The 70,295-nt window shown below is 48.9% G+C and overlaps 2 protein-coding genes across 4 annotated transcripts in view; one reads left to right on the top strand and one right to left on the bottom strand.

Moving 5' to 3' along the window:
- The window catches only part of ELAVL1 (ELAV like RNA binding protein 1), a 27,526-nt gene extending 3,941 nt beyond the window's left edge, over positions 1-23,585 (bottom strand). Inside the window, exons 1-5 of the mRNA XM_063147105.1 lie at positions 23,421-23,585; positions 11,441-11,630; positions 9,210-9,313; positions 6,513-6,666; positions 3,694-3,919 (exon numbers count right to left, since the gene is read on the bottom strand). Coding sequence (XP_063003175.1) covers positions 3,694-3,919; positions 6,513-6,666; positions 9,210-9,313; positions 11,441-11,612 — 656 coding nt within the window. The 5' untranslated portion in view covers positions 11,613-11,630; positions 23,421-23,585. The remainder of the gene's footprint in view (positions 1-3,693; positions 3,920-6,512; positions 6,667-9,209; positions 9,314-11,440; positions 11,631-23,420) is intronic.
- A 6,059-nt stretch (positions 23,586-29,644) lies between these two features.
- ZFR2 (zinc finger RNA binding protein 2) lies at positions 29,645-69,148 on the top strand. Of its 3 annotated transcripts, none has more exons than XM_063146924.1 (19): positions 29,645-29,725; positions 38,321-38,558; positions 39,868-39,982; positions 42,614-42,847; positions 44,415-44,740; positions 45,530-45,715; positions 47,532-47,757; positions 49,115-49,275; positions 50,268-50,387; positions 52,065-52,210; positions 53,213-53,354; positions 54,961-55,148; positions 55,883-56,054; positions 58,633-58,774; positions 60,996-61,093; positions 61,677-61,772; positions 63,751-63,862; positions 66,034-66,131; positions 68,720-69,148. In XM_063146924.1, the coding sequence occupies exons 1-19, from the start codon at positions 29,679-29,681 to the stop codon at positions 68,933-68,935; spliced, it is 3,063 nt and encodes a 1,020-aa protein (XP_063002994.1). In that variant the 5' UTR covers positions 29,645-29,678; the 3' UTR covers positions 68,936-69,148. The 3 variants fall into 3 exon arrangements, with proteins under 3 accessions (XP_063002994.1, XP_063002995.1, XP_063002993.1); XM_063146925.1 differs by having other exon boundaries at positions 39,865-39,982; positions 58,636-58,774; XM_063146923.1 differs by having other exon boundaries at positions 39,865-39,982.
- The last annotated feature ends 1,147 nt before the right edge of the window (positions 69,149-70,295 follow it).

Raw genomic sequence — 70,295 nt, 5'->3', positions numbered from 1 at the left:
AGGCTGTGAGATCTGGCTAGCCAATTTGACTCCTCTTAGTAGAATGAACGGTTACGGATGATATTGAACGAGTTATCTGGAATAATTCTCACCCGTTTGTTATTCTGGTGAGGAATTTAAGCAGAACTTGTTGGACTGAATTATTGGTATTGCTATTTAATGAGCAGTGTTTGTTGATCAGTGGTAAGAGGAATTATTGGCTGTTTTTAACATGCAGATGTGTCGGCCTACAACTGTAATTCTCAGCCAGCAACGGCCGTTAGATGATTTTCTGAGTTCCTCAAAGGAAAGGTCAGTAATGAGGGACAAGCTTCCCAGGAAGGCCAGGATCTATAAACACTTTCAATTAAATAAGTTTTGCAATCAAGACTCCATGCCGGGCAAAATCAGTAGTATCACCAAAGGAGAAACTGAGGGAGTTCTCAATGCACACATCCAGAATGGTGCTGACAAAGCCTTCGTCACAAGCTGGACCAGGGCAACACAGGATTTTGCCAGATGAGAACTGACACCTATAGGACTAATACCCATCATCCTGGCATGTCTGGAGATGATGGGAATTGAGTCTGAAGCTTGGGGACAGCTACTGTAACAGGCATGAAGTGTGAAAGAGATCACTGTCTTTTTCACTGGCACTACTAGAGAGTATGACACTCTCTTCCCAGTAACTCTGGGGAAAATCCATTTCAACAGACTTTTATTTTATTTTAATCTAGTCTTCATGATCAGGGATAAGATTCAAAATAAGCATACATGGATTAAATTGAACTTTTACAGTAAAAAGTGGCTACTAATTTTCCCCCCAAAAGTGTTACGGTTGAAAACTTTGCCGCGTCCATTTTCCAATAAACGTCTCCACATTGATTATGGGAAGCATGTGTCTTGGAGCAGCCAAGCAATGCTTTAAATCAGCCTTCCTCAGCCTGGGGCGCTCCAGATGTGTTGGACTGCATCTCCCAGAATGCCCCAGCCAGCTGGCTGGGGCATTCTGAGAGTTGTAGTCCAACACATCTGGAGCGCCCCAGGTTGAGGAAGGCTGCTTTAAATAATTTAAAGAGAAGAATGAAAATCTTGCTTTCGTGGGCGCTGTTATTCAAACTGTCACTAATAAGGAGTTGAACTGAAAGATGTAGGGGCAGGAATATTGGGGTACGAGAATAGATTTTAAAAAGAGTAACAAAGTTTTGCAAAAAAAAAAAAAAAACCCATTTACATGAGAATTGGGGAGGAAAGAGGAGTCAATTTGCACTAAGAAAAACTGTAACTGTGTAATAAAAACAGCACAAGTGATAGGTTTTGTAAGCTTTTTATAAGACTGTATATACTCCTCAAACCTGGCATGCAAATTTAAGGTTCAAGAATATTTGATTAGCCTTGCAAAATCTAACACAACACAACGTATCTTTCCATGAAAGACGCCGGGGGGGGGGGGGGCAGGGGCAGAGCAGTGAAGCCAGAAATTAAGAACTGGTAGGTCATGAGTCCCCTCGGCCTGAGGGTCTAAAAGCCATTAAAGCCACTGCCCAGGAACGCCTGCCTGATGCCAGGTTAACATGGCAATGTTATCTACACTGACATGGCAGCAAATGCTACAGTAATCAGTGGGTCTTAGACTGTTACTAGACACTAACACATGCAGCCAAATCCTATGCCTTTTACTCAGCCGTTCTAGCGAGCTCAATGGGACTTGCTCCCTAGTGGGCGTGCACAGGGCAGCAGGCATAGGTTGCATGCATCTCTCTGCCAAGTAACTGCACACGGATGGGGGCCAGGCTGTAAGGGAGGGGCGTGGGAGGGTCCCAGTTATTCCTGCAATACGGTGGGGGTAGAGACACATTTTGCAGCCTCAAGTGTGATTTTTTCATATGGACAGGGATTCTCTCTCTTTTTTTTTTTACTTCTGCGTGTAAACATGCACCCTTGCACGCCATCCTCTGTTTAAAGGATGTGGCCATCCAGACAGTTTAGCCTACACCTAGCATGATCCCATGATCCCTCACCATTGGCTGTACTGGCTATGGCTGATAGGAGTTAAAGGCCAACAGATGTGATGGGTTACAAGTTGCCCAGCCCTGATCTAGCTAAACTGCAGCGTCCCTTCCCAGTTTAGAAGCCTGTGCGTCGCCTTGTCTGCTTACATTTTAATAAACACACGCACGCAAGTCCCAGGGATACGAAGAGAAGCTGTCCCCTGCATCCTTCCCTGTTGCACATGCAACGGAGCTCAGCTGCCTAATAAATTGCAACCCTTTTTCTTCTTTTTTGAGCCAATTTGCAACGGCTGCCTATGAAACTTATCGTCTTAATTTGGGACACGAAGCCCCAAATGAAAACATGCCTTTTTCCTTTCAGGAATCGAAGACCACAGATATCCGCAGCGCTTCATTAGCGGCAAACACAACTACCAGGCACATGCATTGGTTCTTGGGCCATGGTCTTTTGCTGGCATTACTGCAAACTGGGTCTTATTTAAGAGATCGTTGCTTTTATTTTACGAAGAGTCGGAAAAGACTGAATTGCCTCCCCGCCCAGCTTAAACATTGTGGGTTTTGTTTGTTTTAATAGTTCTCTAAACCGTTCAAAACGCTATTTTAAGTCAGAAAAGCAGAACAAGTCGTTTTTAAAGTGACAACAGGAAGCCTTTAACAAAAAAATAAAGATCATTTTGGCAGTTTTGGACTATGGGAAGAGAGAGGCTTTTACAGGCTTAAGATTATTGTTTAACAGGACTGGAATCACGCCATTTGAGGCACGGTGCGCTGCAATGAGTACCAGGACCCCCATTCTCCCAGTAACTTTTTTTTAAAAAGAGTTATCTGTTGACACACTGTTACATCAGATCAGACAGACAAATTTTCAATCTTTATTAACAGGGGAAAGCGGACCTGGAGGGCTTTTAATCCTCTATTTAAATGAAATTCTATTAGGGAAAAATAAAATAAAAGGAGAGAGAGAAATCCGAGAGAACAGAAAATAAGAACAGAAATGGACATCAACAATGGTTACTGACACAGCTGGGGAATACATTTTCAATTGGGGGACAAAAGCACTCCACTGTCATTAATTTTGAAAGTATTTCAGAACTCTCTAAAGTTATACAGAATGCACTTTTTTTTTTTTAAAAAAAAATAATCTAATGGAAGAAGTTGGAGGTGCAATTGGGACCAAGCTGATGGGTTCCACGTGAACTGTCAAGAAATATTGGGAAAGAGTTGGTTAAAGTAATAGCAGAAATCACTGGATACAAATTTACATTGAATCCTATTGTGACCCCTTTAAGGATATTCAATAATGCCACCTATGACTGAGGGATGGCTGAGCTAATACGGGATGCCCTACTCATGGGTAAATTAACACATACAATGATTCGGCTGCATGAAGGGAAGCGACAAGAAGTATTCCAAGGAGGGGTCTTTATTGACGAATTACTGGAACACAAGGTCTTCGACATAGTGTTAAGCCTAGTATTTTGGAATGGATAACATTTTTTGTCTGTGTGGTGTGGGTTTTTTTCCCCTCTCGCTTTTCCTATCTACTGGAAGACTGTGTGTTGTGTCTGATGATGAACAGTAATGACAGGAAAAAAAAAAAAGCAAGAGAAGCAGAGAGAGAGAGAGAGGAGAGAGAGAGAGAGAGAGAGAAAATAGACAGTTACAGACCTCTAACCATTTCATTTCATTCTTCCTAACCTACCTGAATCTCTGTGCCTGGTGATGGACAGGCCCGCCAAACCGTCTAGCTGGCGAGTGGTACAGCTGTGAGAGCAATGCCACGTTTTTGTTCTGGTTGGGGTTGGCGGCAAATTTCACCGTGATCGGTTCGGAGGAGCCGGGGGGCTTGTGGCCGTTGAAGCTCGAAATGGCCTCTTCAGCTTCTGACCGTTTGTCAAACCGGATAAACGCAACCCCTCGGGACAAACCTTGAAGCCAAACCGACAGAAATGCAGAGTGAGTGAATCCCTTCCCTACCGTGCTATGCTATGACCAGACTGCATGGCATCAGCTAGGCCAGCCTTCCTCAACCTGGGGGCGCTCCAGATGTGTTGGACTGCATCTCCCAGAATGCCCCAGCCAGCTGGCTGGGGCATTCTGGGAGTTGTAGTCCAACACATCTGGAGCGCCCCAAGTTGAGGAATGCTGAGCTAGGCACTTTACAAACAGTAAAAAGAGAAGCAATCCAGTCGGCGTGAACCATTTCCGGCCTCACGGGATCCAACAGCATTTTAAACAGCGTTGAGATTGAAGATAAAAGTCCTTAAATTTTATCATCGATCTCAACGGGGAGGAGTGCTTTACTTTTATTAGATTGTAAGCCTATGCGGCAGGGTCTTGCTATTTACTGTGTAATCTGTACAGCACCATGTACATTGATGGTGCTATATAAATAAATAATAATAATAATAATACTTTGGCAAGCCGAGTTCTCTGAGCTTAAGTTATGCAAGCTGTAACCGCGCTTCCAGAATGGGAGATCAAAATGTTTGCAGAGTAACCGTGAAGCGGCATTTGGTCGTCAACCTCATTTGGACAGTGCTCAAGAGCGATGCAAGACGCTTCAAGGACGATCATGGTTCAACATGTGAAAACAGAGGGGGATGTCTAAAGCTGAAAGTCTGAATTTCAATCACTGGGTCAATATTTACTGGAAGGATTGTTAAGGGGCAATGAATTCGAATCCCACAAGCTGAGCTGCTGACCCAAACGTCCTGTCGCGACCCCAGAATTTTAAAAGGGGATTTTGGTCCATCCGCCACTCGCTTCTGCCGTGCCACCTGGTTTAAGAGGTGTCAGTTGGCCATGAAGTAAAATAGGCATAAAGATAATTTTAAGAATATTACAAATTTTAATACAGTAATGTATCATACATTGGACATACGGTTCGGAAGCTGCAGCTCGTGCAAAATGAAGCGGCCAGATTGATTTCGGGAACCAGAAGGTTCGACCATATAACACCTGCTCTGGTCCGCTTGCACTGGCTGCTTGTATGTTTCCGAGCCCAATTCAAGGTGCTGGTTTTGACCTATAAAGCCTTCCACGGCTTGGGTCCACAATACCTGACGGAACGCCTCTCCCGACGTGAATATACCCGGTCGCTACGTTCAACATCTAAGGTCCTCCTCCGGGTGCCTACTCCGAGAGAGGCTCGGAGTGTGGCAACGAGGGATAGGGCCTTTTCGGTGGTGGCCCCCAGACTATGGAACGATCTCCCTGACGAGGCTCGCCTGGCGCCAACGCTGCTATCTTTCCGGTGCCAGGTTAAGACTTTCCTCTTTGCCCAGGCATATGGCGGCACATCCTAATTACCCACATGTTTAGTTTTTTAACGGTTTTTAATGCTTTATGTGTGTTCTGTGTTTTAGAATTTTAAATTTTGTATACTCGTTTTAATCTTAATTTTAGAATTTCTGTAAACCGCTCAGAGAGCCCTGGCTATGGAAGTGGTATATAAGTGCAATAAATAAATAATAAATAAATAAAATACAAAATTTTGAAAGATTTTTTTAAAAAACAATGAACTATTTTCATGCGTACATAGTAACAATACTGGTTTCAAAAAAGGCTGTACTAACACATAATATCCAAACCTCAAACGCGTTTCAACTTGTCTTCATCAGAGGGGGTGGAAACATATAAACCGTAATTACAGCCCTTACATGAAATTAAGATTTTCAAAGTGGAACCTGCAACGCAAAAATCCACCGATATTAATTTCCAACAAGTACCTTTACCACAATTAACCCAGAAGCATAAAAAAGGAGAGAATTCTCAACGAAGGCGATAGGTTGTTTCTCTCAAGAGAAGCCGTATGCCATACCACAAACTTCTAATGTACCGATAGAACGGTTATTTCAGGCTGGGTTTTGTAATCCTGACACAGCAGCCAACTCCTACGTGAGCCTTGGATGCTGTGCATAACCACGTTGTTTAATCGTGGTAAAGGTACTTGATGGAAATTAACGTCGGATGCTCTTTATCTCTCTTCATGCTTTAGGATGCAGGAGAGAAATGTTTATGCTTCCTTTCGCCTTTTGTGCATTCAAGTAGTAATTGCAGGGTGACAAATATAGAACTTGCATAAAGATTTTTATTTCTTAAAAATAAATAAATAGTTAAGCGCTTTTTGGCTTTGCAGGTTCAAATGTGTCTAGGTTTTGGATATTATATATCAGTATAGCCTTTTTTGGAAACCAGTATTGTTACGATCTACGTACGAAAATGGATGTACTGCTAATTCATGGTTTGTTTTTAAAAAAATCTTTTAAAACTTTGTATGATATATTAGTTATTGCTTTAAAATTTGCAATACTGTTATTATATATAATTTTTATTCTTAAAATTTTCCTTATACATATGTTCATTGTCAATATTTTTTCCTTAAAAACTTCCTTATATCTATTTCTGCTTCACTGAACCATCGCTGGAAATGGTTGATGCTTTTCACGGGCCACCCTAGCACAGATCAGATCCCTAAACGGCAAAGCATCTTACAGAGAGAGCCATCGCCTTGCACACCTGTAGTTTGGTCAACCAGCACACGCGAGTTGATAATGCGTCCAAACCGTGAAAACATGTCTTCGACATCTTTCTGCGTCATTGTCCGTGGCAGCCCGCTAATGTACAAATTCGCGTCTTTGATAACCTCAGAGCTTGGGCGGGCATATGACACCTTGAAAGAAAAAGAAAGAAAAGGAAAATAAAACGAAGACCGATTTAGACACATGAGCTCGTAACGTATAGGGACATCTCCCTCCAGAACTTCAACCGGCTTTCTTGTTCACAGTAGCAAACATAATTTCCAAATGTTTCAGTGATCAGAGAAGCCTGATAATGGAACCAATTATTTGGAGGACGGGATGGACTCTCCCTTATTGCAGGTCTTAAAGCAGACGCTGGACAGGCATCTGTTAGGCTAAAAGCGCCCCCCCCCCCCCCGGCTGTCCTCTGGGTACCTCCCCCGAGGAGGAGGGCTCAGAGGGTAGCAACAAGGGGGAGAGGCCCCCACAACTGTGAAATGATCTACCTGACAAGACCCACCTGAAATGGAATAAATAACAATAATGCAAGAAATAATAAAATAATAACAATGATTGTAGTTTGGTCGGAAAGATGAGTAGCAAATGCATTTCTTTTTTCTTTGTGAAGACCTCCAGTACTCATATATACCGGGCTTCTTATTTTACTGTAGTGACATAATAGCACAATGGTGTAAAACTAAAGCTCTATCACCGTGCATGCCCCCTACCTTGTACGTCGCCTCATGGCAACTGATTCAGGTGCTGGATAGAGCACAGGAACATTCCAGCTGTCTAGACGTTTGCACCAGGAAGGTAAAAAGGTGAAGTCTGTACGTACTAGAGGAGATTTCCCCAACCTGGTGCCCTCCTAGCACCCCCAACCCATCCCATGCTGGCTGGGGGGACGCTAGAAGTTGTAGCCCAACACATCTGGAGGGCAGCAGGTTGGGGAAGGCTGTTCTAGAAATATCCATGAAATTACTCCCCCTCGGACTGAATGCCTACGGGGTGTTTTTTTCCCTCCCTTAAGGAGAGCATCAACGTGAGCCAGGAAACTTAACCGCGTGCGGAGGCCCACTCACAAAACCGGCGACCCACCCCTGAAATCTTCCCGGGCGCGGCCACTCAGCCCAGTGACACAATTTCCTTACCGCTGAACTCTTGGAACGCTGGGCCATTCAAGGCAAAACAGAACACAAACGCAACGAAAGCAAGCAAGGGTTAAGCTCTTGCGTCGGACCCACCTCCCCTTCCGTGAGGCAGAGAATGTGTTGCTTCGAAGGGCACAGGCAGCTCTTTCATGGGGGCACGGCAGCCAGCGCGCAGTCACGCGATTCCACTCACAAAGCAACAGCAGCTGGGCTACTCGCACTGCGAGCCCAGCCCCCTTATTTATTCCCTGACCCACGGCTTGTTCCTTTGTCTTGTGAGCCAGGCAGCTGGTGGGACACCAGAAGTGGCTCCCGTTGCTTCCTTAACAGCTCTCCCTCCACACACACATGGTAAAACCAGGCACACCTATCGTATTTAGGGCTGGGGCATTTCGACTATCAACTGGTCAGGTCAATTAGTTTTTATTATTAATTATTATGATTATTATTGATTGCATTTATATACCTCCCCGTAGCCGAAGCTCTCTGGGCGGTTTACAAAAGCTAAAAACAGTGGACATTAAAAAGAGACAACATTTAAAACCATAAAAAGCAAAAAAATACTTACCCAAAAAACCCAGACAATTTCCATTTAACAACACGGATAAGGGCCCTGCCGACCTTAACATTCCGGTGTAATTTTTAAATATAAGAACTTCTAAGAGCAGTGGATAGAAAATCGTGTCTTGGAAAAGGCATTTCCTCCTGGGTGAAGGAAAACATCCCTTGTGGGATGACGCCTTTCCACATCACCTACAAAGACACACTTTTCCCCCCCCACACTGTTCAGAAACGCGCAACTGTTTTATATGGAATTCACTGATGAATCAACTTTCAACTCATACAATCAATATTTATTTATTTAAGCATTTTTATGCCGCCATTCAGCCAAAAAAGGCTCTCAATCAGCTCAACATTTGATAACCGTCTAGTATTATAAATCGAAGTAATAGAAGGCATGGAAACACACACTCTTCATTGTCCGTGTCATGTATGTGGCGAAACAGGCACATGCGCCTTAATAAATTTGACCATTTTAAGTTACTACAAAGACCCTTGATTGTTTCACGTAAACCAACCTTCCTCAACCTGGGGCGCTCCAGATGTGTTGGACTGCATCTCCCAGAATGCTGGGAGTTGTAGTCCAACACATCTGGAGCGCCCCAGGTTGAGGAAGACTGACTCTGCTGGCTAGGGCATTCTGGGAGTTGTAGTCCAACACATCTGGAGCATCTCAGGTTGAGGAAGGCTGACCTAAACAGACTAATACATCTGCTCTTCTGGAATTCAGGCTCACATTTCACAACACGTATATCTAAAGGCACAGCAGGTAACCCAGGAGCTAAAAGATGCAGTCACGCGGTGGTGCAAGGGCAACGGGAAGGAAAAGAGGGGGAAAAAGAGGCTTGGGCTGTCCTGGTGTAGCTTGACATCCAGCCATGAATCAACTAGAAGGTTTAAAGAAAGCATTTGGAGGGAAAGGACAATGAGAAACCCTAGGAGGCCAACTCTTGCTAGACCTTAGCTGGTACAGTCAGTTTTACCTTGATGGTTTTGGACTGAAGTCTCAAGCCGTTCAGCGTGTTTATTGCTCTTTCGGCATCTTTAGCGGTCACGTAGTTCACGAAGCCATATCCCAAGCTGTGTCCTGTAGGGAACAAAGGGAATTTTACACATACATATGTGAAGAAATAGTTTTCTTGAAAACGAGCGGGAGAGAGAACACTTTTGCTTCACTACGAATGCTCCATATCTACTCTTCAGGACATGATTTATTTCTTATTTCATTTCATTGTATTTCTGTACCACCCCATAGCTGAAGCTCTCTGTGCGGTTCACAGAAATTAAAAGCCATTAAAATGCATCACGAAGTAAAAAAAAAATCACTTAAGGACATAAAACAAAGAGCAACCTATATCTAAAACAATTTAAAAACCACCGGTCGGAGACAATCCAGGACCAGATCAAAAAGACTTGTTATATGTTGCCAAATCATAGAATCATAGAATAGCAGAGTTGGAAGGGGCCTACAAGGCCATCTAGTCCAACCCCCTGCTCAATGCTGGAGTCCACCTTAAAGCATCCCTGACAGATGCTTGTCCAGCTGCCTCTTGAAGGCCTCTAGTGTGGGAGAGCCCACAACCTCCCTAGGTAACTGATTCCACCGTCACACTGCTCTAACAGTCAGGAAGTTTTTCCTGATGTCTAGCCGGAATCTGGCTTCCTTTAACTTGAGCCCATTATTCCGTGTCCTGCACTCTGGGAGGATCGAGAAGAGATCCTGGCCCTCCTCTGTGTGACAACCTTTTAAGTATTTGAAGAGTGCTCTCATGTCTCCCCTCCATCTTCTCTTCTCCAGGCTAAACATGCCCAGTTCTTTCAGTCTCTCTTCATAGGGCTTTGTTTCCAGACCCCTGATCATCCTGGTTGCCCTCCTCTGAACACGCTCCAGCTTGTCTGCATCCTTCTTGAATTGTGGAGCCCAGAACTGGACGCAATACTCTAGATGAGGCCTAACCAGGGCCGAATAGAGAGGAACCAGTACCTCGCGTGATTTGGAAGCTATACTACTATTATTGCAGCCCAAAACAGCATTTGCCTTTCTTGCAGCCATATCGCACTGTTGGTTCATATTCAGCTTGCGATCTACAACAATTCCAAGCTCTTTCTCGTTTGTAGTATTGCTGAGCCAAGTATCCCCCATTATTATTATTATTATTTATTTATATAGCATTTGGTTTCTATTCCCTAAATGTAGAACTTGGCATTTATCCCTATTAAATGTCATTCTGTTGTTTTCATGCTGAGAGAAGATGCCTGAGAGAAGAGGACAGTTTTAGCCCGGCACCCAAAAAATGACAATGTTGGCTCCACGTGGGCTTCGGGGTGGTGGTGGTGGTCATTCCATTAATGAGGGGGGGGGCACAACTCTCTCAGAGTAGGCACCCAGAGGAGGGCCTTGGATGTAGAGTGTAGGGTACAGACTGGTTCATGCCAGGAGAGGCTTTCCATCAGGAACTGTGGTCTTGAGCCATGTAAGGCTTTATAGATCAAAACTAGCACATTGAATTGGGCTCAGAAAGATACAGATAAAACTTATGTGAACAGCTAAAACACAACATACTGAGCAGCGCTCTTAGGGCAGCGCTGGAAAGCTCTTCTCATTCCGAAAACCTGGATCTATCCAAGTCCCCCCTTAAAGTCTCCGACAACCTAAGTTATCATCCGCAACACAACGACGACACTTATCCACAGTTAGGTTTCCCAGCCCATGCCTAGATCTGCACATCCAATGACCTGCACAATAAAAAAAAGGCTAATCCAAAGATTCCACTGATGCCCTAGGAATGGCAGGAAATGGGGGGCCAGGATCCAAAAATCCGCTTCGAAGGTGCCCCAAAGGTTTGGCAGGTCCAGAGAACCGGCGGGAAATGTCCCCCGGCCCGCTGCCACTCCCCAAAAGAGCAGGCCTCTAGACCCTCGCGTAAACTGTTTCTGAAAGCCCCCTCGGTGGCTGGGCTACAAGGCGTGGGGAAATGCTGTTTGGACACATGGAACGAGTTACGGCGTTCTCTGGATTCTGTTATCAGTGAGGTTTGGTTTGTTCTTTCCAACCGGTTTTAGAAGCACCAAGATTTCATCGCATCCCCCCTTCTGTACTACTGCGTTAAAATTCATCAAGATAAACCACCCACCCACCGGGAAAACTTTCATTGATTCATTACAGTTTGCAGTTAACAATGCAGTATTTTATTACAGCCGTTTTTTGGTTTACCTGCAACTTTGTCTCGAATAAGCTTGGCAGATTCTACTTCCCCAATGCTGCTGAACAGGCTCCGCAACTCATCCTGGGTCATGTTCTGAGGAAGGTAGTTAACGATTAAGTTGGTCCTACCAATATCGTCCCGGCAGTCTTCAGCCATGTGATCTTCATAACCATTAGACATTTTAATTAGAAAAGAAACCTGTCAGGAGACAAAATGCACTGCTCAGTTCTGCATATTTATCTCGTTTTAAAATAATAATAATAATAATAATAATAAGAAGAAGAAGAAGACAAACTGAAAAGAAAATGTAAAAAATATTAAAGACAAACAGGTCGTTATAATGCTCTTATTAAAGAGACATGCTGATTATCACCACAATTTTCAGGATTTAATGACAAAATAAGGTTCAGTTTTTTACAATAGAATGATCATAGAATCATAGAATAGTAGAGTTGGAAAGGACCTATAAGGCCATTGGGTCCAACCCCCTGCTCAATGCAGGAATCTACCTTAAAGCATCCCTGACAGATGGTTGTCCAGCTGCCTCTTGAAGGCCTCCAGTGTGGGAGAGCCCACCACCTCTCTAGGTCACTGGTTCCATTGTCATACTACTCTAACAGTCAGGCAGTTTTTCCTGATGTCTAGCCGGAATCTGGCTTCCTTTAACTTGAGCCCGTTATTCTGTGTCCTGCACCCTGGGAGGATTGAAAAGAGATCCTGGCCCTCCTCTGTGTGATGACCTTTCAAGTATTCAAAGAGTGCTATCATGTCTCCCCTCAATCTTATCTTCTCCGGGCTAAACATGCCCAGTTCTTTCAGTCTCTCCTCATAGGGCTGTTTCCAGACTTTTGTCTGCCTCCTTCTTGAAGTGTGGTGCCCAGAAACTGGACACAATACTCAAGATGAGGCCTAACTTGTGCCGAATAGAGGGGAACCAGTACCTCGCGCAATTTGGAAGCTATACGCCTATTAATGCAGCCCTAAAGAACATTTTCTTTTTTTGCAGCCACATCACACTGTTGGCTCATATTCATATTCTGAAGTCAGAACAAAAAACAGAACATAGAACACATGAGTACATTCTTTCAATTAACAAATGTATTTCTGAAAAACGTAGCTGTCTGCAGCTACTGCAAATTTCTGGTCCATACACACCGTATTTCTCCCCACTAGACAAAGGGATAAAGAATTGCCAATAAACCATCTGAACTGGTCATACCTGCTAACTGTTTCGCTATACATCTTTCTTTGGCTGCAATATATAACCACGGTGAAGCTTGTGGGTAAAGGGCCTCAGCTCAGTAGCTGAGTGGGTGCTTTGCACCCTGGTTCAATCCTTAGCATCTTCAAGTACATGGCAGGCATACGTTTTAACTGCTTGTGATGGCTAGGTATATTACCCTGTGCTCATCTAGCTAGGTTTAGACCAAGGCTGTCTTCCCAAATGTTCTATGAGGGGCTGATGCTATTGACAACAGGAGCCACAACTCTGTGGTTTTACATTAAAAAAAACAAACTCTCAAGATACAATCCCATACATTTCTGGTTAAACTCTTCGCCAAGCGTGGAAAAATGACTGTGGAAGTGCTACCCATCAGTGCGCACAAGACGTGATTAGCCTGGTTGCCTCAGCCTTCTACTCAGTATAGTCCCTAGGATAAAATTACAGTTTTATGAAAAAGCCCTTGAATTATAACATCACTTCTGTCTTCTCTACGGCACTCTGCCAGTGGGGAAAAGAAACACACTCTAAACAGCTATGTTAACAATAGCATGCTTGTTTCTGCATGCAGATGTGCAGCAATGTAGGAGTGCTCTTAAACAGGGGCTGGCAAAGCAGCCGTTAACACCAAATAGGTGTGCGTGCCAGTAATTTGCATGAGAGAGACGGGCCAAAGGTACGGGCCACAACTCCACAGTTCTGTCACAAACCAAGGTTATCCCTGACACCTGCACCCACTCTATATGGGTTCCACACGCTGCTCTCCCTCCTTGCCTTAAGAGTTATCCTCTCTGGGAGCTGCATACACCACGTACACCTACTAAGGAGGAGTATAACAGAGTTGCCTGAACCTATAAGCATGGCATCAGGAAGGCAAAGCCCTAGAATGAACAGAGGCTGGTGAGGGATGGTAAAAACAACAAACAGGGCCTTTTTTTTTGACTATGAAGATGGTGAATGCTTAACAGATGAGAAAGAGGAGGCGGAACGATTCAACTCCTATTTTGCCCCAGGCTCCTCCCACAAGGGGAGTTGTGTTCAGTCTGGGAGAAGTAGAACAAATAATATACGGAGGGATTTGCAGCCCGGAATAAGTAAGGACATGGTGAGAGAGCATTTAGCTACTTTAAATGAGTTCAAGTCTCAAGAGCCAGAGGAATTACATGCCAGGGTGCTGAAGAAGCTTGCAAATGTTATTTCAGGGGCAGTGTCTGTAATCTTAGAGAACTCCTGGAGGACAGGTGAGGTGCCGGAAGACTGGCGATCGCCAAATCTTTAAGAAGGGGAAAGAGGTCGATCCAAGGAACTAGAGACCAGATCAATACCAGGCAAAATTCTTGAACAGATGATTAAGCTGTCAGTCTATGACCATCAAGAAAATAATCTATTGGTTACTACGAGCCAACACGGGTTTGCCAGGAAGAAGCCATGCCGGACTGATGTTATCGTTTCTGATAGAATTATCAGTTTGATGAACCATGAAAGCTGCACCCTGCACTGCAGAGACCGTACTGAGCCAAGGGGTTGGCCAAGCATCTCCAGAGTCCCTTGCAACTCTGTGATCTCTGGCTCAATCTCACTTCCAAAGGTAGCAGGAAGAAAAATAGGCCCACATGCAGCCTTCTTAGCACAGACTTTGTTGAACAGCAACGAAGTGACAGAACAACTGGAGACAGGAGGAAAGATGGAATGCCGAGGGCAGGTAGAGCGAGCGTCCAAAGAAACTTGCTCAGCTGAGCCATAAGAATTTTGATCAGGCCTGGGTACCTCATAAGAACACGTAACGTTACATTTAAATGAGAACTTTCTGGCAAGAACATATTCCAGATTATCCCATCAATCACAACACACATCACTTCTGGAGTTGTAGCACTGCCGATCCTTCTCCATTCAACACACGTACACTACAGAACCAACGCTGATTGACATAAATCTTCCCGCACACAAAAGCTTGTTTCATACTCAATGGTGAGAGAGGAAGTAAAATTCACTGGGGCCGGCAATGAACAAAATGCACGACTAATTTAAACAGAAAAGGCCTTTCAGTCAGGAAACTGTTGCATGGTAGAAATTTTAATTTCTGCTGTTGAGTAATTCTGAATTTGTTGCTTCGGTATTCGTTGCTCCTTTCTCCCCACAAATTGAAATACCAATGGATTTCAGGAGATTTTTCAAGGAAAAAATATACGTCTGTATCATCTCCCCTGCACCACTGCCCGAAGACTTCCATTGGAAACAAGTTTGCTTTCTACAGCTAAGAAACAATCATTTAATTACAACAGAATACATGCTTTTATGTTTCCTGTCTGCCCTCCCAAATGTTTAACTACTTCTAAGTAAATAGGCAGGTTGTGATATGAAAAGATCCTTAGGACAAACTTCAGATCAGACATAACTGAGGCAATACGGTAAATGCCACTGCCCATACAGAAAGTGTAATTCTGCTAATGTGGAAATTTACCCTGAACCCACCTTTTGCTTAATTTTAGCCACTTTGTCAGGAAAACAGGCACATCCATATATTGCAAGCTCTTGCACAAGCTAATGAATGTGTGTGTGTGTGTGTTAAGAATTGGGATGTGCAAAGGACAAAAAAATCCTGACGTTTGAGTGCAGGCGTTCTAGCTTACTAGAACACATGGTTGGAAAAGGTCGTAAGTATCCCAGACAAACATGGAAGCGACCAAACTAAAACCCTAGAAAATGCTGCCGGTCACTACTGAGTAGATGGACCAATGATATGACCTCATCCCTGTGTTCCTGCTTAAATAAGCGCTTTATTCAGAACCATGAGGACTGGAACCTTGGCTTCTTTTTCGCAAGGAAGGCGCTAGCTCAATAGCAGAGCCCATGCTTTGCATAAAGACGACGCTAGGTTCAATTCCTGGTCTCTCCAGGGAGGTCTGGGAAAGAACCTTCTCCACCTAAACCCTGGAGAACAAATGCCAAGTCAGTGCATGAAATATTGAGTACGACTGACCAATGGCCTGATTTAGTAGACAGCAGCTTTCTATGACCTAAGGATCCACAGCTGGATGTAACCAATACTGAAAGTAATGGATAACATCCAGATGCAAATCCCAATGGAACGAATTGACAGCGGTGTCTATTTGAACATGTTTGATTTATACCCCATCGTTCCGAAAAGTGAAGTTATCTGAGGCATTCTGCAGAATTTCCATGGATATCCAAGGCAGAAACGTGGAAAACTTGCTGAAGGAGAAAGCTTTCACTCATACCTGTTCATTTTTATTACATCCTTCAGTTTCTATGTAGAAAGCTTTTCTCGTAAGTAATCCCTGCCCCTCCCAAAACGGTGATCAACACTCCAGTAAGAGAGAAGAAATGTATGTCCCCCCCCCTTACCCTGAATAGCAAGCTTTCCTGCCTGTTAGGCCAAGAAGTAACTTTTGATCAATGGAGGTGACCGGGAATAAGCCAGATTTGGGGAAGACAAAACCAGAGTGGCGGTTAATCAGGAAGGCCTGGAAATGCAAAGGGGGTCATGCAAACACAGAACAAGTGTTTGTGCCAGCTGTTTGTGAGAATGAAGGCTAAAATAGAGAGAAAAGGGCAAAACATCTTGTCTCTGTTTACTGAACTGCATAAAGCTTGTGTATATTTATTTAAGAAAACAAACAAAAACAGGATTGAAGACAAAATAAATATTGAGGAACCAAAAATGTAACATTGGATACTGGCTCCTAAAAATTGGAAATTATCTTCCAGGCCTGTGAGAAAGGTAGGTAAAGATGATCAACCGTTTTTCCTGTTTTGCTTTCTTGGGTTGCATTTGCTCTCCCCACCTCTCAAACGCCCTCCCCACCCCCAAATATAAACTGGGGAGAGAAATTTTGGCAAGTCAGAACAGAACGTGAAGAAAAACAAAGAAAGAGCTGAACAGTGAACTGCCTTAACTTTGATATCCTGGTCTTCAAGAAACAAGAGTGAAATGAGCAATTTGAGAGGACAAGAACACCCTCAAAACGTCAAGCGCACAATATACGGTAAAGAACAAAATGCCAGATCTGACATTTTACGACTGGTTGACTAAGCAGAAGCAGAGCTTCCAGCGTCCTGAAAACTCGCTGTGCCCTGAATCGAAAACCCATCCCCTTTCACATCAGCCAATCTGCGCATTTAAGTGTCTGCTTTCCTCAAAACTATACATATACCCAGTACCCATAAGACGGTACAACATTCTTGGCTCATCAGCACAGCCGGCGCATGCACGCACATACAACACCCCCCCCCCTGAGCTCACTGCTACATATTTTTTTTTGCTGTGAAAGAGTCAGCTGCTTCTAAGAGGCTTCCTCAATTCCCAACCCACAATCCTTCACTGTGCAGCAGCACTGCCAATTTATGCTTACTGCTTACTCATAACTCTTACATACTTAAGGCCTAGAAAGAGACAGAAACATCAGCACTGTTGTGGGGGAATTCTGCTGCTGTTTTAAAATCCACCAGGGATTTGGGGGGCGAGGTGGAGGTGTCTCAAGGGCCATCCTGAAAGTATGTAGGAGCCTAAGAGACCAGGCCACTGCGATTTCCCCCAGCCTGGGTCTCCATACAGTCACTAATAAATGTATACACTTGAAAGATCTCAGCTCACATAAATCTGTTCTGTAACCTGAACAACAGTTCCCATATACGGTCCTTTCTCGGGTCCAGGGAAATTGAAACAAAATGTGTAAGCCTGCAATCCTATGAACACTTATTAGGGTTCTGCGGGACTTCCTTTTGAGTAGACCTGCTTAGAACTGCATGGAAAGCTGCTTTATATGCCCTTGGAGCAGAGCAAAAGCCTTTCTAGTCCAGAGGCCTGTCTCTACTCCTGGAAAGCCCACAAGCAGCACGTGAATGCAAGCACACCTTCTTGCACGTGCTCCCGAGCAACTGGTATTAGGAAGAGAGGAAGCTGCTATATACCGAGTCAGACCGCTGGTCCATCTAGACTAGTAATGTCTACACTGACTGGCAGCAGCTCTCCAGGGTTTCAGAGAGGGGCCTTTCTCAGCCTTATCTGGAGATGCTCAGGGTAGAACTTGGGACCTTCTGCATTTAAAACACCCGCTCTGGCACTGAGCTTCAGCCCATCGCCAGGGTGGTACCCTCCAGTGTCTGATTGAACACCTATGCTGGAAAGATCTAGTTCAGCAATGCGCTACATGCAGTTACGCTTAATCATCCCTCACGATTGGCTAAGCTGGCTAAAACTGATGGTAGTACCTGGAGGATCACACGTTTCCCACCCCTGAGTTAGCCTCACGGTAGGCCATCCTTAGAGGAGGACTTCAGCTCATCCTCTTCTTTAATACCATGGCATGCTCAGAAATATCAAGCACAGGATTTATCCACTGTGCCTGTTTGCATCAGCTCACTGCAGCAGAAGTTCGCTGCACATTTCTATTATTCTGCAAGGGAGCTTACAATAAAACAGCGACTGTCTCCAACTAGTGTAGCCACCCCTAAACAGCTGCCCTCCAGACATCATGGCCAAGCTGGCTGGGGATGATGGGAGCTGTAGTCCAACATATATGGAGAGCACCAGGCTGGGGGAAGCTGTACTAGTGGGTCAACCCAAGGAGAGCCTGTGTGAGAAGGCAGTGAACTGGGCAGATCCGAGCTCAAATCCCCACTGGGTGATCCTGAACCAGTCACCATTTTCTCAGCCAGCCAACCTCGCAGGGTTGCTCTGAGGATAACAGGAAGGGGAGGAAGAGCCATATAGTCAGCCTGAGCTCCCTAGGGGAAAAGCAGGAGAGAATTTTAATAAATAAGTTATGTTTAATTCCACCAGCAGTATTGCTGTTTAGGGTTTCAAAAGATGGGAGTAAAATGGGAAATATACAGCAAAATAAAGAACAGAACTGGGCACCCACAAAGGCTGGGAAATTTTCTGTGGATTTTCTCCCCCTGCTGATAAAATTAGTTTTATAAAATTAGTGAAGGTCAGCAGATAGGTTAGGATTGAGAGATGTTGCCTACCTCACAGGGTTGTTGCAAGGATAAAGGACAGGGGACACATGGATGTTCTCTTGAGGAAATTCCACAAGTAAGTGTGCTTTATTGGTTCCCCACCCCCAAATATTTCAGTCCAATTACTTTAGATCATTGGAAAAACTTCTGAGATACTACACAGCACATACAATTCACATGGCATACTTTGCATCTGTTGTATTTTGGCTTTGTAAATGCAGTCAGTACAGTTAAAATACAGGTTTAACTGCACTGACATTTTAGCAACTCTACTCTGCACAGGACTACTCAGAAATAAGTCCCACTGAGTTAAACGGGACGAACTGCCAAGTAAGTGGGCATAGGGTTGCAGCCTAACTGTTGCTTTTCTAAAAGGCCAAAACACGGAATAAAACTAGGCTAAATCAGAGGTCAACTGATTTAGAGCAGTGGAATAACTTTCAGGAAATGATCCACTCCCCTGCTCCCGCCCACCCCAGAAAACCCACACCGTTAGAAGTGGTTCCCATGTTGCAAGGTGGGGTTAAAGGTGAGTCCCAGGTTTGAAAAAAGTTTAAATGGACTTCCCTAAACTGGTGCTTTCCAAATGTGTCTGATCGCATCTCATGTGCTGGCTGGGAAGACAAGAATTGGATTTAACATATCTGGAGAGAATCAGGTTGGGGAAGGCTGGTTGAAGGCAACTCCAATAAATCACAATGTCAGCAGCCTCACCAATATTCTAGGGGATATAGAGCAGGCCTGAGGGAACATTCAGCAATGGTGGTCTTCTGTTATGAATCATCACAGCAGCATAAAAGGATCTGTATCAAGGGACCATTTCTTTTAAGAGGTTGTATCAAGGCATATTAAATCAGGGCTGCAGGGGCCCCCACCCCCTTTGCCTGTGACCCCACTCACCCTTGGAATGTGGCCTCTGAAAGCTTTTCTGAAATAGAATTCAGGCTTTGGGGTGAAAGAGGTTCTGCACCCCTGCATTAAATTGTACGGGTTCCAGGAAGCTAGATACCACAGCAATTGCTGAAAATTCAGTTTCTTCTGACAAAGGCAGGGCTCCTCCCTCCACCCCTAGCTTAAAGGACGACCGACCGTCAGTTACTTGACCAGCACGCCCCACTACACACTGTGGCCATGTGAAACTACTGGACATCCTCTGTCTCATAGGCCCAAACAATATGGCCATGGGCACCTGCTGTGTGACTGCTGCACATTTTCCTCTACAGCAGAGGTGGGGAATGCATGGCCCGCCAGATGTTGGGATCAGACCGAGGGTCCATCTAGTCCAGCACTCTGTTCACATAGTGGCCAACCAGCTGTCAATTTCAACTCTGATCAGTCCTACCCAGCAGAGCCAAAGGTCAGGGATGATGGGAATTGTAGTCCAGCCACATTTGGATGGCCACACGCTCCTCATCCCTGCTCAACAGCGCGGGCAATGAATACCTTTTGTCTCAAGCTAACGTATTTTTCCTGCATTTATTTATTAAATTTGTATCCTGCCTTTCTGCCGAAAAAGGCACTCAATGTGGCGTTGTATTTTAACGTATTCATTTTAATTTATTGAAACCAACCTAGGCTTTGGTCCAAAACATTGGGGAATTATAAAAATGAAGTAAGGAATGCAGAGTAGTCCAAGCACTTGAGAGAGAGAGAGAGAGAGAGAGACAGAGATGAATGCTAATAATAATAATCAATAGTAGCAGTTAATAACTTTAAGAAGAGAAGCCACATGCAGAAATACCTGGATTATCCTATGAGTCTGAATCTAAAAAGGGCTGAGAGGTGAGCTGGCTGGAAATGCTGGGAGTTATAGGACTTTTTCCTGCCTAAACGTGCATAAGATTGCACCCCAAGAGCATCAGGAACGGAGCTCAGAGACCCAGGTCCAAATGCCTGCTCAGACATGAAACTGCATGGGTAATTATGGGCCAGCTGTGATTTCCCTGCCGACCGTACCTCACAGAGCTGTTGTGTGGTTAAAATGGGGGTGTGTGTGCAAGGAACCACACAGTCCACCTTGGAGGAAGGGTGAGATAAGTGTTCAACTAGGATCGTGGAGTCCTGGATTCAAATTCCTGCCCAGACATGAAGCTTACTGGGTGACCAGGGATTGGAGACCAACACATGTGGAAGGTGCCAAATTGGGGGAGGTAACCTGACCTATGTCTCAGGGTTGTTCTGAGGATAAAAGAGGGGGAGCAGTCATGCTGCTTTAGGCCCCTCAAAGAAAACATATTTATAGATTTAATTTTAAAGGGAATTATTGTGAGGGTTATTGAGAAGCAAAGTATTTCAACTCCCCCCCACCCCATATAAATGTGCCATATAAGCAGCATTAGTAGGGTCAGGTGGCTTCTGATGCTGTCAGCTGAGCCTTTGCTAGCAAACCCCCCAACATAGGGGGGTTGCAAATGACCTACCTCACAGGGCTATTGTGGGAAATATTGGGGAGCGCTTTGAACTAGGCTTGCCACCTGTTCCTTATCTCAAAGGACAGGTCTTTGCTTAGTATTAAAACACAGTGCTCCTTTGCAAAAAGCAAACTGGGTTTAAGGTATTACAGGGACAATGTGTTCTAACAAAATGCTGTTATGGCTCCAACAACGTGTTCCTTATTTTGGAGCTCTTTAGTTAGCAACTCTGAATGCCCTAAACTCCGAATTTCACCCTAAGTCAGAAAAGTGGGATATGAATAATTTTATAAACACTTTTTAAAATTTCGCATATTTGTTTTTAATGTTCACTGTTTTTAACCTTGGTAAACCGCCCAGAGAGCTTAGGCTATGGGGTGGTATATAAATTAAATAAATAAATAATAAGGTTGCGAGTCTAACAAGGATTATTAAATAGTGCCTATGCAACGCTCCTGCAAATACCTTATTTATTTATTACATTTATATCCTGCCTTTTTTCCTCCAAGGAACCCAAGGTGGCATATGTAATCCTTCTCCTCTCCATTTTAGCCTCATAACAACAACCCTGTGAAGTTGGCACTCTTAGCTAGGCTAAGAGTTAAGTGAGCCGCCCAGAGAGCTTCGGCTATTGGGCGGTATAAAAATGTAATAAATAAATTAAATAACTAAGTCCCCAGCCCAAAGCATTCCAAAATGCTTTATGGCTGAGTGGGGACTAGAACCCAGAACTCACGGCTCCCAGTCCAACACTTTAGGCACTACACCACACTGGCTCCTACACCACCTGTGAGTGATTTGCATGGGTTATGAATGTGTGTGATTTGCATTGCATCCCACCCCCAGGAATAACCCCCCTTCCCTGGCCTACCTTCAAATGCTGCTATCTGAAATAAATCTATAACCCCCCTTCCCATATATGGGGGGAAAGCGTTTTTATTTTCACAAGAGTTTGGGGAGGGGGTGGTTTAAATTGGGGTTAAGGGCTTCTAATGGTCTGAGGGTGAGGGTTTTAATGGAACTGTCTTAATGTGGGTTGAGGGTTTTAATGGAATTGTTTTATATGTTATTGTAAAGCGCCTCGATGCCAGACATGGTGAGGCGGTGCTATAAAAATGCTTTATTTTATTTAGTTAAAAATATTTCTATCCCCGCCCTATAATCACTAAGATCTCAGGGCGGCGTACAGATAAAAACATACAGTATAAAACAATAAATATACACAGTTAAAAACAAATAAAGCGATACTGGCCTACCTTCAAACGCTGTGATCTGAAATAAGACTATAAATTCTTATGTACATAGAAAACCCCTTATTCTTTTTTTCTTTAAATAAATAGGGTTTTGCTTTGTTTTATACATAAAACGCCATGTGATTTCTTTTATTATAACCAGTTTGCGTATCGCTGCGTTCCGCCCCTCTTAACCCCCACCCCACCCCACACGAATCCCCTGAAATGCTACAGCTGTGAGGCCTATGAGGCCCAGCATTGGACAAAAGGCAGGATACAAAAAAATATAATAATAATAATAATAATAATAATAATAAGGCTCCGACCGCCCTGCGTTGACACTACATTGCCTTTTCCCTGGATTTGAATGGTGATGAGTAGGAGGATTTTTTTATTCTCCCAGCCTTTTTAACAGTCTACATTTTAACTTGGGTGTTTTAAAATCCGTAATTTTGCATTTAAATCTGGTTGAGCTTTTACATTGCATTTCATAGTATGGCTTTTATACTGCCGTTTTATACTTTGAAGGCTTTTAGCTTTTGTCTTTTTGTGAGAGCTGCGGCTATTTGGGGCGGTATAAAAATGGAATAAATAAATTTATTGATTTATTTAAGGGTTTTTATGCCGCCATTCGGCCCAAAAAAGGCTCTCACGGCGGCTTACAAAAGTATTTCTTGGCAGTGATTTGTTTAAATAAATGTACACCATGTACATTGATGGTGCTATATATATAAATAAATAATAATAAATGAATAGATGATGATGATGATGATGAAGGCGCGCCCCTCCCCCCCATGAGCCCCTCCTCCCCTCTTTGAGCCCCTCCTCCTTCTTCTTCCTCCTCCTCCTCCTCCCCCTCATGGGAACGTGCGGCCTACCTTGCGAAACAACGGTGCTAAGGAGCCGACTCCCACCCCGCCTGGGGCCTACCTCGCATTGTAGGGCCCGCGACCACTGACGCAACAGGCCCCGCCCTCGCCCCGCCCCCACAAAGACCCCGGCCCCGCCCTCCTCCTCCTCCTCCCCCCCTCCCCGCTCACGTCGCGCAGGCCCCGCCCCTCCCTGCGTCAGAGGCCCGGCAAGGCCGCAAAGCCGCCTGGCGCGGCCTCCGCCTCTTCCCGCCGCCCTCGGCGGCCCTCACCTGACGACGGGCTGCGGCTCCGGCGGGACGATGAGGAGGGCGGCGGATGAGGAGGGCGAAAACGGCGTCGGGGAGAAGGGAGGGGAGGGACGAGGAGGAGGAAGCAGCAGCAGCAGCAGCAGCTCAGGTCCCTCCGGCCGCACAACGAGCCGCTTCGTTCCCTCAGTCGGCAAGAGGAGGAGGAGGAGGAGGAGGGAGCGCCGCGTAGCCACGCCCCTCGCAACGCCCGCCCGCCGCCGCTTATTGGCCGCGGCGCGCGCGTCCGGCGGCGCCTATTGGACGCCCGCCGCGCCGGTCAGGGTGCGCGAGGCGGCGGCGGCGGGCAAACCGCCGCTCGCGAGGAAGGGAGGGCCCCGCCCGGCTGCCGCGCACGCGCACAGGCTGCCCTCGTCGCCCGCTTGCCCGGCCTGTCGTGCCCTTTTCTTCTTCCCCCCCCGCCCTCTCGCCTCTTTCTCGCGCCTTTCTTCCCCCTCCCCCCCCTCCTCGCGCCTCAAAGGGCGTGGCTCGCATTACCTCAGCTCTCTCGCCCTCTCCCCGTTCCCGTGTGTTCACACGTTACGCACCTCTCAAACACACGTCGCCTCAGTTTTGAGGGGTGGGAGTGGGGGGGATTGGTTGCCCTCAGGGAAATGACCACACTCCCTTCTTCGTGTGTCCACACGTTACGTTTCAAAGCCTAATCGCGTGTCCGAACTGCCCATTTGCCCGGATTGATGGCAAATCCGGGAGGGGAGATCCGGATTTTCCCCTCCCACAAAGAGCAGCATTAACAAAAATGCTTATAACTCTGTCGTTTTTTAAGATCAAGACATGAAACTTGGCACAATGGTAGCTCTTAGGAAGGGCTTTAGTCATACCAAATTTGAAACAGATCTGTTCATCCATTGATTTTTTAGGATTTTTTTTTTGAAAATTGAGGTTTTAAAATTATTGTTTTTTAAACTCTCATTTTTAAAGATAAAAGAGATGGGACTTTGCACCATGAAAGGATTTAGGTAGAGCCTTAGCCACGCCGAATTTGAAACAGAGCTGTTCATCCATTGATTTTTTAGGATTTTTTTTTAAAAATGAGGTTTTAAAATTATTTTTTAAACTGTCATTTTTAAAGATAAAGAGATGGGACTTTGCACCATGAAAGGATTTAGGTAGAGCCTTAGCCACGCCGAATTTGAAACAGATCTGTTCATCCATTGATTTTTTAGGATTTTTTTTAAAAATGGAGGTTTTAAAATTATTGTTTTTTAAACTGTCATTTTTAAAGATAAAGAGATGGGACTTTGCACCATGAAAGGATTTAGGTAGAGCCTTAGCCACGCCGAATTTGAAACAGATCTGTTCATCCATTGATTTTTTTAGGAATTTTTTAAATATTGAGGTTTTAAAATAATTGTTTTTAAAACTGTCATTTTTAAAGATAAAAGAGATGGAACTTTGCACCATGAAAGGATTTAGGTAGAGCCTTAGCCACGCCAAATTTGAAACAGATCTGTTCATCCATTGGTTTTTTAGGATTTTTTTAAGAAATGAGGTTTTAAAATTATTATTTTTAAAACTGTTATTTTTAAAGTTAAAGAGATGAAACTTTGTACCATGATAGGATTTAGGTAGAGCTTTAGTCACACCAAGTTTGAAACAGATCTGTTCATCCATTGATTTTTTAGGATTTTTTTTTGAAAATGAGGTTTTAAAATTATTATTTTTAAAACTGTCATTTTTAAAGATAAAGAGCTGAAAGTTGGCACCATGATAGCTTTTAGGTAGAGCTTTAGCCATACCAAATTTGAAACAGATCTGGGGCCAGTAGCAAACTGTTAACAACAACAGCAGCTTGCAATGAGTGAAGATACAGTCAGAAAAAATATTTAAGGGCAGAGGGGAATGTAACACACAGAGTATAGCAAAAGCTTCAAAGTACAGCAAAACCTACAAAAGTAGGAGTGAGTGAAGTTAATTTCAGATACATTGAATCTCTCACTTGTTCTTTATTTCAGTGATTTTAACATTAAAATGCTATGTAGAACAGATTTGTCTTAAATGTGTGCTGTAAAATCAGACATGTGACCAAGGCTATGTTCGGGTGGGCACGCCCCTTTGGTACTGGACACGCCCCCTTGGGGGGCGACCATGTTGTCCTCCATTTTGGTTTCCAAAATATGGTCACCCTAAATCTACCTCAGCGAATTTTCTCCCTCTTTTCATATTTTCACACATTGTTCAAAGACGTTTGCTAATGACACACTTAATTCGCGAATTTGCCTCAGTGAAACCTTTCCTTGGTTTCACATGTTAAATTCGTTTTAAATCGGGTGGTAGCAGGGGAGCCTTTGGCCCTCCAGATGTCGGACTACAACTCCCACCATCCCTGGCAACACACCCTGCTGACTGGGGCTGATGGGAGTTGGGAGTCCAACCACATCTGGAATGCTACAGATTCCCCACTCTTCTCTAAACCAGTTTCTGATCCTACCAAGTCAAGTTTATCGTATTTAGCAACCAGCCTTCGATAACAGTGGTACAGGCCTCCAATTAAAATCTTATTTTTTGTTGGTGTTATTTGGCTTTTTAAACCACTAAGAGCCAAGCAACAGATTGAAACAATTAGCTGGCAAATTACCATGAAGAAAAGACAATATTGTCACCCAGAGAGCTTCGGCTATGGAGCAGTATACAAATGCAATAATAATAATAATAATAATAATAATAATAATAATAATTACATAAGGCATATCTCTTTTATTATTTAGTGGCCATCGATTCAGCCAAGTTGAAGCCATTGATAATGGAATTATTATTATTATTATTATTATTATTTCCCATCTTCTTTCCTCTTGCAAGGGACCCAGGCCAGCTCACATGGCCCCACGACTCTCCATTTTATCCCCACAACAACCCTGTGAGGTAGGTTAATAATAATAATAATAATAATAATAATAATAATAATAATATTTATTTATTTCTTACCCACCTCTCCATTCTGATCGAGGCAGGGAACAACAGTAAATATAAAATACATAAAACTGAATTAAAACATAACATACATTGTTAAAACAATGAGTGGGGGGGTTGGACTAGATGGCCTTATAGGACCCTTCCTACTCTACTATTCTATGATTCTATGAAAACATCCTAAAATAATTTTAAAACATCCTAAAATTACACTGGATAGGCCGGCCGGAAGAGATAGGATTGGGAGCCTTGGTATTATTGCTGGCTTTTATCGTTTTTATTTTGTTTTTGTTGTATTGCATTGCTGGTGTCTTTCACCGCAAAAGCCACCTTGAGAGGGTTGGACCCTTAAAGGCAGTTTAAATCTTGTTCTCCTTCGGTTTTCTCTTTCGCCTTGGAGAAGAGAAGATTGAGGGGAGACATGATAGCCCTCTTCAAATACTTAAAAGGTTGTCCTACAGAGGAGGGCCAGGATCTCTTCTCGATCCTCCCAGAGTGCAGGACATGGAATAACGGGCTCAAATTAAAGGAAGCCAGATTCAACCTGGACATCAGAAAAAACTTCCTGACGGTTAGAGCAGTGTGACGGTGGAATCAGTGACCTAGGGAGGTTGTGGGCTCTCCCACACTAGAGGCCTTCAAGAGGCAGCTGGACAACCATCTGTCAGGGATGCTTTAGGGTGGATTCCTGCACTGAGCAGGGGGTTGGACTGGATGGCCTTGTAGGCCCCATCCAACTCTGCTATCTATGATTCTATGATTCTTTCTCCCCCATCCTCTAGCCTGCCTTTTCTATTCCCCATGACCACCGAGGATCTCAAAGTCTTACAAACACAGGCATGACTGCAATTTTTTTTGCATATACTCTGTTACTCTGTTACTCTGTACAGCACCGTTTTACTCTGTACAGCACCATGTACATTGATGGTGCTATATAAATAAATTAAATAATAATAATAATAATAATAATAATAATAATAATAATAATAATAATACTCTGCTGGATCCCTCTTATACGCCTTACTTTATTCTGCATATTCCCTGTGAGCCAGTGGAGAATTGATTCTTGCACCCAGTTTGAATAGAATCGATTTGAAATGCAACATTGGGAGGAAAATGAAAGCATGAACCAAAGGAACTGGGAAGGTGGAAGCAGACGTGGATGATAGACAGTAGGAATTAACAATCAAACACACACAGGGCATCTTAAGGAAAACCGTGAATTTAGGATTGGGCCTTAGACTCAAGTGCTGGAGCACATTCTTGAATATAGTAGGTCCCAGTTTCAATCCCTAACATCTCCAGGTAGGGATGGAGGGAAGAGTGCAGACTGAAATTCAAGAGAACGGCTACCAATCAGTGCCTGTGTTCAGAAGACACCTTAAACCACGGCTTTAACCACGGTGAATAAGGCAACAGTTAACGCTGCAGGAGCTATGCTAGAGTGGCCAGATTTAAAAGAGGGCAGGGCTCCTGCAGCTTTAACGGTTGTGATGAAGAGGGAATTTCACCAGGTTCTCCATATATACCAATGACACCTGCTGAAATTCCCTTTTCTACGCAACTGTTAAAGATACAGGAGCCCCCGGTCCTCCTTTTCATAGGGTCACCCTAGGGCAGGGCTCCTGCAGCTTGAACTGTTGTGATGAAGAGGAAATTTCACCAGGTTCTCCCTATATACCAATGACACCTGCAGAAATTCCCTTTTCAATACAACTGTTAAAGATACAGGAGCCCCCGGTCCTCCTTTTCATAGGGTCACCCTAACTCTGACGTCACCTAACATTTCTCCCTCTCCCACACAGAGGCCTACACAATGCCCAGGCCAATTTTTTTTGGTGCTGTTGCCATGGTGACACCTTTTAAGCCACGCCCCTCGTTTAAATAACGGTTGAGCATGGAACGCGGGGCGGTTTAGCCAGAGGAGAAGCGGCCACGTGACTTGGTCGAATATGGAGGGGGCGGGGAAGCTTTCTCTCCTCCCCGACCTCAGGCTGGACTCACGTGATCAAGAAGAAGGCTCAGGGGCGGGGCTTGTTGGCGAGAGAGCTGGGCGGAGAAAAGCGTCCTGGGAATCATAGAGATAAAAATAGGGTAGAGTGATACAAAGCTTGAACTTCCGGAAGATGTCTATACGGGCTGGCAAAGTGTAGGAAGGGAGCGGATCATTGGTCCAGCGCAGAGCTACGAAAGCTGAAGAGGAACCCATCTCATGGCCTGGATAGCCAACTTCCGGGTTCACAATGCAGAAGCCATTTTAAACCGTTTCCAGCAGCTCATAAAAACCAGTACAGAAATCCAGTCTTTTTTACTGAAGGCTGTAATTCAGCCTTCCTCAACCTGGGGCGCTCCAGATGTGTTGGACTACAGCTCCCAGAATGCCCCAGCCACCTGGCTGGGGCATTCTGGGAGATGCAGTCCAACACATCTGGAGCGCCCCAGGTTGAGGAAGGCTGCTGTAATTGGACAGTAAATGTTCCCCCACCAACCCTTGCTCACCAGCTGGCTGGGGCATTCTGGGAGCTGTAGTCCAACACATCTGGAGCGCCCCAGGTTGAGGAAGGCTGCTGTAATTGGACAGTAAATGTTCCCCCACCAACCCTTGCTCACCAGCTGGCTGGGGCATTCTGGGAGCTGTAGTCCAACACATCTGGAGCGCCCCAGGTTGAGGAAGGCTGCTGTAATTGGACAGTAAATGTTCCCCCACCAACCCTTGCTCACCAGCTGGCTGGGGCATTCTGGGAGCTGTAGTCCAACACATCTGGAGCACCCCAGGTTGAGGAAGGCTGCTGTAATTGGACAGCAAATGTTCCCCCCCCAGCCCCTGCTCACCAAAATAATATCAGAAATTAATATCATTTTTATTTTTTGTAACTCAGGTCTTATGTCATATTTTTTTTTCCTTTTGAGTTTGCATTCGAAGTAGCCCTGTTAATGTAAATTCCATTACCAAATAATCTATTTATAAGTTTAGGAATCAGTTGGTCATGAAAATGAAATATCTGGAGGAGGAGAAGGTTCCTCTCTCTCTCTCTCTCTCTCTCTCTCTCTCTCTTATGAACCCGGAAGTTTCCTCCCAGTGGTTCTCTCTAGAGGGTTATAAGTTTATGGCGACGGGGAGGGGGGGAGAGAGAGAGAGAGCGAGAGAGAGCGAGAGGTGGGCGTGGCTTGTGGCTGGCGGAGCGTGCGAGAGCCGGCCGGCCGGCGGCGTGTGCGTGCCGTGCGTCGCGTGTTTCCCGGCGTGCCCCGCGCGCCCTCCGCTCTCCCCCTCCCCCTCCCTCACCTCCCCGGCCGCCCTGTGAAGACGCCAAGATGGCGGCCAGCAACTACTACGGGTTCGCCGCCGGGCCCCCATACAGGTACTTGGGGGGCGGAGGGCGGGGCGGGGCGGAGGGGCCCTCGCCGCCCCGGCACCTGCCCGCGCGCGGGGGGCGGAGGGAGGCTCCCGCAGCCCGCGCCGGCCGTTATCCCCCTCAGCCGCCCTTCACAACAGCCCTGCCAGGTAGGCCGGTTGGGCCAGACCCGCCTGGCGGCGGAGGAGGGCAAGGGCCGGCCTCTCTCGCCCTGGCGGCCTCCAGCTGGGTGGGGCTGCAGCTCCCAGCTTCCTCACCCCCCCTCCTCCATGGGGGGATAATGGGAGTTGTAGTCCGACCCAGCTGGAGGGCACCAGGGTGGATAATTGGCTGGGTTGCAGTTGAAAAGCAGTGGATTACAGCTCCCATCATCTCCCTGGCCACTCTGCAGGTGCTTTAGGGTATAGTTATCAATCTGGGTAGGGGGTGCTGGGAGTTGTAGTCCCACCCAGCTGGAGGGCACCAGGGTGGATAATTGGCTGGGTTGCAGTTGAAAAGCGGTGGACTACAGCTCCCATCATCTCCCTGGTTACTCTGCAGGTGCTTTAGGGTATAGCTATCAGGATGCTGGGAGTTGTAGTCCGACCCAGCTGGAGGGCACCAGGGTAGATAATTGGCTGGGTTGCAGTTGGAAGGCGGTGGACTACAGCTCCCAACATCTCCCTGGTTACTCTGCAGGTGCTTTAGGGTATAGCTATCAGGGTGCTGGGAGTTGTAGTCCGACCCAGCTGGAGGACACCAAGGTAGATAATTGGCTGGGTTGCAGTTGGAAGGCGGTGGACTACAGCTCCCATCATCTCCCTGGCTACTCTGCAGGTGCATTAGGGAATAGCTGTCATTCTGGGTAGGGGGTGCTGGGAGGTGTAGTCCGACCCAGCTGGAGGGCACCAGGGTGAATAATTGGCTGGGTGCAGTTGAAAAGCGGTGGACTACAGCTCCCATCATCTCCCTGGTTACTCTGCAGGTGCTTTAGGGTATAGCTATCAGGGTGCTGAGAGTTGTAGTCCGACCCAGCTGGAGGGCACCAGGGTAGATAATTGGCTGGGTGCAGTTGGAAGGCGGTGGACTACAGCTCCCATCATCTCCCTGGCTACTCTGCAGGTGCATTAGGGAATAGCTATCATTCTGGGTAGGGGGTGCTGGGAGGTGTAGTCCGACCCAGCTGGAGGGCACCAGGGTGGATAATTGGCTGGGTGCAGTTGAAAAGCGGTGGATTACAGCTCCCATCATCTCCCTGGTTACTCTGCAGGTGCTTTAGGGTATAGCTATCAGGGTGCTGAGAGTTGTAGTCCGACCCAGCTGGAGGGCACCAAGGTAGATAATTGGCTGGGTTGCAGTTGGAAGGCGGTGGACTACAGCTCCCATCATCTCCCTGGCCACTCTGCAGGTGCATTAGGGTATAGTTATCATTCTGGGTGTTGTAGTCCAACCCTGCTGGAGGGCACCAAGGTAGATAATTGGCTCCTGCCAATGGAGTGCCATCGGAAGGTAACTTGCTATAGGTCCCATCATCCCATGGACATCTGTGCAGGTGCGTTAGGCTACTGCTGTTGTGCTGGGTGGTAATGGGAGTTGTAGTCCATCACAGCTGGCAGGTGGCACAGGATGGATCATTGGCTCTAGCTAATAGAGTGCCCTCCGAATGTAAAAGGCTACAGGTCCCATCACCCCCAGCCAGCTCTGCAAGTGCATTGGGCTACAGCTCTTCATATCAGGCAGGGGATGCTGGGTGATGTTGTCCGACATAGCTAGACGACCCCAGGATAGATCGTTGGTTCTTGCCAATTGGGAATCCATCGGAATGTAATGGATTACATCTCCAGTCAGCGTGATGGGAGCTGTAGTCCAGCACACCTGAAGAGCTTGCTGGGGGTGATGGGACCTGTAGCCTTTTACATTCGGAGCCAGTGATCACTTCTGGGGAGAGCTGGGCTGGCGTTGGAAAAAGCCAGCATGCCTCGACCATCCGCACAACAGCCCTGCCGGGTAGGTTGGGGTTGCGAGGGTCATGTTTTCCCATCCCTCTCCTGACGTGGGGAAGGGAGAAAAGCCACGAGTAGTCGTTATAGGCCTCTGCATGAGTTATCTCAGTTCTCTTCACAACAGCCCTATTAGGTAGGCTGGCGTTATAACTGTCAAATGGAGAGTCAGTGTGGTGTAACGGTTGGAGCACTGGACTGGGACTGCGATGGTCTGGGTTCAAGTCTCCACTTGGCCATGGAAGCTCTCTGGTTGACTTTGGGCCAGTCCCTGACCCTCAGCCTAACCTACCTCACAGAGTCGTTGTGATAATAATACGGAGAAGAGGAGGATTGCATTCGCCGTCTTAGGGAAAAACGCAGGATATAAATGTCATAATAAATGAAGTATTTTCCCACCCCTCCCCGTCCTCAATATAGCAAGTGCTGTTTTTTCACAATCTCTGGACCATTTCAGAGCACTCGATCCTGTATTATCTCAGCCCTCCTTTACCACAGTCCTGCCAGGAAGGCCGATTTTATAATAATTTCCAATATGACAGATGGAGAAGCCGGGTGGGTGGGAGAAAATAAATACACAATTTATGCAGAGCCCCATTTCAGCTGTCCTTGCAACAACCCTGTGAGGTAGGCTAGTATTCCAATGATAATGTAAAACCGCCCAGAGAGCTCTGGCTAAGGGGGCGGGGGGGCGGTATATAAGTGCAATAAATAAATAAATAAATAAATAAGTCCCTCTCCCGTAACGGAAGTGTGGGGCTGAGAGAATGAATGCTCATTCCTCGCCCATTTCAAGTGCTGACGATGCTTTGTGGCTGCCGTTTCAATCCTCCTCGCGACAGCCCTGCTAGGTAGGACAGCATTATATTGACCCTTTCCCCCTGTATGGCAGGGAGCTCAGAATGGATGGCCATCCATAGCCCAGTTCAGAGAGATTTGCACCCAGCCGTCCTTACAGGTATCATGATCACACACACACCCCGCCTTAACTGGAATTGGGAGGAGAGCAAGAAGGACCGCAAAATACATCCGCTTTCCACGTAAACTTTTTAAAGTGCGTGGCATGCGTTATAAATCGTCCACCGTATTGTATTTCATTTTAATTTTATTTGGCCATTTCGGTTCCGTCTTTATTTATGAATCCCTTCCGAGGTGTGTTGGAAGCCAGGGGCTGAGAGAACAGGGAATCGTTTTTGTTTATTCCTTTTCATTTAATTTCGCCAAGCATTCGCGGCACGTCGTCGTCGTCTCAGCCGTCCTTCCATGCCCTGCGAGGTTGAGCAAGTAATCCTTGCTGCTGTTTAATGAGTAATTCTAATGGTAAGAGGAGAGGTCCCTGCCCGCAGGCGTTTACAATCTAGAAATCAACGCAAGAGAGACGACAGAGGCACGGTGGCGGAATAAACGGGGCTGGGTGGGTGGGTGAATATGGGGTTCTTTCACTTGCGTGTAGCATTGTATTATTGCAATTATTTCCTGCTATACACAGCGTATTTCAGGAGTTCAAAGTGCTTTGCATATATTACCTTGTAATCCTTACGTTAATGCTTTGAGATCGGGCAGGGGAGGGGATCCTTGCTTTGCAGGCAGAAATCCCCCAGGTTCTAGGCGTGTCTGAAACTGTGAGCAGCTGCTGCAAAACCGTGTAGACGAGTCTGAGCTTAGGTGGACGACGGCTCAGATTTGCTCCTGTGTTCGTAGTTGAATTGCTCTTCTTCCAAACCATGAGGGCTATCACCTTGCTTTGACTTCGGAGAAAGGGCCGTAGGTTAGCAGCAGTCCACTGGTTTTTTGTGTGCTGAAGGTCATAGAACCATAGAATAGCAGAGTCAGAAGGGGCCTCTAAGGCCATCAAGTCCAACCCCTTGCTCAATGCAGGAATCCACCCTAAAGCCTCCCTGACAGAGGGCTGTCCAGCTGCCTCTTGAAGGCCTCTAGTGTGGGAGAGCCCACCACCTCCCTAGGTCACTGGTTCCATTGTCGTACTGCTCTAACAGTCAGGAAGTTTTTCCTGCTGTCCAGGTTTGTTAACTGGAGACCAGGCGCAGGACAATGTAAGGTCAGATTGGAGAGTCGGCAGGGTCCGGTGTTTATGTTTAATTTATCATGGATTTGGATTGGTCACAATCTTCATCGCTACGTGAATACTATATGGTGCCCTCTGCCGACATTAAGTCAGCCTTTCTTACAACACCCCTGCAAGTTAGTCCAGGATTAGGATAAGAACATCAGAACTGCCATGCTGGATCAGACCGAGGGTCCATCTAGTCCAGCACTCTGTTCACACAGTGGCCGACCAGCCATCAGCCAGGGACCAACAAGGCAGGACATGGTGCAACAGCACCCATGTTCCCCAGCAACTGGTGCACACAGGCTTACTGTCTCGGATACTGGAGGTAGCACAGAGCCATCAGGGCTAGTAGCCCTGGATAGCCTTCTCCTCCAGGAATTCATCCAACCTTCTTTTAAAGCTATCCGCCTTGGTGACCATCACCACATCTTGTGGTAGTGAGTTCCATAGTTGAACCACGCATTGTGTGAAGAAGCCCTTCCTGTTATCTGTCCTGAATCTCCCACCCATCCGTTTCATGACATGACCCCGGGTTCTAGTGTTTTGAGAGAGGGAGAATTCTGGGATCCCCTCATCAAAGCGTGGCCACTGAGCATGCAAACCTTGTAGTTCTGCGCACCTTGGGATTCGCCGGAACGTGCGGAAACCTCCCTCTTGAGTCTCAGCGGCGCTGTTTTGGATGGAGTCTTGTCAGCACCTGGTTTCACTCTTAGACGGAGTGATAAAAGCTGGAAGCGGAAGTGGGTCTTGTGGCTGACAGACAGGCATCTTTCATTTCTTCGGAGTGGCCGCTCAACACACCCCCCCCCCCCCAGGCAAACGCGTTTGATTCAATGCCCTGATTGCTTCATTTGGGTGGCAGCCGTGTACGGCGCTAGGGCGTAACGTTTAGCTTTCTGCTGTGACACCTTTTCCCGTTAATTGTAGCTGTGCCAGGGCTTGCCATAACAGCAGAAGAAACTGTCTTCTTTTTTGCACGGCATGTGCCAGAGCGGAAAACTTGTCCTGGGGCGAAGGCCCGCCTCAAATGAAGGCTTCCCTCCCTCTCTCATCTCTGCCTCTAGTTAATGGCCTCAACTCCATCTGGGACGTTCCGTCCTTTTCACCGAGCGTTCCACGCGCGGAAGCAAGCTTGCAAGACCGTTCGAACACCGGAGGCAAACGGGCGTCCGGAAACGTGCGGGATTTTCTTGCATGCGTTTTTGTCTTTCTAAAAAGCAAAAAAAGTTGCAAAGCGAGGCGGAAATGGGGGGTGAAAGCACTCAGGAGGCGAGGAGGAGGAGGAGGAGGAGGAACGGAGCAAAACCGAAATTGTCGCGGCGTCTCCTGCTTCTCCTCCTGCACAGCACCACCATTACCTGGGCCAGAGCGAGAGCCTGGGGAACAAGCAATGGAGGAGACGAAGGGCAACTCCGGTGGGATTCTTTGTCCGTGGGCCCCTGCTGCGTTTTGGGCCCTTGGCAAGTGCCTGATAAAGCCCACCTCTGGCGCCGGCCCTCCTGACAGCCTCAACCACCGGAGCCTTACCGTTTCTTATTATTATTATTATTTATTTATATAGCACCATCGATGTACATGGTGCTGTACAGATAACACAGTAAATAGCAAGACCCTGCCGCATAGGCTTACAATCTAATAAAGTTGTAGTAAACAATAAGAAGGGAATATATTTTCTGAATATATTTTGTCCAGCGGTTTAAAAAACGGGGTGCGGGAGCCTGCTCCCCATTTCGCTGGCCGATGGCAACCTTTGGGGGTGGAGGGGTGTAATGGTTTTTCCGTGCCTACGGTAATATCAACAGGAAGTTTGTTTTGCAACTGGCAACAGAAGGCTTTTGGGGGGGGGGCATCGGTTTGTTCAGCTGTTACATTCTCTTGGAATCATAGCATAGCAGAGTTGGAAGGGGCCTACAAGGCCATCGAGTCCAACCCCCTGCTCACTGCAGGAATCCACCCTAAAGCATCCCTGACAGGTGGTTGTCCAGCTGCCTCTTGAAGGCCTCTAGTGTGGGAGAGCCCACAACCTCCCTAGGGAACTGATTCCATTGTCGTACTGCTCTAACAATCAGGAAGTTTTTCCTCATGTCCAGCTGGAATCTGTCTTCCTTTAACTTGAGGCCGTTATTCCATGTCCTGCACTCTGGAAGGATCGAGAAGAGATCCTGGCCCTCCTCTGTGGGACAACCTTTTAAGTATTTGAAGAGTGCTCTCATGTCTCCCCTCAGTCTTCTCTTCTCTAGGCTAAACAGGCCCAGTTCTTTCAGTCTCTCTTCATAGGGCTTTGTTTCCAGACCCCTGATCATCCTGGTTGCCCTCCTCTGAACACGCTCCAGCTTGTCTGCGTCCTTCTTGAATTGTGGAGCCCAGAACTGGACGCAATACTCTAGATGAGGCCTAAGCAGGGCTGAATAGAGAGGAACCAGGACCTCACGCGATTTGGAAGCTATACTTCTATGAATGCAGCCCAAAATAGCATTTGCCTTTCTTGCAGCCCTATCGCACTGTTGGCTCCTATTCAGCTTGCAATCTACAACAATTCCAAGATCCTTCTCGTTTGTAGTATTGCTGAGCCGAGTATCCCCCATCTTGTAACTGTGCCTTTGGTTTCTATTCCCTAAATGTAGAACTCGGCATTTATCCCTATTAAATTTCATCCTGTTGTTTTCAGCCCAGCACTCCAGCCTATCAGGATCACTTTGAAGTTTGCTTCTGTCTTCCTGGGTATTCGCTATCCCACCCAATTTTGTGTCATCTCACGGTTCCCAGCGCATTTGTCCTCCCCAGCCTCTGCGAAGGAGAGCTGGCGGTGCGCTGCCAGACCGAGGGCAGCTCGTCGCGCCAACGTACATTGGCTACTCCGTCCTCTGAGCTTGCAGGGCAGGGAAAACGAACCCACACGCACCCCTCTTGCCAATTCAAAATGAGATTATTCCTTCACAAAGGGCGGACAACGTCAGGGTTGGCATCCGTCGCGGTTTTTCAGTTGGGAAAGCTCCCAAATCCAAGCCCGCCTGGCCGTCTGCGATTTACTTTACGTGGTTCCAGGTCGTTTCAGCTTCTCATAGGGGAAAATAAAAATAAAAACTTAAGGTGCTTCCAGATGAGGCTTTTCGCCAGCGACCGCCCGGCCTCGTTTGTGGAATTTTACAGAACAATCAACCTGTTCCAGATCGAGTTGCACTCTTCCGCAAGGAGCGTTTTTGTAGCTTGGGGGGGGGGTCAGCCTGGAGCCGTCGTTGTCACCTGAGGCTCAGGTGGCACAGAGGGGCTTCTGGGAGGTTGGGTTGGCAGCTCAGCTCTGTCCCTTTCCGGACAGGGATGATCTGCCTTCAGCAGTCTACGCTATAGTAACCTTCAGGCGGATTACTGTGACGTGCTCCACGTAGGGCCCATGAAGAAAAGTTTAGAAACTGCGGCTTGAGCGAAATTTGGTGGCCGGTGAGAACCAGGACGTCTCGGCATGTAACGCTGGCTCCGACCCGCTTTCGTTGGCCGCCTGTACGTTACTGAGCCCAGTTCGCGGTGCTTTTTTTGACCTATAAAGCCTTATTACGCCAGTCCTTTTCCAGCTTCATTGGCTGCCAGTCCAGGTCCGGGCCCGATTCAAAGTGCTGGTATTGACATTTAAAGCCCTAAACAGTTTCGGGCCAGGTTATTTGAAGGAACGCCTCCTCCCGTATGTACCTGCCCGGACCTTAAGATCATCCACAGGGGCCCTTCTCCGTGATCCCCTGCCAAAGGAAGTGAGGCAGGTGGCTACTAGGAGCAGGGCCTTCTCCGCTGTGGCACCCCGGTTGTGGAATGAGCTCCCCAGAGAGGTCCGCCTGGCGCCTACACTGTACTCCTTTCGTCGCCAGCTGAAGACCTTTTTATTCTCTCAGTATTTTAACACTTAATTCTAACTTACATTTAAATTTTACTGTTCGAACTCTGTATTTTAATCTTATATCAACTTTGCTGCGTGGTTTTTATCCTGGTTGTGCTTTTTATACCTTTATTTTGTCATTGTGCTTTTAACCTGTCTGGTTGTTTTATTGTGGTTTTAATTTTTGTGAACCGCCCCGAGAGCTTCGGCTATTGGGCGGTATAAAAATGCAATAAATAAATAAATAAATTACATGGAGGAGGATCAAAATTCTTGACAGAGTATCTTTCTCCGTATGAACTTATCCATACACTGTGAGGCACGTCGCCGGCCCTCCTCCGAGAGATGTTCGGAGAATGGCAACGAGGAACAGGGCCTTCTCAGTTGTGTCCCCTTGGTTATGGAACGCGCTCCCCAGTGAGATCATCTTCTTCTTCTTCTTATTATTATTATTATTTATTTATATAGCACCATCAATGTACATGGTGCATCTTTGTTGACTTTCAGCTGGCCGCTGTAAATATTACACTCTGGCCAAGCGGCTGTCATTTTTTTTATCGGCTCCGTTAACCTCCTTGATGGTTTTACCTACTTGTGGTTTTTTTTTAAAAAAAGAAAGTTTGCGCTTTTGCATTTGGCTTGGTCCACTCTCTTTTCTTTTACCCTCCTTCCGCCTTCTTTTCCAGTGCCCAGCACGCTCCAGCTTATTCCCACCCTCCCGCAGCCACAAGCTACACCGTCCAGCAGACCCCGGGGGTGGACCACGCAGTGGCACCCGCCTACACCCCTGCGGTGCAGGCTGCCCGGCCGGTGGTGGCGTCTGCGGCCTACGGAGGCTACCAGCCCCCCTCAACGCAAGACTACGGCTACGGGACGCGGCAACCGGAGCCCACCGCACAGCCTGCCGTTGCTCAGAACTATCAGGTAGTTGACCGGTTTCCCTGCATCTGTTACTTTGTTTGTTTAAGGCCGGCGGGGGGGGTGTCATCTTTCAGCAATTTCACACTCCCCCTGAAGACACAGGTCCGCAACTTGGGTGTACTTCTGGATTCAGCCCTGAGCCTCTAGGTTTCGGCAGTGGTCAGGAGTTCATTTGCACAGTTAAAGCTAGTGCACCAGCTAGAGATGTCAGACCGGCCACGGTGACACATTATTATTATTATTATTATTATTATTTATTTATATAGCACCATCAATGTACATGGTGCTGTACAGAGTAAAACAGTAAATAGCAAGACCCTGCCGCATAGGCTTACAATCTAATAAAATCATAGTAAAACAATAAGGAGGGGAAGAGAATGCAAACAGGTACAGGGTAGGGTAAGCAGGCACAGGGTAGGGAAAAACTAACAGTAGAAAGTAACAGTAGAAGTCTGCACAACATCAAGTTTTAAAAGCTTTAGGAAAAAGAAAAGTTTTTAGTTGAGCTTTAAAAGCTGCGATTGAAGTTGTAGTTCTCAAATGTTCTGGAAGAGCGTTCCAGGCATAAGGGGCAGCAGAAGAAAATGGATGGAGCCGAGCAAGGGAAGTAGAGGCCCTTGGGCAGGCGAGAAACATGGCATCAGAGGAGCGAAGAGCACGAGCGGGGCAATAGTGTGAGATGAGAGAGGAGAGATAGGAAGGAGCTAGACCGTGAAAAGCTTTGAAGGTCAACAAGAGAAGTTTATATTGGATTCTGAAGTGAATTGGAAGCCAATGAAGAGATTTCAGAAGCGGAGTGACATGGTCAGAGCGGCGAGCCAAGAAGATGATCTTAGCAGCAGAGTGGTGAACAGAAACCAATGGACTGACGTGAGAAGAAGGAAGGCCAGAGAGAAGAAGGTTGCAGTAGTCCAACCGTGCCTTAGTGACATCCCGATTGGATGACTGTAACGCGCTCTATGTGGGGCTGCCTTTGAAGACTGTTCGGAAACTCCAGCTCCCAACTTTTCTCTTCTCCCAGGCAGTGAACAGCATTTAACAACGCTAAGTTCGTTTGTGTTTTAACGGACCCCAGAATTGTTGTCTTTAAATGGATACCGTTGTTTTTATACTGTTTTATGTTTCTGGTGGTTTTAAAATTTGTATGCCGTTTCTAACGTTCACTGTTTTTAACTTTTGTAAACTGCCCAGAGAGCTTCGGCTATGGGGCGGGATATAAATGCAATCAATCAATAAATAACCAATGGCGAACCCAAACCTGAGAGGGGCGGATTCTGCCCGCCGCTGATTCCCTGCGTTGTTGTTGCAGCAGGATGGCTACACTTATGGCCGATCACCGACCGCCAGCGCCTACGAGGCCAAACCGTATTACCAGGCGGTGGCCACGCCGTCGCAGCACGTGGCCACGGAGTCGTACTACCACTCGAGTGAGTTATCGGGGAGTTCAAATGCGCAAGTAATTTATGGTGCTGGCATGTTCAGAGGCTGGCGGGAGCACTTGGTAAGTGGAGCTGCCGATGAAAGAGGCGGGCTGGGGGCGGGCTGGAGCGTTCTGGGGAAGTTTGGGAAGTGGGTTGGGGGGTGCGGGTGGGTGTCTGTCTTGGGGCAGGTTTCAGGCTTGCAAGGTAGAATCAGAGACTCATAGAACAGCAGAGTTGGAAGGGGCCTACAAGGCCATCGAGTCCAACCCCCTGCTCAATGCAGGAATCCACCCTAAAGCATCCCTGACAGATGGTTGTCCACCTGCCTCTTGAAGGCCTCTAGTGTGGGAGAGCCCACCACCTCCCTAGGTCACTGATTCCATTGTCGTACTGCTCTAACAGTCAGGAAGTTTTTCCTGATGTCCAGCTGGAATCTGGCTTCCTTTAACTTGAGCCCGTTGTTCCGTGTCCTGTGCTCTGGGAGGATTGAGAAGAGATCCTGGCCCTCCTCTGTGTGACAACCTTTTAAGTATTTGAAGAGTGCTGTCATGTCTCCCCTCAACCGTCTCTTCTCCAGGCTCAACATGCCCAGTTCTTTCAGTCTCTCTTCATAGGGCTTTGTTTCCAGACCCCTGATCATCCTGGTTGCCCTCCTCTGAACACGCTCCAGCTTGTCTGCGTCCTTCTTGAAGTGTGGAGCCCAGAACTGGACGCAATACTCTAGATGAGGCCTAACCAGGAACCAATACCTCACACAATTTGGAAGCTATACTTCTATTAATGCAGTCGGGTTACTACTATAATCCTGAGATCCAGCAACCACACTCTCAGAATTTAAGGAATTCTGAGCCCAGGAGTTTGCTCTGAGCCCCAACACTGAATGTCACCTCCAAATCTTTCCACATCCACTCCTGGTTCCAACCAAGCTTTCTGCGTTTCAACAGTATAATTTAAGGGTGGTAGTTGAGGGCATTTTGTCACGGTTAAGCAGCTGGAAGTCAAAAATGCCGGTTGGTCGATTTTGTTTACCCGACTTCTTCACTGCTTGATACCCTGAGATCCCTAAGCGGTTGATATTATGATACCAAAACCAACGTGAAAGTAATAAATCCCCGAAACACATTTGAACAGCGAAAGCAGTAGAATGGGGCAGCCTCATAACCAATTGCAAGTCAGAGAAAGCCTGAATGGAAGCATATGTTTTCTTTAGGCGTTTAAATCTCACCCACCGTTTCCGCCTCTCAGAGAGGTCTCCAGCGGGTGGGTGACACTTCCGAGAAGGCCCGCTGGTGTGTTGTTCCGTGGCGATGCATTGTGGGTGATGGGACAACCAATAAATATCTCGAGGAGGCGATTTGGAAGATCTCGGGGGGCGATTTCTCGTATTCAGGGGAAGGCTGTCGTTTGGATACCTTTGTTTAGGGCTTTGAATGTCAGCAACAAGACCTTGATAGCTTTGTAGCTACTGCAAATTATGCAATCTTACCAGTAGACACAGGTCTACTTCCTGCCTACCCCTGTGAGAAGTTTCCTGTATGCACTCTTAGCAGTGGGACTTTGTTCTCGTTAAGCCAGCTGGGAATTATGGGAGTTGCAGTCCCAACACAACTGAAGGGTGACCGGTTGGGGTATGTAGAGGGCTGCACTGTTAGGAAGTCAGCTTTTGAGCCGCTGGGCTGCAGCTGGAAGGCTTTTTGCTGCCTCAAAGTTACAGTGCTTTGAAGCTAGATTGAGCGCCGGGGATCCTCACAAGAGCCAACTAGTGAATTGTAACTTCCTGAAAGAGGTTCTCACCTCTTTTAGGAAGTTACAATTCACTAATTGGCTCTTGAGAGGTTCCCCGGCGTTCCTGTTCGGAGTCCCAGCTCCAAACAGGAACGGACAGGGGTTCCTGTGTCGCAAGCCATCGGAATTAAAACTGTGTTACGTCTAGCTCTGCTCCCCCTGAGTTGGAAGAAGGTGTTTCAGGTGATCAATCAGAATCAGACTCTGAAGTAGAGGAGTCGGCACCAGAAACAGGCCAGCCTGTACCAGTGGGGGAGAAAGCTCTCACGGGCTCTTCACCAGCTGGGAGTGAATCTTCTCCAGAGTTTATCTCCTCAAGGGCAAACAATACACAGTCAGTGGGAAGCCAATATTCTTCTGAAGGGGAGAACACGGAGAGGTTAGCCGATCCTAGAGTACGCCGCAGATTAAAACGGGCGGAGCGAAAGGAAGGCGAGAGAAAGTCAGCCTGGCTAGCATCCCATCAGAAGCTGCCTCAGAACTAGTCTCTCTGAAGTTAACGCATCTTCGGAAAGGGCTCTCCATTCTTCTTGAAAGGACAATTGTCTCGCTTAGTTTGCATAGTTTTGCCTTAGGGGGAAAGTTCCTAGAGATTAAACTCTCTTCAGCGTCGATTGCTTAGCAAGCCTCATTATTTATCTCCCAAGAAGGCTGGAAGTTTTGAGAAACACGACAAACTGTCTTGAAATTGGTTCAGACAGGCGACGACAGCCTAAGACTGGAGAATGCAACTGAGCCGAGCTCTCTTTCTTTTGAGGAACGGCTGTGGTGGATACAACTTGTTGGGCCCTGTGGAGCCGTGGGCAGCCCACCTCCTGCCGGCGTTTAGCAACTGTTCTCTCTCGTTTGTAGACTCCCAGAGCGGCTACAGCCAGCCGGCGTCAGCGTACAGTCAGACCCAGCCCCAGAGGCAAGTGACGCCTGTGAAGCCGGTTCAAGCGGTAAACACTTCTTCATCCAACTACAGTACTTATCCGACTGCCACAACGGGCCAGCAAAACGTTGCGGCTCCCTCCGTCCAGTCGTACACCCCAACCTCCTCCTACGCCTCTTCCTCGTACAACTCTTCTCCTGCTTCATACTCTGGTAAGCGCTTCATGGAGGCGTCTCTTTCTCCCTCCCCCCCTTTCCCTCCCGACTGCCTTTCCTGATCCTGTGTCCGGCTTAGGGCCAAATAGAGGGCAAATCTGTTAGCAAGTCAGCGGACCAGCAAAAGGGGCGAACACCGTTTTATCAGTCCCAGCGAGAGGGCGGCTTGGCGCAGGAGAATTCAGGCAAAGCTCAAGAGTAGAACGTTGCCAGTCAAACACAAATGCAGTCCAAACTACTACCATTATTGGTTGTTACTTATTTATTTGGGATAGCTGTATGCTGCTGAATATAATAAAACCCCTCAGCAGCTCACAATAAATATTACCATACATTTGAATAGTCTAGTCCTTATCTGGACAGAGATAGCCTAGCTACAGGGATCCATGCTCTGATAAACCTCTCGTTTGGATTACTGCAATGCGTTATACGTGGGGCTGCCTTTGAAAACGGTCCGGAAGCTTCAGCTGGTACAAAACAGGGCAGCCCGTTTACTAACAGGGACTGGCCGGCGAGATCACATTACGCCAGTCCTTTTACAACTTCATTGGCTGCCAGTCCAGGTCCGGACCCGATTCAAAGTGCTGGTATTGACATTTAAAGCCCTAAACAGTTTGGGGCCAGGTTATTTGAAGGAACGCCTCCTCCCATATGTACCTACCCGGACCCTAAGATCATCTACAGGGGCCCTTCTCCGTGCGCCCCTGCCAAAGGAAGTGAGGCAGGTGGCTACCAGGAGGAGGGCTTTCTCCGCTGTGGCACCCCGGTTGTGGAATGAGTTCCCCAGAGAGGTCCGCCTGGCGCCTACACTGTACTCCTTTCGTCGCCAGCTAAAGACCTTTTTATTCTCTCAGTATTTTAACACTTAATTTTAACTTAAATTTAAATTTTACTGTTCTAACTCTGTATTTTAATCTTATATCAATTTCTGCTGCGTGGTTTTATCCTGGTTGTGTTTTGTATTTGTGTTTTTTAAATTGTAGGTTGTTTTTATGCTCTTCATGGTTTTAATGTTTGTGAACCGCCTAGAGAGCTTTGGCTATCGGGCGGTATAAAAATGTAATAAATAAATAAATACTCTAGCAGGGGTCCAGGGTCAGCACCAGCAGCTAGCGAGTTCCAGCTGAAAACTCATATAGCCAGAGCTTCCAAAGCCCCACCCAGGGCTCAGCTGCATTACATCGGAGGCCTGTGTCAGAAGGCCTCCTCATGAGGAGTTTGTTACTGTCCTTTGGGAACGGGTCCTCCTCCTTGCCGGGGTTCCCCTGGCCTGCCTCTTGAGACACGGCTACGCTTGGTGTGTGTGTGTGTGTGTTAGGGGGTCGTTCGGCTGCCGAGATGGAGTCGCCCACTTCTTGTGAGGACGGGGCGTCTCCCCCAAGGGCCGAGGCTCCTCCAGGTTGTCTGTCGGGGGTGGTTTTGCGGTGATCTTCGTTCCTGAGAGCAATGGCTCCTCTCCTGAGGTGGATTCCTCCGACGGGGCCACGGGGTCCGCTTTGCTCAAGAAGAAAAATATTGATGGGAGCGACCTTCCCCTTCTTCTTCTCCTCTCTCCTGCCTGCAGGGTCAAACTACACCAGCTACGACGCCGCTGCCTACACAGCGGCCAACGCTTCCTACTACCAGCCCCCTCAGCAGCCTCTCGTGCCGCAGCAGCCTCAGCTACAGCAGCCCCCGCCCCAGCAGCAGCCCCCGCCTCAGCCTCCCCAGCAGCAGCCAAAGCCCATGGGGGGCTCCCTGTGGAGCGGCGGCGGCGGCACGAACTCCGCCGTGGGCGGCTACAACAAGAAGCCCCAGTTTCCCAGCAAGCCGCTGAAGCCCAAAGGCCCCCCGAAACAGCCTCAGCTCCACTATTGCGAGATCTGCAAGATCAGCTGCGCCGGTCCCCAGGTGAGCTCGCGCGCCCTAGGTAATCGTTTGACGCCTCCGTGCCCCTGCTCTCCTTCCAGGAAGACCGGTCGGCGAATCAGTCAAAACGAGCCAGTCTCGGGCTCACGATCTGGAAAAGGGCACGACATGAAAGGAAAAAAGGGCACGGAGGGCAAAGGAAAAGCAAGGACGCTCAGGCGCCGACGATACAGAACTAGACATAATACTGTAAACTGGAAACGTTGGGTTTCAGTCTGGAAGGCCGTAAAAGTTATCAGCCTGCCTGTATTACGACAAGCCTGTTGGGGGCGGGCAAAGGAAGGATGGGGAGCTCTGTGCTGGTCACAGGGAAGTTGCGGGCTTTTCTTCTCTGGCAGGCTGCTTGGTTCTCATGCTGGGCGAGAGGAGGGTCAGAGCATCCACTTCCTTCTTTGCCGTCTTGCTCGCTCGCCTGCAGATCCAGGACAAATAAAAAGTACTTCTTCACACAGCGCATAGTTAAATTATGGAACTCACTACCACAGGATGTAGTGACGGCCACCCATTTGGATGGCTTTAAATAGGGGTTGGATCAATTCCTGGAGGAGGAGGAGAAGGCTATCCATGGCTACTAGCCCTGATGGTTGTGTGCTACCTTCAGTATCCAAGGCAGTAAGCCTTTGTGCCCCAGTTGCTGGGGAGCATGGGTGGGAGGGTGCTGTTGCACCGTGTCCTGCTTTGTGGGTCCCTGGTTGACAGCCGGTTGGCCACTGTGTGAAAAAGAGTGCTGGCCTTTGGCCTGATCCAGCAGAGCGCGTCTTATGTTCTTAGACATACCGAGAGCACTTAGAAGGCCAAAAGCACAAGAAGAAGGAGGCGGCCCTCAAGACGGGAAGCCAGGCTGGCGGAAGCGGCCCTCGCGGGGTCCAGACCCAGCTTCACTGCGAGCTCTGTGACGTCTCTTGCACGGGAGCGGACGCCTACGTGGCCCATATCCGGGGAGCAAAGCACCAAAAGGTAAGCGATTCTGGCGGTGGCCCGGGAAACAGCCGCGTCCGGCGTCCGACCTCTGATGGGGACATTTGAGATGGAAACCTGCAGGGGGAAACAAAACAGGAAAGTCTGGGTGGGGCGGCAGGCCGCGTTATTGTCAGGGCTAATGGGAACGTCCCCGTGAGTCCTGCATGCTCCCACCGGCCTCTCTGGAGATCAACGAGGCCCTTGCTCTGGATGCTGCCAATTTTGGTGTGTGTGTGTGTGTGTGTGCGTTCAGAAATCGGCACGGATGTGCACGGAAAGGCACCATAGACTCGCAACGGAGGAGGCGCTCAAAAGAATGGAAGGAAATTGATTGTGCTCTCCACGTTTTGGAGAAGACGCCTCCATTAAATTAACAATTTAATTAACCGTAAGAGTAGTGTCGTAGAGACGACACCCTCGCTCTTTTTAACAAAGTTTTAGGGGCTTTTCTACATAAGAATCCCACATTTTCTTTAAAAACTCTAAAAGTAAATACCCACTTCCTAATATACTGTGCATTGTTCCCATATTTTTGCTCCTAGCGTGAGCACGCCGCCTTTTTATAATCGCACATCACTTTCAAAGAGTGAGGGTGTTGCGTATACGATACCACTCTTATGCTTAATTTAGTGGTTTGTTTTTATAACTCCTGAAGAAGCAGACATCTTCTCCGAAATCCGTAGAGCAGTGGTTCTCAATTAGCTAAGTACTGAGGACCCTTTATTTTTCAAATGCCAAGCCATGGATCCCCTCCTTTTGAAAAAAAAATGTTAACTCTATGGTAGTTACTTGTGCGAAGCAATTTTTGGGAGAAAATAAGGGGTAGCCCCTAATAAGCAAAGGATTTTAGGGATACTAAAAAACAGACCGTAAAATTTGTGATATTTGTGATTTTATCACGTAAAAATGACAGTGATTTAGCTAGGAATACAAAGACGAATTTAATTTTAGTAATGTCGAGTTTACCGTTGAACAACTTATGACCTGTCTAGCAGCGACTAAACCTAAATGTGATGGGAGAAATCGTGCCTCTTTTTGTCCCGAACAATCCCTTCCACATCCGGTTCAGTATTTTCTACTTTTAATCTCAAATCTGGTTCAACATCGAGCCGATTTCTATGCTGGTTCTTCCTATAACAAAACGTCGAAAACGTTTGTTCACAAAGATACGTGGAACAAAAGGGAACTCGGTGTTTCAAAGCTTTTTCACCTAACTTCTTATAATCAGGAAAAAACGTCACCCAGAATTGGTCCAGTCTATATTCTTTGAAAAATGATTTCAGTGAACCGTCACAAGTCACGTCAACAAGTGCATCTCGCTCTTCCGCAGAGAGAGTTGTGAGTTGCGCATCACCACATTCAAAAGGATTCCTTCTCCGTGAGTTTTCAGGATTAGGTGCAGGGAAGTAACCTCTGAAGCTAGTCGCTAAATCACACAGGTGCTCAGGGATGTTATATTTTACTTCTGGTAGGAATTCGTCATCAGTGGACTTCAGAAATGAATGGTGAATATGTGAATGGTGCCACGGACCCCCTGGGTGGGTTACGTGGACCACCAATTGGGATCCATTGCTGTAGAGCACAATAACTTTTTTACCTTTCTTTGAGTTGGCCTCCTCCTTCGTCGGGTTCAGAAATGGCCGATTGCTTAATCCTTTTGCACCTTTGCTCCTGGGCTGTATCTCCGTAACAGGCTGGCGTCTGGGCATTTTTCTCTGTGGGGAAGTTCCCGGACCCCGCCCCTCTTTGAAGAAGCTTCTTTCAAGCCTCTCCCGTCCCCCCCCCCAGGTGACTTTTCACGGTTACCTTCCAGGTTCTCAAGCTGCACACCAAGCTGGGGAAACCCATTCCTTCCGTTGAGCCCATGCTGGTCAACGTCTCGTCAGGCCCCGCCAACGGCTCGGCCGGCAAACAGGCCCTCCACGCCCCGTCCTCGGCCGCGCCAGCCAAGCCGGCTATCGGGACGGCCAACAGCGCCATCGGCTCGAGCAAGGCGGCGCCCGTCAAGAAACCCCTGGCATCAAAGCTCACCTTTACAGGTTCGCCTTGTAGAAAGAGGAGTGGGGGGCAGCTTCCAGCAGGTGGGGTTGCGTGGCTTTGGAAGCAGGCGAGGAAGGGGAGACGGGAGGGAGGTGTACGAAATGATGCACGGAGTGGAGAAAAGCGGGTGGGGAGACATTTTCCTCCTGCTATCCTAATGCTACAAACCCAACGGGGGTCGTAAGAACGTAAGAGCCCTGCTTGGTCATCAAGGGCTCATCTAATCTCGCGTTTTGGGTCCGCCCAGTGGCTGAGCAGTTGCTCACGGGCAGCCCCAAAGGTGCCTATATGCCACCAGTTCAAATACTGAAGGCGTCATAAGGTCCACGGTCCATTGCATCACGGGAGGGGAGTGTTTAACGTCAATGTTGTCACATGAGTCTGTCGAAAGGGCACGGAGGATCCATGGACGCCTGAGCCTTCGTTCATTTCCACAAAGCAGGCAAATAATCAAAAAGAGCCTGCAGTTCAAAATGATCTTGACAGGCTGCCTCTTGAAGGCCTCTAGTGTGGGAGAGCCCACCACCTCCCTAGGTCACTGATTCCACCGTCGCACTGCTCTAACAGTCAGGAAGTTTTTCCTGATGTCCGGCTGGAATCTGGCTTCCTTTAACTTGAGCCCGTTATTCCGTGTCCTGCACTGTGGGAGGATCGAGAAGAGATCCTGGCCCTCCTCTGTGTGACAACCTTTCAAGTATTTGAAGAGTGCTCTCATGTCTCCCCTCAATCTTCTCTTCTCCAGGCTAAACATGCCCAGTTCTTTCAGTCTAGTCTCTGGCCCTGATTCAACACCTGCAACTCACCCTCTGCGAGGGCCGCTTTTGCCATTCAGAGGTTTCTCCTGAGGTTTAGCCAAAATCTGCTTTAGTTCCCCCCCCCCCCCCCAAACCCCTAATTTCCACCCATTTGTTTGAGCCCTGCCCTCTGGGGCAACCTAGGATGGGGGGCATATTTAAATACCCCCCCACCCTAGTTTTTTTTAAAACAAACAGACAAAGCCATCCCTGCAAGTAAAAGTGCTGACAACGAAAGCTAACTCAGGTCAGTGAGAGAGATTCTAGCCGACCTCAATTCTAAGCACTAATCTCTTGAAGAATTGGTTTGTTTAATATGGAGGGGGAGTTTGTCAAAAAGCCGGTTCCTTTGGCCACCTGCATCCGGAAGCGGTACAGTCCTTTCTTACCGCCTTATTCTGCTGCAGGTGTGAGAGGCTGAGCCTCCGTCAGTGGTGTAGGGAGCACCACAACCCTCTTCCCCTAGTGGCCAATTGGTCAGTAGCCAGGCGGACCACCTCCCCCAAATTGTGGCCGGTTGAGAGCGAAGGAGCCTGACCCATGGGCCTCCCTTCCCGTGCAGGAGCCAACAAGCTTCAGGCGGTGAACACGAAGCCGGAGGAAGCGAAGGGGACGCCGGCCCAAGCGGTGACGCCGGTGGAACAGCTCCCGCTCAACAGCTCCGGGGACGGTCTGGGAGACCTCTTAGACGTGCAGCCTGTGGGTCACGATTACGTGGAAGAGGTAAGGCGTGGGCTGCTTCTTTGGGGGTTGCAGCGGTTACCTTTCCACCCTTGGGGGGCACCTCCTCTTAAGAAGCCTTGGTTTGAACTTGGAGGGGGTTCTAATACCTAAGACCCGCAACAAAATGTTGCAGCGTATGTTCCTGTCCAGGGCTCCGGCCAGCCCTCCCTCCCTTCCCAGCAAAGCGCTTCGTTCGTCTTCCTCCACCTCGACATTTTCCTTTCTTTTGCAGCGCTCTTACTCCTCATTGGGTTGTGTTTGTGGCTGGGGGTGGGAGCAGTTTATTATTTATTATTTATTTATTTAAGCATTTTTATGCTGCCATTCATCCAAAAAAGGCTCTCACGGCGGCTTACAGAAGTATTTCTTGACAGTCCCTGCCCACAGGCTTATAATCTAAAAGACACGACACAAAAGGAAAGGGTATTGGGAGGGAGGAGGAGGAGGGGGGAAAGGAAAGCAAACTCAGGCACTACAATCTTAGTTGCAAAGTGTTTTACAAGCTGCCATAGGTAAATTCCAATGCTGCGTAGTTTCCCGATTTGCAATATTCTATCTGACTTCTTTGTCATTACGTGAAAATAAGCATGTAAAAGAACTCGTGTGTATAATAATGAAACCCTGAAAGAAAATGTGAAGGAAGGAGTAGCAATTGGAATTGTCAATGTTACTTTCAGTTGCCCCCTTGCTTTCTTCTCCAAACACATCTGGGTTCCCTAAGCCTGCTGAAAACGTCCCCTCGTGTCTCGGTGGCCCCGTTTTTGACGTCAATCCTGTTGTCACGCACCACCCGGATCCGCTCTTAGAAGGAGTGTTGAGCACCAAGGGTCCGGCAAGACGGAGGCTTCGCAGTGCCCGGTTTCTTTGGCGTCGCTCTGGGCCGAGTTGCTTTCCCGCCGGGCCGGGCTGGAGCTGCCCTGCTCTAGCCCGGATGAAGCGCTGCCTCCGGGGCCGGGGCCGTCGGTGATCCTTCCCCCTTCTCCCCTCGCCAGGTTCACAACGACAAAGGCAAGATGGTCCGCTTTCACTGCAAGCTCTGCGAGTGCAGCTTCAACGACCCCAACGCCAAGGACATGCACCTCAAGGGGCGCCGGCACCGGCTGCAGTACAAGGTACGGCCCACCAGGGGGCTGGAGGGTCGCCCTCTTTAGGTCAGGTCTGGAAAGGCAACGCTCCCAGGCGACCGGGGTGGTTGAACGAATGCCTGGCCGGCTGCATTTGGCTTTCGGACGGGCGTCCTCTGGCAACCGCTGGGGCGTCCACACTCTGGCAGGGCCCACCGGTTACACGTACCTTGGGCCCCGCTTCAACGCCCCCTGCCCTGCGCTCTCATCAGTGCCAGACAGCCGCCATTTTGTTTTCCCGCAGTGTCCTTGACGTAGCGTTCCTCTCAGGCAGGAGACATAACCTCATTCGGTGGAGGGCTGGGCTTCCTTTTTCAGAAGGGGGGCATATTCCAGCGGTGGGCGGGGCTGAAATGCAAGGGGCGGACGCCCCGGCCCAAATATCCAACGTACCAGCAGGTGTAGCTCAAAGCCCTCACCGTTAGTTGCTCAGCCTTAGGAGAGGCATTTCTATCTTTTAGAATAGGGGGGAGTGCAAAATCTGAACGTCCCCAAATGTCTGGCAGTCGGGTGTGGGGAAGGGGCCTGGCTGTCTGGTGAACCCCGCATGGCCAGATTTGGCCCGGGGGGTCTGAGATTCAACACCCTTGCTCTAGAGTGTTGAGGGAATGGCGGGTTTCAGCCTCTGCTGCTCTGCGCTGAACGCAGTGCCACCGCCCAAGAAGGCCATGAGGCCAGGCGCGCCTAAGGGGCAGCACTTTGCCGAGGGTTCCCATCCCACCCTTAACCCTGGAGCCAGCCCTGTTTCAGCTTGGCGGGTCTTGATTTTTACAAAGCGCAGCCCTTCTCCAAAGGGTGCGAAGCGAATCCCAGGAGAAGCAGGGCTTGGACGTGCGTTTGCCGTGGAGCGCCCCCTCAGCGGTTCTGTTTCCCAAGGATCCGACTCGGTCTAGAAGGCCCATCCCGTCGTTCCTGCGTGATTCTCCACCGTGGGTTTCAGGCAGGGAGGCTTTCCCAGTTCCGGGGGTTGAGCCTCCTCCGTGCGAAGCGAAGGTCTTCCCCAGAACTACGGCCCTTCGGCTAAAACATCAATCCATCTTCGTTCTCGAGGGCCGATTTTGAAAAGGAAGTTCGGAATGTGCCAGGTCAAACCCTTGGTCTGTGCCGCTCCGTATTCCCCGCACAGGCTGAGCTGCGTCTCTCCTAACGTTTCAGACGGGGGTGTTTCATTCCGAGCGTAGAAGAACAGTCCACATCTTTGTTAATCGGGTTCATCTCTTCGGGAAACGGCAACTTGCAGGGTTCAGGCTCATTTCTTTGTTACCCTCTCGCTGTGGGTAACTTTTTTGTTTTACACCGACGGTTTGAGCGTTGATTAGGGGATCGCTGTTGCGGGTTACGTTTTTGTTTTGCACACCGCCTGCTTTGCACCCTTGCCCAGAATAATAACAGCAACAATAATATATTGTTTTATTTCTGACCTGCGTCTCCCTCGGGATCGAGGCAGGGTGCAACGCAAAGACAAAACACCCTAAAATACGTATAATTGACTAAAAACGTATGAAACGAATACATGAGTCAAAGGCACCTGGCAGTTCGACTGGGCAGGCCCGCCAGAAGAGATCAGTAGAGACGATGCCGAGCGAAACGTGCGACGGCTTGGCTCGCTGCCCGTCCGCCCGCTCTGTCCCTAGTAGCCCTAACGCCCGTCAAAAACCCTTGCAGAAGAAAGTCAACCCCGACCTCCCGGTCGAGATCAAGCCCAGCAACCGAGCCCGGAAGATGCACGAGGAGAAACTGAAGAAGCAGCAGCTCCGGGCCCTGGTGAAGAGGCGGCGAGAGGAGGAGCAGCGATGGCACCTGGAAATGAGGCGAGTCCTTCCCCTCCTCTCCTTCCCCCTCCCTTTCCTCACCCCTCCTCCTCCTCCTCCTCTTCTTCTTCTTCTTCCTCCTCCTCCTCCTCCTCCTCTTCCTCCCCCCTCTTCTCACCCTCTCTTCCTCCCCCTCCCCCTCCTCTTCCTCCTCCTCCTCCTCTTCTTCTTCTTCCTCCTCCCCTCCTCTTCCTCACCCCTTCTTCTCCCCTCTCTTCCTCCCTTCCTCTTCCCCTCCCCTCCTCCTCCTACTCCTCTTCTTCTTCTTTTGGTCAAGGGAATCAGAAGAACCCTGATGTGGGGTAAGATTTAAAACAACCCCCCCATGGGAGTCTTCATCTGAGTTAATCTCTACTGGTAGAGGAGGACTCAGATGGCTTTTCCCTCCCTTCCTCCCCTCCTCCTCTTCCTCACCTTCCTCCGTGGAATACATAAAGGGGGAGAAACATCCCAGGATGCAAAGATTTTATTTGTGGAAAGAGGCTTTGCCCTCTTTTTCATAGAATCCTAGAACAGCAGAGTTGGAAGGGGCCTATAAGGCCATTGAGTCCAACCCCCTGCTCAATGCAGGAATCCACCCTAAAGCATCCCTGACAGAGGGTTGCCCAGCTGCCTCTTGAAGGCCTCTAGCGTGGGAGAGCCCACAACCTCCCTAGGTCACTGGTTCCATTGTTGTACTGCTCTAACAGTCGGGAAGTTTTTCCTGATCAGTGACCTAGGGAGGTGGTGGGCTCTCCCACACTCGAGGCCTTCAAGAGGCAGCTGGACAACCACCTGTCAGGGATGCTTTAGGGTGGATTTCTGCATTGAGCAGGGGGTTGGATTCGATAGCCTTGTAGGCTCCTTCCAACTCTGCTATTCTATGATGTCCAGCCGGAATCTGGCTTCCTTTAACTTGAGCCCGTTATTCCGTGTCCTGCACTCTGCCTCTTTCCTGGGGGGCGGTTGCTCTGACCCCCCTCCCTCTCTGCTGTTTCTCTTACCTGCCCCGTTCTTCTGCAGGCGCTACGAAGAGGAAATGTACTGGCGGCGGGTCGAAGAAGAGCAGCTGTACTGGGAGGAGCAGCAGCGGAGGCACCTGGCTACGGACTGGCACCCTCCCCCCCTCATGGGCAGGCCCGGCGTCCCCGTCCCCCCTCTCTTGGTGGGTACCTTGTTTCGAACGGCCTGCCTTCAGGCCCTGCCCCAGGTGTGGTCCGCTCTGTTCCGGACTCTCAGAACTACTAGAAAAGGATCATAAACGGTCACTGTAAAACTTCAGTTACTAAGAACTAACTTTTCGTTGGTGACGTGGGGCATTTTTCGAACCCCCTCCCCGAAATACCTGGCTCCGGTGAAGTAAATCCACCTGGAGGGCGTCAGGCAGGGGGAAGGCCGCTTTCGCAGGACGTCCGAACCCAGAACTCAGGCTTGTCTCTTCCCCCAGGGCGGGTTTGGGTTGGCTTTCTGGTCCGGGTGGAGAGTGCCCCCTTGGTGCCCAATGTTAGGGTGGGCCAAAAGACCCCCTTTCTTTCAATGGAAAGAAAAGGCTTTTCAAATGTCCGAAGTGTCAAGGTGGAGGAGGAAGCGTTAGACGCCTTCTCACACAACCTCTCCGACTGTCGCTTTGGTGCTGACCTCGCTGAACGTTTTAACTTCCGGCGATTCCTAGCATCCAGTAATGTTTTGGGATGTTCACCCCCGGAAGTTGACTCCCTGTCTCCTGAGAGCATAGGATCTGGCCTTGAGGAGACAGACTCTGGAGGGGGCACATTCGCAGCTGGAGACTCTCCCGTGTGAACTTCGTCCCCCATTGGCTCGGCAACTTCTGAATCAGAATCTGTTTCTGATGGACTCCCTGCGACCTCTGGTCCCAACCCCGGAGCAGTAGGGACATACATGACACCCAGCCACCGGACCCCTTCCTCCCCGACCCTTTCCATTTTTCAAGAGTCCTCGGAAACGCAGTTGGCAGTTGCTCAAGTTTGCTCTGTACTTTCTACCGCTGCAAGGAACGCCCCTACTCTGCCTGGTCAAATGTCACAGTAACCAAAACCACAGCTTCTAAGGCTTGGATCCGGGATCCACCTTGCCATATTTCCAAGTCACATAAACAAGGCATCGTTGCCAAAATATTACCCTCTTTCTTCGATTCTAAGACACACTTCCCCCCCCCCCATATAAACATCTCTAAAAACGGGATGCGTCTTAGAATCGCGGGTGTGTCTTAGGGGTTTTTATTTCTGTTGGTGGTACTGAAATTCGCGGGCGTCTTACATTCGGCGTCTTACAATCGAAGAAATACGGTATGTGTTGCTTAGCTGTTAGAAACAGTTTCGTTTATGGGAAATGTATAACTCTGCAGTCCATAAGGGATGGGAGGAGGGAGGAGGGGCTCATCAGGAGGGGCAGGGGATGTTATAAGAGATGTTGGTTGTGGATGATGGGTAGAGAAGCTCGTCTTCGATCCGTCGAGGGTGAGGTTCCTCCGACACGTGTAGTTCAATAAATGGTCACTGAATCTGGATTTGTCTGGTTTTCCTGTTCCCTCCCTTCTTGGTTGGGGGATTTTTCCCTAACCCCACTTTCCTGGGATCTACCCCACACCCTGTATCAGCCCTCACCAGGCTTGAGGTATTCGGGGTATCACACGCTGCGTCTCGGTTGATGGGAACACATCCAAGCGAACGACGTTTCCTCTGTTTTTTCTTTCTTTTCCCCTCCCCTCGCCTTCTAGATAGCTAAAAGTCTCTCCGTCTTCTCTCCTTCAGCCCACCCGGCGCCCGAACTCCTCCGACGACCGTCACATCATGTCCAAACACTCCAGCATCTACCCGACGGAAGACGAGCTCCAGGCCGTTCAGACGGCCGTGTCTCACTCGGAGCGGGCCCTGCGGCTCGTCTCGGATTGGCTGACGGAGCAGGACACGAGGAAGGAGGAAGGGAGCGAAGAGAAAGGGTAATGGCTGGCAGTTTAACACACACACCCCGCCGCACCTCGGGCTATTGAGCGAGGGGCTTGTGGGAGGATCGAGAAGAGATCCTGGCCCTCCTCTTTGTGACAACCTTTTAAGTCTTTGAAGAGTGCTGTCATGTCTCCCCTCAGCCTTCTCTTCTCCAGGCTAAATATGCCCAGTTCTTTCAGTCTCTCTTCATAGGGCTTCCTTTAACTTGAGCCCGTTATTCCGAGTCCTGCACTCTGGGAGGATGGAGAAGAGATCCTGGCCCTCCTCTGTGTGACAACCTTCTACGTCTTTGAAGAGGGCTCTCATGTCTCCCCTCGATCTTCTCTTCTCCAGGCTAAACAGGCCCAGTTCTTTCAGTCTCTCTTCATAGGGCTTTGTTTCCAGACCCCTGATCATCCTGGTTGCCCTCCTCTGAACCCGCTCCAGCTTGTCTGCGTCCTTCTTGAATTGTGGAGCCCAAAACTGGACGCAATACTCTAGATGAGGCCTAACCAGGGCCGAATAGAGAGGAACCAGGACCTCACACGATTTGGAAGCTCTACTTCTATTAATGCAGCCCAGAATAGCATTTGCCTTTCTTGCAGCCACATCACACTGTTGGCTCATATTCTGCTGGTCTCTTTGTTTTGGAGATCGCAGAACTCTCCGGCTGCTTTAAGTTGCCCGGGCCATGTCGCTAGTCTTCATGGGTCCTTTCCTTCTTTCTTCCTGCCTCTCCCTTCCACAGGAAGACGGAGGACGCGCCCCGGGTTCTGAAAGGGGTCATGAGAGTTGGGGTGCTGGCGAAAGGGCTGCTTCTCCGCGGAGACCGGAACGTCCGCTTGATCCTGTTGTCGGCCCAGAAGCCCACGCTGGCCCTCCTCCAGAGCATCGCCAAGGAGCTGCCCAACCAGTTGGGGGTGAGGGCGGCCCGCTCGTCGCTCCACGCTGCCAACGTTGGCTCGGGGCGGGGTGGGCGTTTTTTAGGGACGTCCGTGTGCGCATTTAGACGCGGCAATTACCACATTTCCGCTGTAAACGCAGGGCCCTGCGAGCCTTCCGCTGCAAAATGGATCGTGAGGAAAACAGCGGAGCGGGGAGTTGAAGGTAGCAAAGAGAGACTTGGTTCATACCACACGACAAGCCGGACCAGCGCTGGGTTGAGCCATGGGCTGTTGGGTTGTGTGAACCCAGATGTGCTAACAAACCATGGTTGGGTTAATCACGAGCAGTCACCGAAGGGAATGCAGGCTTTTATTTTCTATAACTTATTGCATTTATATACTGCCCGGTAGCCGAAGCTCTCTGGGCGGTTTGCAAAGGTTAAAACACTTTTTGCACGATGCAAAATTTAAAACCATTAAAATATAGAAGCGGCTAACGTTGAAAGCAATTTTTAAACTCAGCCAGGCTAAAGGCAGTTAGCTTATGCTGTTAAGTGCCTGGGTCTGGAAAGAAAGGGGTTAGATCCACCAATACCAAAAGCCTCCACGTGATTGATCCAAGCCAGCAGTCCCATAGTAAGCGTCAATGGACGTTCAGCAAATGTTTAATAAACATATAGCAAAGTTACTGTTGATTGACCAGGACAAAAACATGTCATAAACGTGAAAGAATACAAACAAGGGAAAACGTAGAAATGTAATATTAAACGGTGACTCCGGATTGCATGCACCGTTTCCAACTTGGTCAGTAATACACGTTTTCAGTTTTCAAAAGTTTAGCATTCATATAAGCATGGCATGTTGGCTGCAGACTCTAACCCCCGTGCTAGACTGTTTGCTGAAATCGGGTTGAGGCTTTTGGCATATGCACACACAAATCCCTGACAACCCCAATTCCATTCCTCATGTTTTCCTCTGTTTCTGGAACCCTTACTGTTCATAGAATCATAGAATAGTAGATTTGGAAGGGGTCTATAAGGCCATCTAGTCCAACCCCTTGCTCAGTGCAGGAATCTACTTTAAAGCATACCTGACAGATGGCTGTCCAGCTGCCTCTTGAAGGCCTCTAGTGTGGGAGAGCCCACCACCTCCCTAGTTAACTGGTTCCATTGTTGTACTGCTCTAACTGTTAGGAAGTTTTTCCTGATGTCTGTAACATGAGCACATTAGTCCGTGTCCTGCACTCTGGGATGATTGAGAAGAGATAGAATGAGAGAATCATAGAATCGCAGAGTTGGAAGGAGCCTCTAAGGCCATCGAGTCCAACCCCCTGCTCAGTGCAGGAATCCACCCTAAAACATCCCTGACAGATGGTTCTCCAGCTGCCTCTTGAAGGCCTCTAGTGTGGGAGAGCCCACCACCTCCCTAGGTCACTGGTTCCATTGTTGTACTGCTCTAACAGGAAGTTTTTCCTGATGTCCAGCAGAATCTGGCTTCCTGTAACTTGAGCCCGTTATTCCGTCTCCTGCACTCTGGGAGGATCGAGAAGAGATCCTGGCCCTCCTCTGTGTGACAACCTTTCCAGTCTTTGAAGAGTGCTATCATGTCTCCCCTCCATCTTCTCTTCTCCAGGCTAAACATACCCAGTTCTTTCAGTCTCTCTTCATAGGGCTTTGTTTCCAGACCCCTGATCATCCTGGTTGCCCTCTCTGAAGCCACTCAGTTTCACAGTGAGGGGTCCTCTTTTTTTTGCTTTTGGTTAAGTGCCTGGGAGCAAAGAAAATCTTGACGCAGCGCTGAAAAGAGAACAATGTTGGCATCAGGTGGGCCTCATCGGGGAGATCGTTCCATAATTGGGGGGGCCACCACAGAGAAGGCCCTCTCCCTTGTTGCTTTGCTGCTGGGCTGTGAATTCTGACTTGTTTCTGGTTAGCCAACCACGGTTTGTTCGCCCAGCTGGGTTCACGTAACACAGCAAGCCCTGGTCCAGCGACAAACCGCACACAGGTTGTGCCCTGGCTTGCCGTGTTGTGTGAGCCAGGTCAGCCAATGCCTGTGCTTAAACGTTGCCTACAGCTGGGGATGGAGCTGTAGGAGAGAAGTCAAAGGCATCACAGAAAAGGTGGATTTTGAGGGAGTGTCTGAAGGGGAAGGGAGAAAGGCACTGGGGTGTAGCTGTTCTGAGAAAGAGTTCTGGGTATAAGGGGCGGCAAGGGAGAGTGGGCGGAGTCATTTAAGGCAGTGGGAGGCCTGTGAGGTGTGGAGACCGTTCCAGGTATAAGGGGGAGCAGGCAGAGTCGTTCACGAGACCGGGGATGATAGAGTTGGGGACGGAGATGAGGGCGGAAAGAACAGGTCGGACCAGCCTGTGGAGGACTTTGAAGGGGATGGGAGGCCAGTCTAGGAGTGGGAGGGACAAGAGAGGATTGGCTTGTGACGGAGGCAGAGAGAAGAGGCTGGTGCGCGATTTGAAGCGAGAGCGAATCGGAGCAGGAACCAATCTCCGTGTGTGCAGACATGGAGCTGGGTAGGAGGGGGGCTACGATTTTGGGGTTCCCTTCCGAGGCTGACCGGGACAACAACCCCCCCCCCCCCGCTTCTCCGTTCCCTCCAGAAGGTGACGAACGAGGATTACGAGGTCGCCTCCAACTCCGAAGAAGCCCACATCGTCATCGCCGCCTGCAAAGAGCCCAAGATGCAGGTCACGGTTTCGCTCACGTCCCCTCTGATGAGGGAAGACGTTCCCGTGGAGCCAGGTGAGCCTCCAAATGTCCAGCTGCAAATGCTGCTTATTCTAGTATTGAGGTTTTTTGGGGGGGGGGGGTTGTTACTTTTCTGGGGAGTGGCAGGAATATTAGCCTCTGGAGAGGCCTTCGACTCACTTCACGCGATAGCAGCATCCTGGAATGGGCGCCCCGGCCTGCTTTGCGTCCTCCCCACCCCACAGAACTAAGAATAAACCAAGCTGCTAGTCCTCACGGTTCTGAATAAAGAGCAGCTTTAAATAAGAATGTAGGAAGCGGTCTTACGCCATGGGCCCATTTAGCTCAGCCTTGTCCACGCTGACTGGCAGCAGGTTTCAATGGTCTCAGGCAAGAGGTATTCCTCAGTCCTACTTGGAGACGCCGGAGATTGAACCTGGCACCTTCTGCTTGCAAACTGTGTGCTTTCCTGAACAGACAAGCCATCGTGGTCTCCGACAAGCCATCATGGTCTCCGACAAGCCATCATGGTTTCCGACAAGCCAACATGGTCTGAGACAAGCCATCATGGTTTCCGACAAGCCATCATGGTTTCCGACAAGCCAACATGGTCTGAGACAAGCCATCATGTTCTGAGACAAGCCATCATGGTTTCCGACAAGCCATCATGGTTTCCGACAAGCCAACATGGTCTGAGACAAGCCATCATGGTCTGAGATAAGCCATCATGGCTTCCGACAAACCATCATGGTTTCCGACAAGCCAACATGGTCTGAAACAAGCCATCATGGTTTCCGACAAGCCATCATGGTTTCCGACAAGCCATCATGGTTTCCGACAAGCCATCATGGTTTCCGACAAGCCATCATGGTTTCCAACAAGCCATCATGGTCTGAGACAAGCCATCATGGTTTCTGACAAGCCATCATGGTTTCCGACAAGCCATCATGGTTTCCGACAAGCCATCATGGTTTCCGACAAGCCAACATGGTCTGAGACAAGCCATCATGGTCTGAGATAAGCCATCATGGCTTCCGACAAACCATCATGGTTTCCGACAAGCCAACATGGTCTGAAACAAGCCATCATGGTTTCCGACAAGCCATCATGGTTTCCGACAAGCCATCATGGTTTCCGACAAGCCATCATGGTTTCCGACAAGCCATCATGGTTTCCAACAAGCCATCATGGTCTGAGACAAGCCATCATGGTTTCTGACAAGCCATCATGGTTTCCGACAAATCCTCATGGTCTCATCATGCGCTGTAAGAACGGCAGAGCTGAGCAGATAGGAATGCCAACGGATCGCTCCGGACAAGCTTCCCTGCCGTAGGTTTGGGAGCTCAAGCAATGGTTGATGCTCGAAATTACGTTGAGAGCAAACCATGGATGGCCGTGATGTCTGAACTGAGCCTCAGCGTTCTGAGGTTTCGCACTCCCAAAAGCACTCAAGCTGTAATATGGCCGTGGGCCGCACATTTGTGGTGTGCAAACAGGAGCACGGGAGAAGAAGGCAGAAGGAATCTTACGAATACAATCTTACAGTAACAGCCCGGAAGTAGTCATTAGTGCTGCTGGTAGTTGGCAGTTTTCCTCATCCCTGCCCATCGCTTTTCCTTTCCACGTCACTTTTTTTTCCTTTTTTTTTTTTACATCGTAAGCCTAAGGGACAGGCATGGTCTTGTGTTAGTGATCTGTAAGCTGCTCCGGGGAGACTTTTAAGCTGAAAAGCAATGCGAAAATGCTTTAGGTAAATAATAAACAGATGCTAATGGCTAAACTTGCCTTTGACTGGCCCATTCAGCCACGCCCCCCAAAATGGAGGTGTCAGAATGGAGAAGAACACACACACACACACACACAGGAAAGCTCTGTTTGTGCTTTGCGAGCGCCGTTTCGCAAGGCATCTTGGGTAGACCCGTGTGTAACCAATGTCCCTTTCAGCAGACAGGGTTGTAAAAGGGCGATGTCCGTCTCAAGACACAGCCGTCAGCGTAGGCGTGTTGAGTTCAGAGACCGTATTGGACGCATGCCGTGGAGAGGACGGACCGGTTTGTGCGGAGGGTGTCTCTGTCCCAGAGTGCCTTGTGTCACGAGGACCAGGGTCACCCTTCGCCTACCTTTCCAAAACTGTACAGTGCAGATGGGTGGGGGAGCCGAGGCGGAGCGCCAGTGCATGGGCTTAGCTGTTTTTCTGGTTGGTTTGACCCGAGGTCCTGCTCATCCTCTCCCGCTTTCTTTCCTTCCTTCCTTCCCTCTCTCTCTTTTTTTTTAGAGGCACCTTCAGAGCCGCCGCTCAACTCCTCTGAGATCTTGAGCCAGGAGAAATGCCTGGAGTCCCTGGCCGCCCTTCGCCACGCGAAGTGGTTCCAGGTACGAAAACCCATCCAGATCCGAGCGGGTCTGGAGGCGCGGCGCTGGAAAGGCAAGGGGGCGCAGCATCTGGATCCTCACTCCTCCCATCTTCGTTCCGTTAGCTTCCCTGCGACGCTCTTGCAGACTCTGCCCCCTTTCCCCTGATCTACGGTTTGGTGGGCGCCCTGGATCTCCTGCAATTCCCAGCCCCCCATTCTAGCAGGTTGAAATTCCTAAGGCCTCACTCCAGGCAGGAAGCGCCTTAAGCCGGTACTTTGGGTATTTTGGCTCCCGTGGCTCCGCACACCACTGGAATGCAGCCCCCTGAAAACTCTAGATTAGAATTCAGCCCTCGGACTGGAAGAGGACCCCCTGGCTTGAGCCATCCGATCGTTCCTGAAGCAAGAGACGGGGCAGGCCCGGAACGGCGGCTTGTGCCGCTGCCTCTGGGTGGCCATTTCAGGCTCCCCGGAGCCCCGTATTTCATCCCTGCCATTTTGGAAGTCGCCACTCCCGGGCGTTTTCCCTCCCAGGGCCTGTTTGCGGCGTTTTCTTCGGGGCGAAGTTGTTCTCCTTGTGTTTTCTTTCTCTCCCCGCCAAGGCCCGAGCGAACGGCTTGCAGTCGTGCGTGATCATCATCCGGGTTCTGCGCGACCTTTGCCAGCGTGTGCCCACGTGGGGCGCTCTTCCGGATTGGGTAAGGAGGCAGGAGGGGGGAACCGGATCGCCCTGAGCCCGCGTGGGCTCTGGCTGCTGTTGCGCTCCTGCGAAGCGTCAGACTCGCGTAGTTGGGGGGGTCGACGGGTTAGAACTGAACCCGGGCTGCCGGGAAGCGAGATGTGGGAGGTGTCGCCAGCTGTGGAGGAACCCTGAGGTTTGCCCTGGGGGCGGCCTTGAGAACATTTTGTTCTAGGAAAAGGAGGAAAGGAACCTCTCGTGCAAGCACTGAGTCATTACTGACTCTTAGAGGGACGCCTGCTTTCGCTGACGTTTTCTTGGCAGGCCTTATAGCGGGGTGGTTCGCCGTTGCCTTCCCCGGCCGTGATTGCCTTTCCCCCAGCTAACTGGGTACTCATTTTACCGACCTCGGGAGGATGGAAGGCTGAGTCGACCCGAGCCGGCTGCCTGAAACCAGCTTCCGCTGGGATTGAACTCAGGCTGTGGGGAGAGTTTCAGCTGCAGAAACTGCTGCATGCAAATACTATAAATAATTGCAGAAGTACCAAAGGAAGACTCAAGAAGCAGGGGAAAGCATCTCTACAGGGTTGGGCCCGCTCAGAAGTAGCTGGATGCCCAAGTGCAAATCAAGGGGCTGGAGCAGTATTAGCTGTATTTATTTATTAATACGTTTATATCCCGCCCTGTTTCACGAGGCTCTCAGATAAAATCGTACATATAAAATAGAACAATAAATGCACAGTTCTAAAACAAAATAAACCATTCCTATGTGAAAACCAGGATGAGATTTTAAAACAGGGAAAGCCAATTAAAACAAGACAGTGTGCAGGCTTGGCGGATTTCGCCATCGAAGGCTCTGTTACAAAGTCAAGTCTTAACCTGGCGCCGAAATGAGGCCAGGGCCGGCGCCGGTCAGGCCTCCAGGTGGAGGGCGTCCCACAGCCGGGGTGCGACCACAGAGAAGGCCGTCCCCCACGTCCCACCATAGTGTATATCTCGCGTTGGTGGGGCACAGAGAAGGGCTCTGACAGAAGGAAGGAAGGTTACGGCAGCAGGGATTGTTTAGCATGGAAAAAAGGAGGCTAAGGGGAGACGTGAAAGAGGCGTACAAAATGATGCCTGGTGTGTAGAAGGTGGAGAAGGAGTCATTTTTCTCCCCTTCTCAAAATACTAGAACCCATTGGGGTGATCCCATGAAGCTTATTAGTAGGAGATTCAGGACAGATCAAAGGAAGGACTTCTTCACACAGCACAGGGTTAAACAATGGAACTCACTGCCACAAGATTTAAAGCCATCCACCAATTTGGATGGCTTTAAAAGGGTCGGATGGATTCTTGGAGGAGGAGAAAGGCTATCCATGGCTCCTAGCCCTGATGGCTCTGTGCTTCCTCCGGTGTCAGAGGCAGGAAGCCCATATACACCAGTGGCTGGGGAACATGGGTAGGAGGGCGCTGCTGCTTGGCCGCTGTGTGAACAGAGTGCTGGACTAGATGGGCCCTCGGTCTGATCCAGTAGGGCTCTTCTGAGGTTCCCTCTGGAAATGAGGCAGGGCCTTTTAGGTTGTGGCTCCCCGGTTGTGATATTCCTACTCTTTTTCAGACGTTTGGGTGATGCCAACGTGACCATTGCGCTATGGCTTGTTTAAGTTGGAGTTGCTTTCTTTTTCGCTCATTGCTTTCTATCATCCCCCCCCCCCTCCAATGAAACGTGTGTTTCGAAGTGATCGATTCCGTGGCGCGGAAGACATCACGTGGGCGCCAGAGTTCAGGCAATGGTGTTTCGTTCGCCTTGGCATCCCTCCCGCTTGAGCTGAGACTCATGTGGTCCGGAGCCGGGTTTAACTAACGTAACCTGGGCCCAACCCCGTTGTGTGAAAAGACGGGAAAGTTGTTCAATAAATCAATTCTCCGGGAATCACTTTGTATCCTTATGGACATGTTTAATTTCTTTGTTTTCTCTACATGGCCCAAATCTCCTCCTTCCTCCGTCTGGCCAGGCGTTGGAGCTGCTTGTCGAAAGAGTTCTGACCAGCTCCACAGGGCCTCTGGGTCCTGGAGAGGCGCTGCGGCGGGTTCTGGAATGCATTGCCACCGGAATGCTCTTAGCAGGTCAGTTCTGTGAATGAATGCCCCCTGCTCCGAAATCGAACGCAGACGCACAACCCGGGCCCAGGCCCTCACCTTGCATCGCGCTCGACCCATTTCCCCCACCTCCTCAGACCCCAAATCGGCGCTCCGGATTCACAGGCCCAAATCTGAATTTTGGTGCCCGTAATTTCCCGTCTGACCCTCTCTCTCTCCCCGAAATGTGGCTCTTTCAGATTAGAGGAAACCTTCGTTCTCTGTTTCTCTGCCGCTGAGCAGCGCCCAGCCACCAGGGGGCGATAGCTTAGCCCCGGCCGAGCCCAAACGCTTCGTTCCCCGGCTAAATCCAAGAGCTGCCGAAATTGCGAAATCGCTTTGAGCGTGCTTCTTAAAAAGGCCTTTCGCGGTGCCGTAGCTTTGAAACCTCCGATTTGTTTAAGTTTTCGTTTGTGTAAGTTTCTGACTCTTACGACTCTGGAGAGAGCTTGTGTGCAACGGCGGCCTGACACCCCAAAAATCGTGTGCTGTGTGTGTGAGCGAGAGAGACAGGGCGGTCAGCCGATGGCAGGGCCCAAAACTAGTCCCAGCTTAGAAATTATTTTAGTTATTTACTTTATTGAGTCCATTTCTGATCCTCCCCCAATAACGAATGTTCTCTGGGTGAATTTCGACCTGTTTTTTTTTAAAAAAAAAACCCTAAAACTGCCACTTTAAAGCACAGTTCAAAATACAAGACAAATGTTTTACGGGATAAAACACAATATAATACAAAACAACAGCACAAGAATTGATAAAACAAACGTAGTAATGTTAGAGCTAGGTCTCTGAAATGCCTGGGAGAAAAGAAAGGTCTTTGCCTGTCGCCGGAAAGAGAACCGGGTCGGTGCCAGGCGAACCTCTTTGGGGAGTTTCTGCTGCACGTGGGGAGCCACCACCGAGAAAGCCCTGGCCGCATTCAGAAGACACCTTAAACCACAGTTGAATAAGGCATAAAGTTGAATAAGGCAAAAAGCCTTATTCACCGTGGATAAAGCCGTGGTTTTGTGATTTTCCCCTTAATATTTTTTATTACGTTTCCATTATATATGTGTAAGGAAAGGAAAGGAACCTCTCGTGCAAGCACTGAGTCATTACTGACTCTTGGAGGGACGCCAGCTTTCGCTGACGTTTTCTTGGCAGGCCTTATAGCGGGGTGGTTTGCCGTTGCCTTCCCCGGCCGTGATTCCCTCTCCCCCAGCTAACTGGGTACTCATTTTACCGACCTCGGGAGGATGGAAGGCTGAGTCGACCCGAGCCGGCTGCCTGAAACCAGCTTCCGCTGGGATCGAACTCAGGCCATGGGGTGACATCGTTTAGGGCTTTGAAGGAGGCGAAACTCCCTCCACAATGGTTCATAACTCCGGCTCAGTCCTTGAGAGTTTTCAGCTCCAAGCAAAGGTGAGCAACTTCAGGGGCCGGGTCTCGGGGCCCCCGTTTTCGCCCCTGGGGCCGCACTCTTCCCATAGTGCTCCTGTTGCCCACCCTCGCGCCGAAGTTGTGTGTCTTAGACCAAAATATACTGATTAAGCCGGCCAAAGGAAGGTCCGGGCCCGATTCAAAGTGCTGGTATTGACATTTAAAGCCCTAAACGGTTTGGGGCCAGGTTATTTGAAGGAACGCCTCCTCCCGTATGTACCTGCCTGGACCTTAAGATCATCCACGGGGTGCTTCTCTGTGAGCCCCTGCCAAAGGAAGTGAGGCAGGTGGCTACTAGGAGGAGGGCCTTCTCTGCTGTGGCACCCTGGTTGTGGAACGAACTCCCCAGAGAGGTCCGCCTGGCGCCTACACTGTACTCTTTTCGTCGCCAGCTGAAAACTTTTTTATTCTCTCAGTATTTTAACACTTCATTTTAACTTACATTTAAATTTTACTGTTCTAACTCTGTATTTTAATCTTATATCAATTTTGCTGCGTGGTTTTTATCCTGGTTGTGCTTTTTACACTGTATTTTGTATTTGTGCTTTTAACCTGTTGGTTGTTTTATTCTGGTTTTAATTTTTATGAACCGCCCAGAGAGCTTCGGCTATTGGGCGGTATAAAAATGTAGTAAATAAATAAATAAGGAACGCAAGAGTGCATGGGCGACCTGCCCCTACCACCACCTCCTCCTCGCCCGCCATGCGTAAACTGTTTTAGCCATCCCTCCTCCCCTTCAGATGGTCCGGGGCTTCAAGACCCCTGTGAGAAGGAACCCGTGGACGCCTTGCGGGGCATGGCCCGCCAGCAACGGGAGGACGTCACGGCCAGCAGCCAGGTGGGTGTTTCTACGACATGCGCCGATGGGCAAAAATGCGGCTCCTTCGGATTTGAGGCTAGAGAACAGCCTTCCCCAGCGCCCCCTGGCTGCGGCAGGCAACCAGTCCCATCGTCCCCTGCAGCGGCTGGAGCGGGGATGATGGGAGTTGCGGCCCAAATTGGGGGAAGGCTGCTGGAAGAATTTTGGAGCATCAACGGGAGCATGTTGACATGATTAAGGATGCTTCCCCAGAGCCGTGCTTGTGTTTGTGCACGAGGGAAGGAAGATTTCAGGTCATTCGAGCCCTTGGTCTCCGTGTGAGGTGTACCCGAAATGATCCGAGGGCTGGGGGCGTTATCGACTTCTGGGGAAACTCCGGAGGGCAAAACGCGCCGCGTTTTGCCCTTCGGAGTTTCCCCAGAAGTCGATAACGCCCCCAGCCCTCGGATCATTTCGGGGTTGAAATGCTTCACCTAAGGCCGGAAGAGCTTTATGCTACAGTAGGCCGGTATTTTTTAGTATTTGGGCGGAGCCTCATTTGCCTTCGGCTCCGCCCACTGCTGGAATTGCACACCCCTCCCAAGAGGTGCGCTGAAGTGGGACTCCAGCCCTCAACCTGCAAGGGCTTCAACAGCCCTACTCTGTGGCGTGCGGCATGCGGCTCGGGGTATTTGCCTCCTCCCAGGAGTGACCTTGCCCTCGGCTCTGGAGCGTTGCTTTGAACCATGCTTGGACTCAGGGGCTTTGCATCACTCCAGCCAGGAGGTTTTATACCTGGTCACCACACCTAAAAGAAAGATACTGTAGAGCTCGAAAATGTGCAGGAAAGGGCAACTGAAATGATGAAGGGGCTGAAGCATCTCCCCTACGAGGGAAGGTGACATCAACTGGGATCGTTTCGCTTGGAAAAAAGGAGGCTAAGGGGAGACCTGAGAGAGGTGAATAAAATCATGCCCGGTGTGGAGAATGTGGCGAGGGATACATTTTTCTCCCTTTCCTATAATACTAGAATCCCAAAGGAGTCCTTCCATGAAGCTGACGGGTGGGAGATTCAGGAACCAATCAAAGGAAGGGCTTCTTCACACAGCGCAGAGTTAAATTGTGGAACTCGCCACCACAAGATGTGGCGATGGCCACCAATTTGGGATGGCTTGAAAAGGGGGTTGGATCAATTCCTGGAGGCGAAGGCTATCAATCCACGGCTACTAGCCCTGATGGTTGGGTGCTATCTCCAGTATTCGAGGCAGTAAGCCTGTGTGCACCAGTTGCCGAGGAACACTGAGAGCCAGGGTGGTGTAGTGGTTAAGGTGTCGGACTGGGAGTTGGGAGATCTGAGTTCTAGTCCCCACTCAACCATGGAAGCCCACTGGGTGACTTTGGGCCAGTCACAGACTCTCAGCCCAACCCTACCTCACAGGGTTGTTGTGAGGATAAAACGGAGTGGGGAGGAGGATTATGTATGCCGCCTTGGGTTCCTTGGAAGAAAAAGGTGGGATATAAATGAAATGAATGAACATGGGGGAGGGAGGGTGCTGTTACACCATGTCTTGCTTTGTGGGTCCCTGGCCGACGGCTGGTTGATCGCTGTGTGAACTGAGCGCTGGGCTAGACGGATCCTCGGTTTGTTCCAGCAGGGCTCTTCTGGTGTTCTTCATAGAACCATAGAATAGTAGAGTTGGAAGGGGCCTATGAAGCCATCGAGTCCAACCCCCTGCTCAGTGCAGGAATCCACCCTAAAGCATCCCTGACAGAGGGCTGTCCAGCTGCCTCTTGAAGGCCTCTAGTGTGGGAGAGCCCACAACCTCACCAGGCAACTGATTCCATTGTTGTACTGCTCTAACAGTCAGGACGTTTTTCCTGATGTCCAGCTGGTATCTGGCTTCCTGTAACTTGAGGCCGTTATTCCGTGTCCTGCACTCTGGGAGGATCGAGAAGAGATCCTGGCCCTCCTCTGTGTGACAACCTTTTAAGTATTTGAAGAGTGCTATCATGTCTCCCCTCCATCTTCTCTTCTCCAGGCTAAACAGGCCCAGTTCTTTCAGTCTCTCCTCATAGGGCTTTGTTTCCAGACCCCTGATCATCCTGGTTGCCCTCCTCTGAACACGCTCCAGCTTGTCTGCGTCCTTCTTGAATTGTGGAGCCCAGTTCTCGTGACCATTGCTTGGTCACGAGGGCAAATTGCCGTGGGGTTCTCCTCATTCCCTTGGTGTTCACTTGGGCCAGCATCCCGAGAAATGGTGGGACGTGTTCCATCAGTCCAAAGGGACTTTAGGCCCAATGTTTTATTGTCGCTGGTTGGGTTTTTTTGTCCCTCTGTTTTAATAGCGGCTCGTCACACTCCACTTCGGTAAGGGTGTGTGTACGTGGCTCGACCGTTCAAACGGACAGATTCGACTGTTCAAAGGGAGGGGGGGAAAGCCCCCGAAATTCAGCCAGGTCCCTTGCAGGAGTCCAACTGGTTCTTTGGGCGTGAAGCGTAACACGAAGCGTAACACGAAGCGTAATACGAAGCGTAATACGAAGCGTAACACGAAGTGTAACACGAAGCGTAACACGAAGCGTAACACGAAGCGTAACACGAAGCGTAACTCCTCCTCTCCCCCCAGCACGCCTTGCGGATGCTCGCTTTCCGCCAGATCCACAAAGTCCTCGGTATGGAGCCCTTGCCGCTGCTGAAAAACCGGCCCAGTGCCCACAGCCGGAAGCGGCGGTGGGACACGGACGAGGAGACGGAGGGCGAAGGCGAGGGCAAGAAAGACAAGAAGGAGGAGGAGGAGGAGGAGGAGGAGGACGCCGCCGACAAAGACGAGGACGGGGCCTGACTGCGGCGGCCGGGTTGGCCAGGAAGGATGTTCACATGACGTTACTTTTTTTATATATATAAATATATATATTATGAGTTGCTGTTTAGTCTAAAATTTTGGTAATTTTAGTGTGTTCTTTTTTCCCCTCCCTCCCCTTTAAAAACAGACAAACATAACTGTAGATTGTTTTAATACTGTGCTTCAGTCATTAAAGGGATTCCGTCAGAGTAACGTTGCTGCTGCAACCGAATCCTTTCCCCGTCCCAAAACACAACGTCACCGAACCTCCGAGACCTGTGTTTCTCCCCGCCTAAGCTTTCAAGATAACGTCTTCCCTTATGTCAAGGGGAAAGGCCGGCTTTTTATTTATTTCTTTATTGCATTCTTATACCGCCCAGTAGCCGAAGCTCTCTGGGTTTTTTTTTTCCAAAAAATGTAAACCGTAAAACCCGTTCAAAATACGAGACAAACAGTATAAAACCATAATTTAAAATACCATATAAAAGCTCAACCAGATAAAAACAGCAGCAGTGCAAAATTACAAATTTAAAACGCCAAGTTAAAATGTATTTATAGATTGTTAAAATGCTGGGAGAATAAAAAGGTCTTCACCTGGCGTCTAAAAGCATATAATGTAGGTGCCAAGTGAACCTCCTGAGGGAGCTCATTCCACAGCCGGGGTGCCACAGCAGAGAAGGCCCTGCTCCTGGGAGCGCCCTGCCTCACTTCCTTTGGCAGGGGCTCGCGGAGAAGGACGCCTGAGGATGACCTTAGGGTCCGGGCAGGTACATACAGGAGGAGGCGTTCCTTCAGATAGCCTGGCCCCAAGCCGTTTAGGGCTTTAAATGTTAATACCAGCACTTTGAATCGGGCCCGGACCTGGACTGGCAGCCAACGAAGCTGGAAAAGGCCTGGTGTGATGTGGTCTCGTTGGCCAGTCCCTGTTAGCAAACGTGCTGCCCTGTTTTGTACCAGTCTAGGATTTTGCAGTCGCTGTGGCGTGACTTGCTCTGCTCCCAGGCCTGAGTCCAACAGAATCCCGGGTCTGGTTTGGGACAGAACCGTGTGTACGAGACACAGAACAGCTCCCCCGAAAACGAGCAGTCGCCCTGTAATGTGTAGGTCAGGGGCCCTTGATATTTTGGGGCGTTGGGGATTTTCAGAGAGTGCGTAATTTTATTATTTATTACATATTTATACTGCCCAACAGTCTAGGCTCTCTGTCCAGTTTACAAGCAAAATCACAATATAACAACAATCCGGATTAAAACTTTAAAACCAGAAGAAGTTACAGTTCAGGGAAGGCATGTTTTTAGGAGGCGTTCAAAAGATACTCCATTGTCTGCCTCCCAAACCGCACGATGGAGGGTTTTCCAGA

This window comes from Elgaria multicarinata, chromosome 23 (assembly GCF_023053635.1).
Source record: "Elgaria multicarinata webbii isolate HBS135686 ecotype San Diego chromosome 23, rElgMul1.1.pri, whole genome shotgun sequence".
Lineage (NCBI taxonomy): Eukaryota > Metazoa > Chordata > Lepidosauria > Squamata > Anguidae > Elgaria > Elgaria multicarinata.
Note: the sequence above shows the minus strand (reverse complement) of the source record. Positions and strands in the feature narration are given on the sequence as shown.

What these genes read in the sequence shown, in the direction of transcription:
- ZFR2 (XM_063146923.1), top strand. Translation starts at nt 29,679, where the DNA reads ATGGCGGCCAGCAACTACTACGGGTTCGCCGCCGGGCCCCCATACAG. An exon ending in CGATGGCACCTGGAAATGAG is followed by an intron (nt 52,211 to 53,212) that starts GCGAGTCCTTCC and finishes GTTCTTCTGCAG; the next exon opens with GCGCTACGAAGAGGAAATGT. An exon ending in GCCACGCGAAGTGGTTCCAG is followed by an intron (nt 61,094 to 61,676) that starts GTACGAAAACCC and finishes CTCCCCGCCAAG; the next exon opens with GCCCGAGCGAACGGCTTGCA.